The sequence below is a fragment of the Somniosus microcephalus genome, unplaced genomic scaffold (genome assembly GCF_052327205.1).
Source record: "Somniosus microcephalus isolate GS21.2 unplaced genomic scaffold, FLI_Smic_1.0 unresolved_chr1, whole genome shotgun sequence".
NCBI lineage: Eukaryota > Metazoa > Chordata > Chondrichthyes > Squaliformes > Somniosidae > Somniosus > Somniosus microcephalus.
Window position 1 is genome coordinate 147,994,034 of NW_028225179.1, and position 72,089 is coordinate 148,066,122.

Consider the following 72,089-nt stretch of genomic DNA (forward strand, 5'->3'; position numbering starts at 1 on the left):
AACCTAACCCACACATCTTTGGACTGTGGGAGGAAACCGGAGCACCCGGAGGAAACCCACGCAAACACGGGGAGAATGTGCAAACTCCAGACAGTCGCCCGAGGCCGGATTCGAACCCGGGTCCCTGGCGCTGTGAGGCAACAGTGCTAACCACTATGCCACCGTGCTGCCTGAGGAAGGATGTTCTTGCCATGGAAGGAGTTCAGCGAAGATTCACCAGACTGATACCTGGGATGGCAGGAATGACGTATGAGGAGAGATTGGGTCGATTGGGCTTATACTCGCTGGAGTTTAGAAGAATGAGAGGGGATCTCATTGAAACTTATAACATTTTGACAGGACTGGACAGACTAGATGCAGGAAGGATGTTCCTGATGGTCGGGGAGTCCAGAACCAGGGGTCACAGTCTAAAGATAAGGGGTAAGCCATTTAGGACAGAGATGGGGAGGAATTTCTTCACCCAGAGAGTGGTGAACCTGTGGAATTCTCTGCCACAGAGGGCGGTGGAGGCCAATTCATTAAATATATTCAAGAAGGAGTTGGATATATTTCTTAAGGCTAAAGGGATCAAGGGATATGGAGAGAAGGCAGGGACAGGGTACTGAATTTGGATGATCAGCCATGATCTCATTGAATGGCGGAGCAGGCTCGAGGGGCCGAATGGCCTACTCCTGCTCCTATCTTCTATGTATCTATGTTTCTATGTTTCTAGTCAGCTGTCCTCGGCTCTGTGCCAAATGCTGATCTGACTCATGCTCCTGTGAAGCACCTGGGGATCTTTTCATATGTTAAAGGCACCAGATAAATGCAAGTTGTTGTATCAAAATATAATATATATAAAAAAATAAAAATAAAAAATCATATTATTCTTCATAATCTCCACAAACTCCCCCCCCCACAGCCCCCGCCACCCCCGCCCCAGTCCTCCAGCGACGCGGTCAGATCTTGATGACCCCGAAGAACGTCTTTCCGTCAAGGTAGTCCACCAGATGCAGGTTGCTGACGTTGACAAAGAGCTGGTGGTCCTTCTCCAGCTCCACCACGGCGCCCTGGCCGAGGGTGGTGTACCAGGTGCCTCGGTTGTGGTTCTTGCCACACACGGTCTCCGTGCCGGCCAGCAGCAGCAGGGGCTCGGGGTAGGAGTCGTGCTTGCGGTACACCCAGTTGTACAGCGTGACCGGCCGGTTCCGGCACTCGCTGCCCCGGAAGCCCACCTGGCAGTAGACATAGTAGAGGCCGCGCCTGGGGATGACCAGCGAGCGGCCCAGGTACCGGACCGAGTCCTTGGTGAAGGCCAGCCCCCTCACCGACTCCCACTCCAGAGTCCGGTGAGATTCAGCACCCAGGGAATGGTGATATATCCCTGCATATAGAAGAGAAAAATACGAGATAAGACCAATGAGCCAATGCTTTACACCTGAGAGGTGCGGACAAGCCACACCATCAATGACCCAAACCACACTCACTTCCTGTCGGCCCTCACTCACTTCCTGTCGGCAATCACTCACTTCCTGTCGGCCCTCACACAATTTCTGTGGCCCTCAATCATCACTGACATCCTGTGGGTCTCGAGCCACACTGACGTCCTGTGGGCCCTCAATCCTCACTGATACAGGATGACGTTCTACTTTAATGGATCCATATTTTTAGTTTGTGATGGCAAAATCCTGCCGATCTCTGCAGGGTTCTGACTGGTGACCTGAAGTGGGGTCATTCCCAGTAAAGATTCCTGTGTAGTCCCGAGGAGTCTACTTCTTTGCCTCTGTAATGGGTTCTCTGCCTGGCGTCACTACACCAGTATCATTTGGACAGGTTGGGTGATTGGGCAGATGCATGGCAGATGCAGTGTAATGTGGATAAATGCGAGGTTATCCACTTTGGTGGCAAAAACAGGAAGGCAGATTATTATCTGAACGGCAATAGATTGGGAGGAGGGGAAGTGCAACGAGACCTGGGTGTCCTTGTGCACCAGTCGCTGAAGGTAAGCATGCAGGTGCAGCAGGCGGTTAAGAAGGCAAATGGTATGTTGGCCTTCGTAGCGAGAGGATTCGAGTGCAGGAGCAAGGATGTCTTGCTGCAGTTGTACAGGGCCTTGGTGAGACCACATCTTGAGTATTGTGTGCAGTTTTGTTCGCCTTATCTGAGGAAGGATGTTCTTGCCATGGAGGGAGTGCAGCGAATATTCACCAGGCTGATACCTGGGATGGCAGGAATGACATATGAGGAGAGATTGGGTCGATTGGGCTTATATTCGCTGGAGTTTAGAAGAATGAGAGGGGATCTCATTGAAACTTATAAAATTCTAACAGGACTAGACAGACTAGATGCAGGAAGGATGTTCCCGATGGCGAGGTAGTACAGAACCAGGGGTCACAGTCTAAAGATAAGGGGTAAGCCATTTAGGACAGAGATGAGGAGGAATTTCTTCACCCAGAGAGTGGTGAACCTGTGGAATTCACTACCACAGAAGGCAGTTGAGGCCAATTCATTAAATATATTCAAGAAGGAGTTGGATATATTTCTTAAGGCTAAAGGGATCAAGGGATATGGGGAGAAGGCAGGGACAGGGTACTGAATTTGGATGATCAGCCATGATCTCATTGAATGGCGGCGCAGACTCGAGGGGCCGAATGGCCTACTCCTGCTCCTATCTTCTATGTTTCTATGTGAGATTGCCCCTGGAGCAGGGGCAGGCTGTCAAAGTGAGTGCCACACATTCACTGCCCGAATTTGAATGGAAAACCTTGAACCCAGTGAAGGTGCCACTATCTAAGCAAGAACACAGCACTCGCCCTCGTGTGCGGAGCCAGGTATAGTATGGTGTGCATGGTGTTGACTGAAGGACCAGCAGTTATGTGGTTAACAGGATGTGTGAGGGCAGTTGGGGAATGGAACCGCACAACTTCCCGCTGTGTACCACTCGCGGCCGCACAGACCAGGGCCACCTCGGTGTCTTTCTAATAAACAGGAACTTTCCTCCCCTCAATATTTCTCGAATGTTTCTCTTTAACTTTTTTTTTGTTGAATCATGTACGTGTGACTCCGAGCCCGGCTTTCTAACCAAGCCCCAGTCATTCAGAAAGTGAAACCCTTCCTGTTTAATCGAGTCTTGAGATACGCAGTCTAGTTACCGATCAGATGTGCAGCCGGCTTCTTGCTATCGCTTATCTCCCACGGCTCTTCACTCCCACCAACTCGCTCTGTAAAAGAACAAGCACAACATTGCTCTTTATCGTGGGATTCGTACAGGGGCCCGATCCTAACAGGTAGCAGTGGGCCAACACTCAAAGCCGTCACCTGCCAATTTTCTGCAGTTGGCAGAGGTATTAATCATTTAAAACGGGTTAAACGCTGCATTAAGAGAGAACGTTAACTAGTTTTAACTAGGCTAACTATTGTTAAATAGGTTACCCTGTGTTGAGACAGTACCCAGAGAAACTTAAGAGGAGCAGTTTTTAATAGGTTAGCACCTAAATTAAAGTGACAGACACAGGTTTATTACAAAATCATTAAAAATCCTTCATGAATATCACCCACAAGGATTTAATATTTTCTGTTTACAGTTTTAGCTGCATCAGTTAATGTATTCCCATTAGACTCCTGTCTTTAGTACTTTAACACAGTCATTAACTCATTTAAAACCAGTTAATGATCTCCTTAGAGCAGAGAAGGTTTGACAGAGGAGTTCAAAATCATGAATGCTTTTGACAGAGTAAATAAGGTGAAACTGTTTCCTGTGGCAGAGGAGTTGGTAACCAGAGGACACAGATTTAAGGTGATTGGCAAACAAACCGGAGATGAAAAGAAAGAAAGACTTGCATTTCTATAGCGCCTTTCACGACCACCGGTCATCTCAAGGTGCTTTACAGCCAATTAAGTACTTTTGAAGTGTAATCACTGTTGTAATGTGGGAAGCGCGGCAGCCAATTTGCGCACAGCAAGGTCCCACAAAGATCAATGTGATAATGATCAGATAATCTGTTTTTGTTAGGTTGATTGAGGGATAAATATTGGCCAGGACACCGGGGATATCTCCCCTGCTCTTCTTCGAAATAGTGGCCATGGGATCTTTTACGTCCACCTGAGAGAGCAGACGTGGCCTGGGTTTAGCGTCTCATCCAAAAGACGGCACCGCCGACAGTGCAGCACTCCCTCAGTACTGCACTGCAGTGTCAGCCTAGCTTTACATGCTCAATTTTCTGGAGTGGGACTTGAACCCACAACTTTCTGACTCAAAGGCAAGTGTGCCACCCACTGAGCCACAGCTAACATGAGGAAACATTTTTTTTATGCAGCGGGTTGTTATGATCTGGAATGCACTGCCTGAAAGAGCGGTGGAAGTAGATTGATTAGTAACATTTAAAAGGGAATTGGATAAATACTTGAAGGGGAAACATTTACAGGGCTGTGGGGAAAGAGCGGGGGGGGTCTAATTGGATAGTTCTACCAGAGAGCCGGCACAGGCACAATGGGCCCCTCCGGCCTGTTATATCATTCTATTAGATCCTGGCTGATCTGTATCTTAAATCCATTTACCCACCTTTGCTCCATATCCCTTGATACCCTTACGCAACAAAAATCTGTCGATCTCAGTTTTGAAAGCTCCAATTGTCTCGCAGAATCCACAGCCTTTAAGGGGAGAGAGTCCCAGATTTCTTTTACCCTTTGTGTGAAGAGGTGCTTCCTGATTTTACCCCGGATCGGCTTGGCTCTAATTTTAAGGTTCTGCCCCCTTGTTCTGGACTCTCCCACCCCCCACCAGAGGAGATAGTTTCTCTCTATCTATCCTATGGAATCCTTGAATCATCTTAAACACCTCGATTAGCTCACCCCTCAATCTTCTATACTCGAGGGAAGACAAGCCAGGTTTATGCAACCTGTCCTCATAATTTAACCCTCGAAACCCCCGGTATCAGTTGCCAAGTTTATCCCTTGGCGACTCGGCTAGGAGGGGCGATAGGGTGCAAACCGCAAAATACCAGCACCGGCTTCTCACTAATTTAGGCCAGGCTAGGCACATTTTGAGCAGCTTGTGCCTGAGTTTGCGATGAGCACTTCCACCTCGACCAGCCCACCACCCCATAACCCCCCCCGCCACACTAGTGGGCTCAAGAAGACAGCCTGCCCAAACGCGTTGGCTGCTGGAAGAGAACGGGATACCCACACCCCTGTGGATTTAAATACGGGGCCCACGAGGCCCGTGACGCGGGGTTAGCTGCGGTCGGTTGGAATTGGCTCCGATTATCTCGGCCGTTTAAGGCGGACGGCCCACGGGAGCGCCAGAGTGAAAGGGTCTGAGACAGGCCGACCTGTGAGCCCTCTCCCGGTATGTACCTGAGACAGAACAACGCTGCACTTACCCAGGGCCCCTTTCGAGATGGACGAATTGTGAGAAATCTGCGGGGTGAAACAGAGAGAATTTTTTTTTTTTTAACATATAAACCAACTGGGCATCAAACTTCCCTCACCTTTAATTGGATGGATTCTAGTTTTTGTAATTTCATTTCGCCCTTTCTCAGCCCAAAGGGCACTGAGATGAACTATAGGATTCACCACTGCCACTCCAGACTGATACTCGCTACTGCCACTCCAGACCATCACCCACTACTGCCACTCCACACTGATACTCGCTACTGCCACTCCAGACTGTCACTCGCTACTGCCACTCCAGACTGTCACTCGCTACTGCCACTCCAGACTGTCACTCGCTACTGCCACTCCAGACTGACAATCGCTACTGCCACTCCAGACTGTCACTCGCTACTGCCACTCCAGACTGTCACTCGCTACTGCCACTCCAGACTGTCACTCACTATTGCCACTCCAGACTGTCACTCGCTACTGCCACTCCAGACTGTCACTCACTATTGCCACTCCAGACTGTCACTTGCTACTGCCACTCCAGACTGTTACCTGCTACTGCAACTCCAGATTGGCATCCGCAACTGCTACTCCAGACTGACACTCGGTATTGCCACTCCAGACTAATACTCGCTACTGCCACTCCAGACCATCACCCACTACTGCCACTCCAGACTGATATTCGCTACTGCCACTCCAGACAGTCACTCGCTACTGCCACTCCAGACTGTCACTCGCTACTGCCACTCCAGACTGTCACTCACTATTGCCACTCCAGACTGTCACTTGCTACTGCCACTCCAGACCGTTACCCGCTACTGCAACTCCAGATTGGCATCCGCAACTGCTACTCCAGACTGACACTCGGTATTGCCACTCCAAACTGTCACTCGCTATTGCCACTCCAGACTGTCACTCGCTACTGCCACTCCAGACTGTCACTCACTACTGCCACTCCAGACTGTCACCTGCTACTGCCACTCCAGACTGTCACTTGCTACTGCCACTCCAGAATGTCACTCACTATTGCCACTCCAGACTGTCACTCGCTACTGCCACTCCAGACTGTCACTCGCTACTGCCACTCCAGACTGTCACTCGCTACTGCCACTCCAGACTGTCACTCGCTACTGCCACTCCAGACTGTCACTCGCTACTGCCGCTCCAGACTGTCACTCACTATTGCCACTCCAGACTGTCACTCGCTACTGCCACTCCAGACTGTCACTCACTATTGCCACTCCAGACTGTCACTTGCTACTGCCACTCCAGACTGTCACCCACTACTGCAACTCCAGATTGGCATCCGCAACTGCTACTCCAGACTGACACTCGGTATTGCCACTCCAGACTGATACTCGCTACTGCCACTCCAGCCCATCACCCACTACTGCCACTCCACACTGATACTCGCTACTGCCACTCCAGACAGTCACTCGCTACTGCCACTCCAGACTGTCACTCGCTACTGCCACTCCAGACTGTCACTCACTATTGCCACTCCAGTCTGTCACTTGCTACTGCCACTCCAGACTGTTACCTGCTACTGCAACTCCAGATTGGCATCCGCAACTGCTACTCCAGACTGACACTCGGTATTGCCACTCCAGACTGTCACCCGCTACTGCCAGTCCAGACTGTCACTTGCTACTGCCACTCCAGACTGTCACTCTGTACTGCCAATCCAGACTGTCACTCTGTACTGCCAGTCCAGACAGTCACTCGCTACTGCCACTCCAGACTGTCACTCTGTACTGACAGTCCAGACTGTCACTCGCCACTGCCACTCCAGACTGTCACTCGCTACTGCCAGTCCATACCGGCAATCACTGCTGCCATTCTAGACTGTCACCCGCTACTGCCACTCCAGACTGTTACCCGCTACAGCAACTCCAGACTGGCATCCGCAACTGCTACTCCAGACTGACACTCGGTATTGCCACTCCAGACTGTCACTCGCTACTGCCACTCCAGACTGTCACCCGCTACTGCCACTCCAGACTGTCACTTGCTACTGCCACTCCAGACTGTCACTCTGTACTGCCAATCCAGACTGTCACTCTGTACTGCCAGTCCAGACAGTCACTCGCTACTGCCACTCCAGACTGTCACTCTGTACTGACAGTCCAGACTGTCACTCGCCACTGCCACTCCAGACTGTCACTCGCTACTACCAGTCCATACCGGCAATCACTGCTGCCATTCTAGACTGCACCCGCTACTGCCACTCCAGACTGTTACCCACTACTGCAACTCCAGACTGGCATCTGCAACTGCTACTCCAGACTGACACTCGGTATTGCCACTCCAGACTGTCACTCGCTACTGCCACTCCAGACTGTCACTCGCTACTGCCACTCCAGACTGTCACCCGCTACTGCCACTCCAGACAGTCACTTGCTACTGCCACTCCAGACTGTCACTCTTTACTGCCAATCCAGACTGTCACTCTGTATTGCCAGTCCAGACAGTCACTCGCTACTGCCACTCCAGACTGTCACTCTGTACTGACAGTCCAGACTGTCACTTGCTACTGCCACTCCAGACTGACACTCGCTCCTGCCACATCAGACTGTCAACCGCTACTGCCACTCCAGACTGTCAACCGCTACTGCCACTCCAGACTGTCACCCACTACTGCCACTCCAGACTGACACCCGCTCCTGCCACACCAGACTGTCACCCACTACTGCCACTCCAGACTGACACCCATTACTGCCACTCCAGACTGTCACTCGCTACTGCAACTCCAGACTGTCACTCGCTACTGTCACTCCAGACAGTCACTCGCTACTGCCACTCCAGACAGTCACTCGCTACTGCGACACCAGACTCTCACGCGCTACTGCCATTCCAGACTGTCAGTCGCTGCTGCCACTCCAGACTGTCACTCGCTACTGCCACCCAGACTGTCACTCGCTACGGCCACTCCAGACTGACACCCGCTACTGCCACTCCAGACTGCCACCCTCTACCGCCACTCCAGGCTGACACACCCTACTGCCATTCCATACTGTCACCCGCTACGGCCACTCCAGACTGACACCCACTACTGCCACACCAGACTGTCACGCGCTAATGCCACTCCAGACTGTCACTCGCTACTGCCACCCCAGAATGTCACCCGCTACTGCCACTCCAGACTGTTACTCGCTATTGCCACTCCAGACTGTCACTCGCTACTGCCACTCCAGTCCGTCACTCGCTACTGCCACTCCAGACCGTCACTCGCTACTGCCACTCCAAACTGTCGCTCGCTACTGCCACTCCAGACTGTCACTCACTACTGCCACTCCAGGCTGTAACTCGCTACTGCCACTCCAGACTGCCACCCGCTACTGCCACTCCAGATGGTCACCCGCTACTGCAACTCCAGACTGGCATCCGCAACTGCTACTCCAGACTGACACTCGGTATTGCCACTCCAGAATGTCACTCGCTACTGCCACTCCAGACTGTCATTCGCCACTGCCACTCCAGGCTGTCACTCGCTACTGCCACTCCAGACTGTCACTCGCTACGGCCACTCCAGACTGCCACCCGCTGCTGCCACTCCAGGCTGCCACCCACTACTGCCACTCCAGACGGTCACCCGCTAGTGCAGCTCCAGACTGGCATCCACAACTGCTACTCCATACTGCCACTCGGTACTGTCACTCCAGACTGTCACCTGCTACTGCCACTCCAGACTGACACCTACTACTGCCACTCCAGACTGTCACCCGCTACTGCCACTCCAGACTGTCACCCGCTACGGCCACTCCAGACCGTCACCCACTACTGACACTCAAGACTGTCACTTGCCACTGCCACTCCAGACTGACACCCACTACTGCCACTCCAGACTGACACCCACTACCGCCACTCCAGACTGACACCCACTACCGCCACTCCAGACTGTCACTCGCCACAGCCACTCCAGGCTGTCACTCGCTACTGCCACTCCAGACTGTCACCAGCTATGGCCACTCCAGACCGTCACCCACTACTGACAATCAAGACTGTCAGTCGCTACTGCCATTCCAGACTGCCACTCACTACTGCCATTCCAGACAGTCACTCGATATTGCCACTTCAGATTGACAACCGCTACAACCACTCCAGACCGACACCCGTTACTGCCACTCCAGACTGTTACTCGTTACTGCCACTCCAGGCTGACACTCGCTACTGCCACTCCAGACTGACACCCGCTACTGCCACTCCAGACTGTCACTCGCCACTGCCACTGCAGGCTGTCACTCGCTACTGCCACTCCAGACTGTCACCCGCTACTGCCACTCCAGACTGTCACTCGCTACTGCCACTCCAGGCTGTCAATCGCTACTGCCACTCCAGACAGTCACCCGCTACTGCCACTCCAGACTGTTATTCACTACTGCCACTCCAGACTGACACTCGCTACTGCCACTCCAGTCTGTCACTCGCTACTGTCACTCCAGACTGTCAGCCGCTACTGCCACTCCAGACTGTCACCCACTACTGCCACTCCAGACTGACACCCACTACTGCCACTCCAGACTGTCACTTGCTACTGCCACTCCAGATTGTCACCCGCTACTGCCACTCCAGACTGTCACCCGCTACTGCCACTCCAGACTGTCACCCGCTACTGCCACTCCAGACTGACACTCGCTACTGCCACTCCAGACTGACAACCGTTACTGCCACTCCAGACTGTCACCTGCTACGGCCACTCCAGACTGACACCCGCTACTGCCACTCCAGACTGTCACCCGCTACTGCCACTCCAGACGGTCACTCGCTACTGCCACTCCAGACTGTCACTTGCTACTGCCACTCCAGACTGTCACCCGCCACTGCCACTCCAGACGGTCACTCGCTACTGCACTCCAGACTCACACTCACTACTGCCATTCCAGACTGTCACTTGCTACTGCCACTCCAGACCAACACCCGCTACTGCCACTCCAGACTGACAACCGCTACCGCCACTCCAGACCGACACCCGCTACTGGCCCTCCAGACTATCACTCGCTACTGCCACTCCAGACTGTCACCCGCTACTGCCACTCCAGACTGCTACCCACTACTGCCACTCCAGACTGTCAGTCGCCACTGCCAATCCAGTCTGTCACTCATTACTGCCACTCCAAACTGACAGCCGCTACTGCCACTCCAGACTGTCACCCGCTACTGCCACTCCACGCTGTCACCCGCTACTGCCACTCCAGACGGTCACTCGCTACTGCCACTCCAGACTGACACTCACTACTGCCACTCCAGACTGTCACTCGCTACTGCCACTCCAGGCTGACACCTGCTACTGCCACACCAGACTGACACCCGCTACTGACACTCCATGCTGTCACCTGCTACTGCCACTCCATACTGTCACCCGCTACTGCCACTCCATACTGTCACCCGCTACTGACACTCCATACTGTCACCTGCTACTGCCACTCCAGATGGTCACTCGCTACTGCCACTCCAGACTGACATCCACTACTGCCACTCCAGATTGCCACTCGCTACTGCCATTCCAGACTGACACTTGCTATGCCACTCCAGACTGTCACTCAATGGTGCCACTCCAGACTGTCTCTCAATGGTGCCACTCCAGAATGTCTCTCAATGATGCCACTCCAGACTAACACTCAATGGTGCCACTCCAGACTGACACTCAATGGTGCCACCCCAGACTGACACTCAATGGTGCCACTCCAGACTGACACTACTGCCACTCCAGGCTGAATCCAAGGGAGGCCTGGAGTGACTGCTGCAGGAGAGGTTCAGGGAGGCAATTCCAGAATTTAGGGCCCAGGCAGCTGAAGGCACGGCCACCAATGGTGGAGCGATGGAAATCGGGGATGCGCAAGAGCTCAGAGTTAGAGGAGCGCAGAGATCTCGGGGGTTTGTGGGACTGGAGGAGGTTACAGAGATAGGAAGGGGCGAGGCCACGGAGAGATTTGAAAACAATGAGAGAATTTTAAAATCGAGTCGTTTCTGGACCGGGAGCCAATGTCGGTGAGGGAGCACAGGGGTGATGGGTGAACAGGACTTGGTGTGAGTTAGGAGATGGGCAGCAGCGTTTTGGATGAGCTCAAGTCTATGTAGGGTGGAAGATGTGAGGCTGGCCAGGAGAGCGTTGGACTACTCAGGTCTAGAGGCCTCGCCCCTCCCTATCTCTGTAATCTCCTCCTCCAGCCCTACAATCCTCCGAGATTTCTGTGCTCCTCCAATTCTGGCCTCTTGAGCATCACTGATTTTAATCGCTCCACCATTGGCGGCCGTAGCTCCAGCTGCCTTGGCCCCACGCTCTGAAATTCCCTCCCTAAACCTCTCCGCCTCTCGCTCCTCCTCCTTTAAGACACTCCTTAAAACCTACCCCATTGACCAAGCTTTTGGTCATCTACCCTAATATCTCTTCGGCAGTCCCTCCCAAACCCGCAACCTCTACCAACTCAAAGGACAAACATAGAAACATAGAAGATAGTAACAGGAGTAGGCCATTCGGCCCCTCGAGCCTGCTCCGCCATTCAATGCGATCATGGCTGATCATCCAATTTCAGTACCCTGTCCCTGCTTTCTCCCCATATCCCTTGATCCCTTTAGCCTCAAGAAGTATATCTAACTCCTTCTGGAATATATTTAACGAATTGGCCTCAACTGCCTTCTGTAGTAGAGAATTCCACAGGTTCACCACTCTCTGGGTGAAGAAATTCCTCCTCATCTCAGTCCTAAATAGCAGCAGGCGCTTGGGAACACCACCTCCCAGTTCCCCTCCAAGTCACACACACCATCCTGACTTGGAAATATATTGGGCCGTTCCTTCATCGTCGCTGGGTCAAAATCCTCGAACTTTCCCCCCTAAGAGCACTGTGGGAGTACCTTCACCACACGGACTGCAGTGGTTCAAGAAGGTGGCTCACCACCACCTTCTCAGGGGCAGTTAGGGATGAGAAATAAATGCTGGCCTTGCCAGCGACGCCCACATCCATGAATTAGTTTTTTAAAATCTTGCTGATGCTGTGGTGATGCCATTGTATCGGCGATCGTATTGTTGTGCCCTTAAGAACACTTTGATCATTCTCCCGTCGCAAGTCTGGCAGTCCAGGACAATGAAATGGACTTGACTGAACGAGCATTATTTGGAATTTCCAACGGGGCTTGGCCTGTCACGTCTCTACAGACTGAATTCCCCGAGGACAACCAAGGTTTGTAAAGAGCCGTTACGTCAAGAGTTTCTTCATCATCCAAAGATTTACTTGGCAATGACTGCAGGACTGGCCACTTTTCTTGCTTCTCTATTTCCTTGTTGCTTCGGTGCAACGTTGCTCAGTCCTGCTCCTGAACCATTGCATTCTGAAGTGTAAGTAATCTGGCCCAGATGGACCAGAACCGTACCGGGCCTTAAAAGGGTGAAATTATCAGGGCAGGTGGCCCAAACTAGGCTTGTGTTCCCTTGAGTTTACAAGATCGAGGCCTCATCTGATCGAGGTGTTTAAGATGATCGAGGGAATCGATCAGATAGATATGATCAGGAGAAACTCTTTTCCCTGGTGGGGGCGTCCAGGACTAGGGAGCAGAATCTTACAATTGGACTAAGCCCACTCAGGAGTGAAATCAGGAAGCAATTTTTCACACAAAGGTTCATGGAAATCTGGAACTCCCTCCCCCAAAAAGGCGTTGAGGCTGGGGGGTCAATGGAAGCTTTCAAGACTGAAGTTGATAGATTTTTGTTAGGTGAGGGTATCAAGGTATATGGAGCAGAGGCGGGTAAATGGAGTTGAGGTGCAGATCAGCCATGGTCTAACTGAATGTCAGACAGGCTCAAGGGTTTGAATGGCTTCTTCCTGTTCCTATCGTTCTATGACAGTGTCTGACCCACTGCACCATCCAGTCCCAGAGGGGGAAAGGACAGTGTCTGACCCACTGCACCACCCAGTCCCAGAGGGGGAAAGGACAGTGTCTGACCCACTGCACCACCCAGTCCCAGAGGGGGAAAGGACAGTGCCTGACACACTGCACCACCCAGTCCCAGAGGGTGAAAGGACAGTGTCTGACCCACTGCACCACCCAGTCCCAGAGGGTGAACGGGCAGTGTCTGACCCACTGCACAACCCAGTCCCAGAGGGTGAATGGACAGTGTCTGACCCACTGCCCCACCCAGCCCCAGAGGGTGAACGGACAGTGTCTGATCCACTGCCACACCCAGTCCCAGAGGGTGAACGGACAGTGCCTGACCCAGTGCCCCACCCAGTCCCAGAGGATGAACGGACAGTGTCTGACCCACTGCACCACCAAGTGCCAGAGGGTGAAAGGACAGTGTCTGACCCACTACACCACCCAGTCCCAGAGGGGGAAAGGACAGTGTCTGACCCACTGCACCACCCAGTCCCAGAGGGGGAAAGGACAGTGTCTGACCCACTGCACCGCCCAGTCCCAGAGGGGGAAAGGACAGTGTCTGACCCTCTGCACCACACAGTCCCAGAGGGGGAAAGGACAGTGTCTGACCCACTGCACCGCCCAGTCCCAGAGGGGGAAAAGACAGTGTCTGAAACACCACACCGCACAGTCCCAGAGGGGGAAAGGACAGTGTCTGACCCACCGCACCACCCAGTCCCAGAGTGTGAAAGGACAGTGTCTGACCCACTGCACCACCCAGTCCCAGAGGGGGAAAGGACAGTGTCTGACCCACTGCACCACCCAGTCCCAGAGGTGGAAAGGACAGTGTCTGACCCACTGCACCACCCAGTGCCAGAGGGGGAAAGGGCAGTGTCTGGCCCACAGCACCGCCCAGTCCCAGAGGGGGAAAGGACAGTGTCTGACACACTGCATCACCCAGTCCCAGAGGGGGAAAGGACAGTGTCTGACCCACTGCAACACCCAGTCCCAGAGGGGGAAAGGACAGTGTCTGACCCACTGCACCGCCCAGTCCCAGAGGTGGAAAGGACAGTGTCTGACCCACTGCACCGCCCAGTCCCAGAGGGGGAAAGGACAGTGTCTGACCCACTGCACCGCCCAGTCCCAGAGGGGGAAAAGACAGTGTCTGAAACACCACACCGCACAGTCCCAGAGGGGGAAAGGACAGTGTCTGACCCACTGCACCACCCAGTCCCAGAGGGGGAAAGGACAGTGTCTGACCCACTGCACCACCCAGTCCCAGAGGTGGAAAGGACAGTGTCTGACCCACTGCACCACCCAGTCCCAGAGGGGGAAAGGACAGTGTCTGACCCACTGCAACGCCCAGTCCCAGAGGGGGAAAGGACAGTGTCTGACCCACTGCACCACCCAGTCCCAGAGGGGGAAAGGACAGTGTCTGACCCACTGCACCGCCCAGTCCCAGAGGGGGAAAGGACAGTGTCTGACCCACTGCAACGCCAAGTCCCAGAGGGGGAAAGGACAGTGTCTGACCCACTGCACCTTCCAGTCCCAGAGGGGGAAAGGACAGTGTCTGACCCACTGCACCACCCAGTCCCAGAGGGGGAAAGGACAGTGTGTTATTTACTATGCTATCCTACTGCGAAACTCTATTTGTAGTGCCTTTTCAGAAATACCTAATGGGTTACCACAAATGTTGATGAGCCAGTTTGTTTAATGAGAACTGAGCCTGTCACAAGTCTCCTCCATTGTGCTTGCGGAGGAGTCATTTGTAGTCAGGAGCCACAGATGCCACCTTGTCCACTGCTGCACTTCTTCGAGCAAGAATACGGATCTGCAGAATGCCCAGCAATGTAGGTCACAGTGTATCAGCAAGCGGGAGGAGATGGTAAACCAAGACCACAATCTTCGCAGGAACAGTTCTGATCTGCAGTGCTCGAGACTAAATGTGCATGGGCGTGGTGCAAGGTGCGGGAGCTCACTCTGAAGCTGTTGCAAGTCCCCACTTGTTGTTTGTCAGGCTTTATCGCGGGCATCTTGCTTTTAACTCCATCAGTACCAAACCACAAGAGGTTTTCTTAAGAAAGGATTGGAGCCGCTCTGTGCAGACCGTGATTACAATGTAGGGCATTGTCTCTTCCACTTCCCCCCCCCGTCCCCCACTACCCAGCGTGTTGGGGAAATGGATATGGAAAGTAAACCTCATGGGGTTGAGGAAAGGAAATTCCACTCGCCGCTTCCCAATTGAGCGAAGGTAATTGATATCTGCAGTGATTCTGTTCTGATTTGGCCAGAGTTTGGCCATGCTTTGGCCTGCTTTCGAAGGGTCAAAGTTTAGTGTTGACTTAACTCTGATTTGAAACGAACAAAGACTTGCATTTATGCAGCACCTTTCATAACCTCAGGATGTCCCGAAGCACTTTACAGCCAACGAGGTACTTTTTGAAGTGTGGCCACTGTTGTAATGTGGGAAACGTGGCAGGCAATTTGTGCACAGCAAGCTCCCACAAACAGCAACGTGATAATGACCAGATCATCTGCTTTTTAATGATGTTGGGTGAGGGATAAATGTTGTCCCGGAACACCGGGGAGAACTCCCCCTGCTGCTCTTCAAAATAGTGGCCATGGGATCTGTTGTATCTACGCTTTAATGCGTTCAATCAAGCATGTAGATACATCGAATTAAATCAGAGTCAGGCAGACAGGCTTATAACTATGATCTTTACTTTATTCCTGAAATGGCTGACTGCTGCTTTCCTGGGTAATTCCCATAATGCAATGCGCGTTACATTACCGTATTAACTGGTGTTAAACTCGCACATTACATTACTGTATTAACTGGTGTCAAACTCGCAGTCAATGCACGACAGGATCTTTTACGCCCAACTGAGAGAGCAGACGGTGCCTCGGTTTAACGTGTCATCTGGTAGACGGCACCTCCGACAGTGCAGCGGAAGCTCCCTCAGTACCAGACTGGGAGTGTCAGCACGGATTACGGGCTCAAGTTTCTGGAGTGGCAATTGGTCCCCGCGACATTGCGGAGCTCTTTTGTTATCACAGGGCTTCTGCTGTAAGCGTTAGCAAAGAGCAAGAGGGAAACCCTGGCTGTGTTAGCGATTGAGGAGGGACTTTCCCTCCATCTTAGAAGTCGTCAGAAATTGCTGAAGCTCAAACACTGCCCGGAGTTGTCTCCCAGTCACTCGGCGGTGCAGCGAGCCATCCTTGAGGCTCCACTAGTGCGCAGTACCACGTAACGCCATCTTTACTGACTGAGAAACACTGCCGTTAAACATTAAAGGAAAGACTTGCATTTCTATAGCCCCTTTCACAACCCCAGGATGTCCCAAAGCACTTTGCAGCCAATGAAATACATGTGAAGTGTGGTCACTGTTGTAATGTAGGAAAGGCAGCAGCCAATTTGTACACAGCAAGCTCCCACAAACAGCAATGCGATAAAGGACCAGACAAACTGTTTTTAGTGATGTTGATTGAGAGATTAATATTGGACAGAACTTCCTCGAAATAGTGGCCGCGGGATCTTTTGCATTCACCTCTACTGCCACTCCAGGCTTTCACTCGCTACTGCCACTCCAGATTGACCGCCGCTACTGCCACTCCAGACTGTCACTCTCTACTGCCAGTCCAGACAGTCACTCGCTACAGCCACTCCAGTATGACACCCACTACTGTCATGGCAAACTGTCACCCGCTACTGCCACTCCAGACTGTCAACTGCTACTGCCACTCCAGACTGTCACTCGCTACTGCCACTTCAAACTGACACCCGCTACTGCCACTCCAGATTGACACTTGTTACTGCCACTCCAGACTGTCACCCGCTACTACCACTCCAGACTGTCACTCGCTACTGCCACTCCAGACTGTCACTCGCTACTGCCACTCCAGAATGTCACTCGCTACTGCCACTCTAGACTGTCACTCGCTACTGACACTCTAGACTGTCACTCGCTACTGCCACTCCAGACTGACAACAGCTACAGCCAATCCAGACCGACACACGCTACTGCCACTCCAGACTAGCACCCGCTTCTGCCACTCCAGATTGACAACCGCTACAGCCACTCCAGACTGACACCCGCTACTGCCACTCCAGACTGACACTCGCTACTGCCACTCCAGACTGACACTCGCTACTGCCACTCCAGACTGTTACCCACTACTGCCACTCTGGACTGACACTCACTACTGCAGCTCCCGACTGTCACTCGCTACTGCCATTCCAGACTGTCACTCGCTACTGCCACTCCAGACTGTCAACCGCTACTGCCACTCCAGACTGTCACTCGCTACTGCTGCTCCAGACTGTCACTCGCTACTGCCACTGCAGACTGACACCCGCTACTGCCACTCTAGACTAACACTCGCTACTGCCACTCCAGACTAACACCCACTACAGCCACTCCAGACTGTCACTTACTACTGCCATTCCAGACTGTCACCCAATATTGCCACTCCAGACTGTCACTCACTACTGCCGGTCCAGACTGTCACTCACTACTGCCACTCTAGACTGTCACTCGCTACTGCCACCCCAGAATGTCACCCGCTACTGCCACTCCAGACTGTTACTCGCTATTGCCACTCCAGACTGTCACTCGCTACTGCCACTCCAGTCCGTCACTCGCTACTGCCACTCCAGACCGTCACTCGCTACTGCCACTCCAAACTGTCGCTCGCTACTGCCACTCCGGACTGTCACTCACTACTGCCACTCCAGGCTGTAACTCGCTACTGCCACTCCAGACTGCCACCCGCTACTGCCACTCCAGATGGTCACCCGCTACTGCAACTCCAGACTGGCATCCGCAACTGCTACTCCAGACTGACACTCGGTATTGCCACTCCAGAATGTCACTCGCTACTGCCACTCCAGACTGTCATTCGCCACTGCCACTCCAGGCTGTCACTCGCTACTGCCACTCCAGACTGTCACTCGCTACGGCCCTCCAGACTGCCACCCGCTGCTGCCACTCCAGGCTGCCACCCACTACTGCCACTCCAGACGGTCACCCGCTAGTGCAGCTCCAGACTGGCATCCACAACTGCTACTCCATACTGCCACTCGGTACTGTCACTCCAGACTGTCACCTGCTACTGCCACTCCAGACTGACACCTACTACTGCCACTCCAGACTGTCACCCGCTACTGCCACTCCAGACTGTCACCCGCTACGGCCACTCCAGACCGTCACCCACTACTGACACTCAAGACTGTCACTTGCCACTGCCACTCCAGACTGACACCCACTACTGCCACTCCAGACTGACACCCACTACCGCCACTCCAGACTGACACCCACTACCGCCACTCCAGACTGTCACTCGCCACAGCCACTCCAGGCTGTCACTCGCTACTGCCACTCCAGACTGTCACCAGCTATGGCCACTCCAGACCGTCACCCACTACTGACAATCAAGACTGTCAGTCGCTACTGCCATTCCAGACTGCCACTCACTACTGCCATTCCAGACAGTCACTCGATATTGCCACTTCAGATTGACAACCGCTACAACCACTCCAGACCGACACCCGTTACTGCCACTCCAGACTGTTACTCATTACTGCCACTCCAGGCTGACCCCTCGCTACTGCCACTCCAGACTGACACCCGCTACTGCCACTCCAGACTGTCACTCGCCACTGCCACTGCATGCTGTCACTCGCTACTGCCACTCCAGACTGTCACCCGCTACTGCCACTCCAGACTGTCACTCGCTACTGCCACTCCAGGCTGTCAATCGCTACTGCCACTCCAGACTGTCACCCGCTACTGCCACTCCAGACTGTTATTCACTACTGCCACTCCAGACTGACACTCGCTACTGCCACTCCAGTCTGTCACTCGCTACTGTCACTCCAGACTGTCAGCCGCTACTGCCACTCCAGACTGTCACCCACTACTGCCACTCCAGACTGACACCCACTACTGCCACTCCAGACTGTCACTTGCTACTGCCACTCCAGATTGTCACCCGCTACTGCCACTCCAGACTGTCACTCGCCACTGCCACTGCAGGCTGTCACTCGCTACTGCCACTCCAGACTGTCACCCGCTACTGCCACTCCAGACTGTCACTCGCTACTGCCACTCCAGGCTGTCAATCGCTACTGCCACTCCAGACTGTCACCCGCTACTGCCACTCCAGACTGTTATTCACTACTGCCACTCCAGACTGACACTCGCTACTGCCACTCCAGTCTGTCACTCGCTACTGTCACTCCAGACTGTCAGCCGCTACTGCCACTCCAGACTGTCACCCACTACTGCCACTCCAGACTGACACCCACTACTGCCACTCCAGACTGTCACTTGCTACTGCCACTCCAGATTGTCACCCGCTACTGCCACTCCAGACTGTCACCCGCTACTGCCACTCCAGACTGTCACCCGCTACTGCCACTCCAGACTGACACTCGCTACGGCCACTCCAGACTGACAACCGTTACTGCCACTCCAGACTGTCACCTGCTACGGCCACTCCAGACTGACACCCGCTACTGCCACTCCAGACTGTCACCCGCTACTGCCACTCCAGACGGTCACTCGCTACTGCCACTCCAGACTGTCACTTGCTACTGCCACTCCAGACTGTCACCCGCCACTGCCACTCCAGACGGTCACTCGCTACTGCACTCCAGACTCACACTCACTACTGCCATTCCAGACTGTCACTTGCTACTGCCACTCCAGACCAACACCCGCTACTGCCACTCCAGACTGACAACCGCTACCGCCACTCCAGACCGACACCCGCTACTGGCCCTCCAGACTATCACTCGCTACTGCCACTCCAGACTGTCACCCGCTACTGCCACTCCAGACTGCTACCCACTACTGCCACTCCAGACTGTCAGTCGCCACTGCCAATCCAGTCTGTCACTCATTACTGCCACTCCAAACTGACAGCCGCTACTGCCACTCCAGACTGTCACCCGCTACTGCCACTCCACGCTGTCACCCGCTACTGCCACTCCAGACGGTCACTCGCTACTGCCACTCCAGACTGACACTCACTACTGCCACTCCAGACTGTCACTCGCTACTGCCACTCCAGGCTGACACCTGCTACTGCCACACCAGACTGACACCCGCTACTGACACTCCATGCTGTCACCTGCTACTGCCACTCCATACTGTCACCCGCTACTGCCACTCCATACTGTCACCCGCTACTGACACTCCATACTGTCACCTGCTACTGCCACTCCAGATGGTCACTCGCTACTGCCACTCCAGACTGACATCCACTACTGCCACTCCAGATTGCCACTCGCTACTGCCATTCCAGACTGACACTTGCTATGCCACTCCAGACTGTCACTCAATGGTGCCACTCCAGACTGTCTCTCAATGGTGCCACTCCAGAATGTCTCTCAATGATGCCACTCCAGACTAACACTCAATGGTGCCACTCCAGACTGACACTCAATGGTGCCACTCCAGACTGACACTCAATGGTGCCACTCCAGACTGACACTCACTACTGCCACTCCAGGCTGAATCCAAGGGAGGCCTGGAGTGACTGCTGCAGGAGAGGTTCAGGGAGGCAATTCCAGAATTTAGGGCCCAGGCAGCTGAAGGCACGGCCACCAATGGTGGAGCGATGGAAATCGGGGATGCGCAAGAGCTCAGAGTTAGAGGAGCGCAGAGATCTCGGGGGTTTGTGGGACTGGAGGAGGTTACAGAGATAGGAAGGGGCGAGGCCACGGAGAGATTTGAAAACAATGAGAGAATTTTAAAATCGAGTCGTTTCTGGACCGGGAGCCAATGTCGGTGAGGGAGCACAGGGGTGATGGGTGAACAGGACTTGGTGCGAGTTAGGAGATGGGCAGCAGCGTTTTGGATGAGCTCAAGTCTATGTAGGGTGGAAGATGTGAGGCTGGCCAGGAGAGCGTTGGACTACTCAGGTCTAGAGGCCTCGCCCCTCCCTATCTCTGTAATCTCCTCCTCCAGCCCTACAATCCTCCGAGATTTCTGTGCTCCTCCAATTCTGGCCTCTTGAGCATCACTGATTTTAATCGCTCCACCATTGGCGGCCGTAGCTCCAGCTGCCTTGGCCCCACGCTCTGAAATTCCCTCCCTAAACCTCTCCGCCTCTCGCTCCTCCTCCTTTAAGACACTCCTTAAAACCTACCCCATTGACCAAGCTTTTGGTCATCTACCCTAATATCTCTTCGGCAGTCCCTCCCAAACCCGCAACCTCTACCAACTCAAAGGACAAACATAGAAACATAGAAGATAGTAACAGGAGTAGGCCATTCGGCCCCTCGAGCCTGCTCCGCCATTCAATGCGATCATGGCTGATCATCCAATTTCAGTACCCTGTCCCTGCTTTCTCCCCATATCCCTTGATCCCTTTAGCCTCAAGAAGTATATCTAACTCCTTCTGGAATATATTTAACGAATTGGCCTCAACTGCCTTCTGTAGTAGAGAATTCCACAGGTTCACCACTCTCTGGGTGAAGAAATTCCTCCTCATCTCAGTCCTAAATAGCAGCAGGCGCTTGGGAACACCACCTCCCAGTTCCCCTCCAAGTCACACACACCATCCTGACTTGGAAATATATTGGGCCGTTCCTTCATCGTCGCTGGGTCAAAATCCTCGAACTTTCCCCCCTAAGAGCACTGTGGGAGTACCTTCACCACACGGACTGCAGTGGTTCAAGAAGGTGGCTCACCACCACCTTCTCAGGGGCAGTTAGGGATGAGAAATAAATGCTGGCCTTGCCAGCGACGCCCACATCCATGAATTAGTTTTTTTAAATCTTGCTGATGCTGTGGTGATGCCATTGTATCGGCGATCGTATTGTTGTGCCCTTAAGAACACTTTGATCATTCTCCCGTCGCAAGTCTGGCAGTCCAGGACAATGAAATGGACTTGACTGAACGAGCATTATTTGGAATTTCCAACGGGGCTTGGCCTGTCACGTCTCTACAGACTGAATTCCCCGAGGACAACCAAGGTTTGTAAAGAGCCGTTACGTCAAGAGTTTCTTCATCATCCAAAGATTTACTTGGCAATGACTGCAGGACTGGCCACTTTTCTTGCTTCTCTATTTCCTTGTTGCTTCGGAGCAACGTTGCTCAGTCCTGCTCCTGAACCATTGCATTCTGAAGTGTAAGTAATCTGGCCCAGATGGACCAGAACCGTACCGGGCCTTAAAAGGGTGAAATTATCAGGGCAGGTGGCCCAAACTAGGCTTGTGTTCCCTTGAGTTTACAAGATCGAGGCCTCATCTGATCGAGGTGTTTAAGATGATCGAGGGAATCGATCAGATAGATATGATCAGGAGAAACTCTTTTCCCTGGTGGGGGCGTCCAGGACTAGGGAGCAGAATCTTACAATTGGACTAAGCCCACTCAGGAGTGAAATCAGGAAGCAATTTTTCACACAAAGGTTCATGGAAATCTGGAACTCCCTCCCCCAAAAAGGCGTTGAGGCTGGGGGTCAATGGAAGCTTTCAAGACTGAAGTCGATAGATTTTTGTTAGGTGAGGGTATCAAGGTATATGGAGCAGAGGCGGGTAAATGGAGTTGAGGTGCAGATCAGCCATGGTCTAACTGAATGTCAGACAGGCTCAAGGGTTTGAATGGCTTCTTCCTGTTCCTATCGTTCTATGACAGTGTCTGACCCAATGCACCACCCAGTCCCAGAGGGGGAAAGGACAGTGTCTGACCCACTGCACCACCCAGTCCCAGAGGGGGAAAGGACAGTGTCTGACCCACTGCACCACCCAGTCCCAGAGGGGGAAAGGACAGTGCCTGACCCACTGCACCACCCAGTCCCAGAGGGTGAAAGGACAGTGTCTGACCCACTGCACCACCCAGTCCCAGAGGGTGAACGGGCAGTGTCTGACCCACTGCACAACCCAGTCCCAGAGGGTGAATGGACAGTGTCTGACCCACTGCCCCACCCAGCCCCAGAGGGTGAACGGACAGTGTCTGATCCACTGCCCCACCCAGTCCCAGAGGGGGAAAGGACAGTGTCTGACCCACTGCACCGCCCAGTCCCAGAGGGGGAAAAGACAGTGTCTGAAACACCACACCGCACAGTCCCAGAGGGGGAAAGGACAGTGTCTGACCCACTGCACCACCCAGTCCCAGAGGGGGAAAGGACAGTGTCTGACCCACTGCACCACCCAGTCCCAGAGGTGGAAAGGACAGTGTCTGACCCACTGCACCACCCAGTCCCAGAGGGGGAAAGGACAGTGTCTGACCCACTGCAACGCCCAGTCCCAGAGGGGGAAAGGACAGTGTCTGACCCACTGCACCACCCAGTCCCAGAGGGGGAAAGGACAGTGTCTGACCCACTGCACCGCCCAGTCCCAGAGGGGGAAAGGACAGTGTCTGACCCACTGCACCACCCAGTCCCAGAGGGGGAAAGGACAGTGTGTTATTTACTATGCTATCCTACTGCGAAACTCTATTTGTAGTGCCTTTTCAGAAATACCTAATGGGTTACCACAAATGTTGATGAGCCAGTTTGTTTAATGAGAACTGAGCCTGTCACAAGTCTCCTCCATTGTGCTTGCGGAGGAGTAATTTGCAGTCAGGAGCCACAGATGCCACCTTGTCCACTGCTTTACTTCTTCGAGCAAGAATACGGATCTGCAGAATGCCCAGCAATGTAGGTCACAGTGTCTCAGCAAGCGGGAGGAGATGGTAAACCAAGACCACAATCTTCGCAGGAACAGTTCTGATCTGCAGTGCTCGAGACTAAATGTGCATGGGCGTGGTGCAAGGTGCGGGAGCTCACTCTGAAGCTGTTGCAAGTCCCCACTTGTTGTTTGTCAGGCTTTATCGCGGGCATCTTGCTTTTAACTCCATCAGTACCAAACCACAAGAGGTTTTCTTAAGAAAGGATTGGAGCCGCTCTGTGCAGACCGTGATTACAATGTAGGGCATTGTCTCTTCCACTTCCCCCCCCCGTCCCCCACTACCCAGCGTGTTGGGGAAATGGATATGGAAAGTAAACCTCATGGGGTTGAGGAAAGGAAATTCCACTCGCCGCTTCCCAATTGAGCGAAGGTAATTGATATCTGCAGTGATTCTGTTCTGATTTGGCCAGAGTTTGGCCATGCTTTGGCCTGCTTTCGAAGGGTCAAAGTTTAGTGTTGACTTAACTCTGATTTGAAACGAACAAAGACTTGCATTTATGCAGCACCTTTCATAACCTCAGGATGTCCCGAAGCACTTTACAGCCAACGAGGTACTTTTTGAAGTGTGGCCACTGTTGTAATGTGGGAAACGTGGCAGGCAATTTGTGCACAGCAAGCTCCCACAAACAGCAACGTGATAATGACCAGATCATCTGCTTTTTAATGATGTTGGGTGAGGGATAAATGTTGTCCCGGAACACCGGGGAGAACTCCCCCTGCTGCTCTTCAAAATAGTGGCCATGGGATCTGTTGTATCTACGCTTTAATGCGTTCAATCAAGCATGTAGATACATCGAATTAAATCAGAGTCAGGCAGACAGGCTTATAACTATGATCTTTACTTTATTCCTGAAATGGCTGACTGCTGCTTTCCTGGGTAATTCCCATAATGCAATGCGCGTTACATTACCATATTAACTGGTGTTAAACTCGCACATTACATTACCGTATTAACTGGTGTTAAACTCGCACATTACATTACTGTATTAACTGGTGTCAAACTCGCAGTCAATGCACGACAGGATCTTTTACGCCCAACTGAGAGAGCAGACGGTGCCTCGGTTTAACGTGTCATCTGGTAGACGGCACCTCCGACAGTGCAGCGGAAGCTCCCTCAGTACCAGACTGGGAGTGTCAGCACGGATTACGGGCTCAAGTTTCTGGAGTGGCAATTGGTCCCCGCGACATTGCGGAGCTCTTTTGTTATCACAGGGCTTCTGCTGTAAGCGTTAGCAAAGAGCAAGAGGGAAACCCTGGCTGTGTTAGTGATTGAGGAGGGACTTTCCCTCCATCTTAGAAGTCGTCAGAAATTGCTGAAGCTCAAACACTGCCCGGAGTTGTCTCCCAGTCACTCGGCGGTGCAGCGAGCCATCCTTGAGGCTCCACCAGAGCGCAGTACCACGTACCGCCAACTTTACTGATTGAGAAACACTGCCGTTAAACATTAAAGGAAAGACTTGCATTTCTATAGCCCCTTTCACAACCCCAGGATGTCCCAAAGCACTTTGCAGCCAATGAAATACATGTGAAATGTGATCACTGTTGTAATGTAGGAAAGGCAGCAGCCAATTTGTACACAGCAAGCTCCCACAAACAGCAATGCGATAAAGGACCAGACAAACTGTTTTTAGTGATGTTGATTGAGAGATTAATATTGGACAGAACTTCCTCGAAATAGTGGCCGCGGGATCTTTTGCATTCACCTCTACTGCCACTCCAGGCTTTCACTCGCTACTGCCACTCCAGATTGACCGCCGCTACTGCCACTCCAGACTGTCACTCTCTACTGCCAGTCCAGACAGTCACTCGCTACAGCCACTCCAGTATGACACCCACTACTGTCACGGCAAACTGTCAGCCGCTACTGCCACTCCACACTGTCACCCGCTACTGCCACTCCAGACTGTCAACTGCTACTGCCACTCCAGACTGTCACTCGCTACTGCCACTTCAAACTGACACCCGCTACTGCCACTCCAGATTGACACTCGTTACTGCCACTCCAGACTGTCACCCGCTACTACCACTCCAGACTGCCACTCCAGACTGTCACTCGCTACTGCCACTCCAGAATGTCACTCGCTACTGCCACTCTAGACTGTCACTCGCTACTGACACTCTAGACTGTCACTCGCTACTGCCACTCCAGACTGACAACAGCTACAGCCAATCCAGACCGACACACGCTATTGCCACTCCAGACTAGCACCCGCTTCTGCCACTCCAGATTGACAACCGCTACAGCCACTCCAGACTGACACCCGCTACTGCCACTCCAGACTGACACTCGCTACTGCCACTCCAGACTGACACTCGCTACTGCCACTCCAGACTGTTACCCACTACTGCCACTCTGGACTGACACTCACTACTGCAGCTCCCGACTGTCACTCGCTACTGCCATTCCAGACTGTCACTCGCTACTGCCACTCCAGACTGTCAACCGCTACTGCCACTCCAGACTGTCACTCGCTACTGCTGCTCCAGACTGTCACTCGCTACTGCCACTGCAGACTGACACCCGCTACTGCCACTCTAGACTAACACTCGCTACTGCCACTCCAGACTAACACCCACTACAGCCACTCCAGACTGTCACTTACTACTGCCATTCCAGACTGTCACCCAATATTGCCACTCCAGACTGTCACTCACTACTGCCGGTCCAGACTGTCACTCACTACTGCCACTCTAGACTGTCACTCGCTACTGCCACTCCAGACCATCACTCGCTACCGCCACTCCAGACTGTCACTCGCTTCTGCCACTCCAGACTGTCACTTACTACTGCCATTCCAGACTGTCACCCAATATTGCCACTCCAGAGTGTCACTCGCTACTGCCAATCCAGCCTGTCACTCACTACTGCCACTCCAGACTGTCACCCGCTATTGCCACTATAGACTGTCACTCGCTACAGCCACTGCAGACAGACACTCGCTACTGCCACTCCAGACTGACACCCGTTACGGCCACTCCAGACTGTCACCTCCCACTGCCACTTGAGACTATCACTCGCTACTGCCACTCCAGACTGACACCCGCTACTGCCACTCCATGCTGTCACCCGCTACTGCCACTCCAGACTGACACCCGCTACATAGAAACATAGAAGATAGGAGCAGGAGTAGGCCATTCGGCCCCTCGAGCCTGCTCCGCCATTCAATGAGATCATGGCTGATCATCCAAATTCAGTACCCTGCCTTCTCCCCATATCCCTTGATCCCTTTAGCCTTAAGAAATATATCCAACTCTTTCTTGAATATTTTTAATGAATTGGCCTCCACCACCCTCTGTGGTAGAGAATTCCACAGGTTCACCACTCTCTGGGTGAAGAAATTCCTCCTCATCTCAGTCCTAAATGGCTTACCCCTTATCCTTAGACTATGACCCCTAGTTCTGGACTCCCCGGCCATCGGGAACATCCTTCCTGCATCTAGTCTGTCCAGGCCTGACAGAACTTTATAGGTTTCGATGAGATCCCCTCTCAATCTTCTAAACTCCAGTGAGTAAAAGCCCAATCGTCCCAATCTCTCCTCATACGTCATTCCTGCCATCCCAAGTATCAGTCTGGTGAATCTTCGCTGCACTCCTTCCATGGCAAGAACGTCCTTCCTCAGATAAGGTGACCAAAACTGCACACAATACTCAAGGTGTGGTCTCACCAAGGCCCTGTACAACTGTAGCAAGACATCCTTGTTCCTGTACTCGAACCCTCTTGCTACGAAGGCCAACATACCATTTGCTTTCTTAACCGCCTGCTGCACCTGCATGCCTACCTTCAGCGACTGGTGCACAAGAACACCCAGGTCTCTTTGCACTTCCCCTTCTCCCAATCTATTGCCATTCAAATAATAATCTGCCTTCCTGTTTTTGCCACCAAAGTGGATAACCTCACATTTATCCACATTATAGTGCATTTGCCATGTTTCTGCCCAATCACCCAACCTGTCCAAATCGTACTGGAGTTTCACGACATCCTCCTCACAGCATACCCTCCCACCCAGCTTTGTGTCGTCTGCAAATTTGGAGATATTACATCCAATTCCCTCATCCAGATCATTAATATATATTGTAAACAGCTGGGGTCCTAGGACCGATCCTTGCGGTACCCCACTAGTCACTGCCTGCCACTCAGAAAATGACCCGTTTATTCCTACTCTTTGCTTTCTATCTGCCAACCAGTTCTCTATCCAAATCAATACCTTGCCCCCAATCCCATGTGCCTTAATTTTACAAGCTAATGTCTTATGCGGGACCTTATCGAAAGCCTTCTGAAAGTCCAAATACACCACATCCACTGGTTCTCCCTTGTCTATTTCACCAGTTACATCCTCAAAAAATTCCAGTAGATTAGTCAAGCACGATTTACCTTTTGTAAATCCATGTTGACTTTGTCCGATCCTGTCACTGCTTTCCAAGTGCTCTGCTAATACATCTTTTATAATGGACTCTAGCATTTTCCCCACTACCGATGTCAGGCTTACTGGTCTATAATTCCCCGCTTTTTCTCTACCACCCACTACTGCCACTCTAGACTCTCACTCGCTACTGCCACTCGAGACTGTCACTCGCTACTGCCACTCCAGACTGCCACCCACTGCTGCCACTCTAGACTGTCACCCACTACTGCCACTCCAGACTGTCACTCGCTACTGCCACTCCAGACTGTCACCCGCTACTGCCACTCCAGACTCTCACTCGCTACTGCCACTCCAGACTGTCACTCGCTACTGTCACTCCAGACTGTCACTCGCTACTGCCACTCCAGACTGACACCCGCTACGGCCACTCCAGACTGTCACTCACTACTGCCACTCTAGACTGTCACCCGCTACTGTTATTCCAGACTGTCACTCACTACTGCCACTCCAGACTGTCAGTCGCTACTGCCACTCCAGACTGACACCATCTACTGCCACTCCAGACTGTCACCCGCTACTGCCACTCCAGACTAACACCCACTACTGCCACTCCAGATTGTCACTCGCTACTGCCACTCCAGACTGACACTTGCTACTGCCACTCCAGACTGTCACTCAATGGTGCCACTCCAGACTTTCTCTCAATGGTGCCACTCCAGACTGTCTCTCAATGGTGCCACTCCAGACTGTCTCTCAATGCCACTCCAGACTGACACTCAATGGTGCCGCTCCAGACTGTCACTCAGTGGTGCCACTCCAGACTGACACTCAATGGTGCCGCTCCAGACTGACACTCACTGCAGTCACTGTTGTAATGTAGGAAATGCCTATTAAAGGTGGAAACTGGTTGCAAAAGAGATTAAATGGGTGTATATCCATTCTCAAACCAGTTTCTCATTGAAGATGCCGATAGACCTGTGTATTCCCAGCATTGTCCACCTGTCTTCCTGTGACGTTGGAGAATTTGTTCAGCCTTCCTTAGGAACAGAGGAACAGGAAGAGGCCGTTTAGCCCCTCTAGCCTGTTCTGCCATTCAATGAGATCAGGGCTGATCTGTGACCTAACTCCATCTACCCGCCATTGCCCCATAATTCCTTAATACCTTTTGTTAACAAAAATCTATCAATCTCAGGTTTAAAATTAACAACTGATCCAGCTTCAATCGCCGCTTGCGGAAGAGATTTCCAAACTTCGGCCACGCTTTGTGTTTCCTAATTTCACTCCTGAAAGGCCTGGCTCTAATTTTTAGACCATGCCCCCGAGTCCTAGAATCCCCAACCAGCGGGAATAGTTTCTCTCTATCTACCCTATCAGTTCCCCTTAATAGCTTGAAAACTTCGATCAAATCACCCCTTAACCTTCTAAATTCCAGGGAATACAACCCTAGTTTGTGTACTCTCTCCTCGTAACTTAACCTTTGCAGTCCGGGTATCATTCTGGTAAATTAACACTGCATTCCCTCCAAGGCCAATAAATCCTTCCGAAGGTGTGGTGCCCAGAACTGAACACAGTGCTCCAGACTGTCACTTCCAGTCACCCCTGCATAGTCAGTTTCTGCACTTATAGCCCGTTGCTTCACAAGCAGGTGTCAATCCGTAGCACTGTTCCCAGAATCCAAGGGAGGCCTGGAGTGACTGCTGCAGGAGAGGTTCAGGGAGGGAATTCCAGAATTTAGGGCCCAGGCAGCTGAAGGCACGGCCACCAATGGTGGAGCGATGGAAATCGGGGATGCGCAAGAGCTCAGAGTTAGAGGAGCGCAGAGATCTCGGGGGTTTGTGGGACTGGAGGAGGTTACAGAGATAGGAAGGGGCGAGGCCACGGAGAGATTTGAAAACAATGAGAGAATTTTAAAATCGAGTCGTTTCTGGACCGGGAGCCAATGTAGGTGAGGGAGCACAGGGGTGATGGGTGAACAGGACTTGGTGCGAGTTAGGAGATGGGCAGCAGCGTTTTGGATGAGCTCAAGTCTATGTAGGGTGGAAGATGTGAGGCTGGCCAGGAGAGCATTGGACTACTCAGGTCTAGAGGCCTCGCCCCTCCCTATCTCTGTAATCTCCTCCTCCAGCCCTACAATCCTCCGAGATTTCTGTGCTCCTCCAATTCTGGCCTCTTGAGCATCACTGATTTTAATTGCTCCACCATTGGCGGCCGTACCTCCAGCTGCCTTGGCCCCACGCTCTGAAATTCCCTCCCTAAACCTCTCCGCCTCTCGCTCCTCCTCCTTTAAGACACTCCTTAAAACCATCCCCTTTGGCCAAACTTTTGGTCATCTGCCCTAATATCTCTTCGGCAGTCCCGCCCAAACCCGCAACCTCTACCACCTCAAAGGACAAACATAGAAACATAGAAGATAGTAACAGGAGTAGGCCATTCGGCCCCTCGAGCCTGCTCCGCCATTCAATGCGATCATGGCTGATCATCCAATTTCAGTACCCTGTCCCTGCTTTCTCCCCATATCCCTTGATCCCTTTAGCCTCAAGAAGTATATCTAACTCCTTCTGGAATATATTTAACGAATTGGCCTCAACTGCCTTCTGTAGTAGAGAATTCCACAGGTTCACCACTCTCTGGGTGAAGAAATTCCTCCTCATCTCAGTCCTAAATAGCAGCAGGCGCTTGGGAACACCACCTCCCAGTTCCCCTCCAAGTCACACACACCATCCTGACTTGGAAATATATTGGGCCGTTCCTTCATCGTCGCTGGGTCAAAATCCTCGAACTTTCCCCCCTAAGAGCACTGTGGGAGTACCTTCACCACACGGACTGCAGTGGTTCAAGAAGGTGGCTCACCACCACTTTGTCAGGGGCAGTTAGGGATGAGAAATAAATGCTGGCCTTGCCAGCGACGCCCACATCCATGAATTAGTTTTTTAAAATCTTGCTGATGCTGTGGTGATGCCATTGTATCGGCGATCGTATTGTTGTGCCCTTAAGAACACTTTGATCATTCTCCCGTCGCAAGTCTGGCAGTCCAGGACAATGAAATGGACTTGACTGAACGAGCATTATTTGGAATTTCCAACGGGGCTTGGCCTGTCACGTCTCTACAGACTGAATTCCCCGAGGACAACCAAGGTTTGTAAAGAGCCGTTACGTCAAGAGTTTCTTCATCATCCAAAGATTTACTTGGCAATGACTGCAGGACTGGCCACTTTTCTTGCTTCTCTATTTCCTTGTTGCTTCGGTGCAACGTTGCTCAGTCCTGCTCCTGAACCATTGCATTCTGAAGTGTAAGTAATCTGGCCCAGATGGACCAGAACCGTACCGGGCCTTAAAAGGGTGAAATTATCAGGGCAGGTGGCCCAAACTAGGCTTGTGTTCCCTTGAGTTTACAAGATCGAGGCCTCATCTGATCGAGGTGTTTAAGGTGATCGAGGGAATCGATCAGATAGATATGATCAGGAGAAACTCTTTTCCCTGGTGGGGGCGTCCAGGACTAGGGAGCAGAATCTTACAATTGGACTAAGCCCACTCAGGAGTGAAATCAGGAAGCAATTTTTCACACAAAGGTTCATGGAAATCTGGAACTCCCTCCCCCAAAAAGACGTTGAGGCTGGGGGGTCAATGGAAGCTTTCAAGACTGAAGTTGATAGATTTTTGTTAGGTGAGGGTATCAAGGTATATGGAGCAGAGGCGGGTAAATGGAGTTGAGGTGCAGATCAGCCATGGTCTAACTGAATGTCAGACAGGCTCAAGGGGTTGAATGGCTTCTTCCTGTTCCTATCGTTCTATGACAGTGTCTGACCCAATGCACCACCCAGTCCCAGAGGGGGAAAGGACAGTGTCTGACCCACTGCACCACCCAGTCCCAGAGGGGGAAAGGACAGTGTCTGACCCACTGCACCACCCAGTCCCAGAGGGGGAAAGGACAGTGTCTGACCCACTGCACCACACAGTCCCAGAGGGGGAAAGGACAGTGTCTGACCCACAGCACCACCCAGTCCCAGAGGGGGAAAGGACAGTGTCTGACCCACTGCACCACCCAGTCCCAGAGGGGGAAAGGACAGTGTCTGACCCACTGCACCACCCAGTCCCAGAGGGGGAAAGGACAGTGTCTGACCCATTGCACCACCCAGTCCCAGAGGGTGAAATGACAGTGTCTGACCCACTGCACCACCCAGTCCCAGAGGGGGAAAGGACAGTGTCTGACCCACTGCACCACCCAGTCACAGAGGGGTGAAGGACAGTGTTTGACCCACTGCACCACCCAGTCCCAGAGGGGGAAAGGACAGTGTCTGACCCACTGCACCACCCAGTCCCAGAGGGGGAAAGGACAGTGTCTGACCCACTGCACCACCCAGTCCCAGAGGGGGAAAGGACAGTGTCTGACCCACTGCACCGCCCAGTCCCAGAGGGGGAAAGGACAGTGTCTGACCCACTGCACCACCCAGTCCCAGAGGGGGAAAGGACAGTGTCTGACCCACTGCACCACCCATTCCCAGAGGGTGAAAGGACAGTGTCTGACCCACTGCACCACCCAGTCCCAGAGCGGGAAATGGCAGTGTCTGACCCACTGCACCACCCAGTCCCAGAGGGGGAAAGGACAGTGTCTGACCTACTGCACCACCCAGTCCCAGAGGGGGAAAGGACGGTATGTTATTTACTATGCTATCCTACTGCGAAAATCTATTTGTAATGCCTTTTCAGAAATACCTAATGGGTTACCACAAATGTTAATGAGCCAGTTTGTTTAATGAGAACTGAGCCTGTCACAAGTCTCCTCCATTGTGCTTGCGGAGGAGTAATTTGCAGTCAGAAGTCACAGATGCCACCTTGTCCACTGCTGTACTTCTTCGAGCAAGAATACGGATCTGCAGAATGCCCAGCAATGTAGGTCACAGTGTCTCAGCAAGCGGGAGGAGATGGTAAACCAAGACCACAATCTTCGCAGGAACAGTTCTGATCTGCAGTGCTCGAGGCTAAATGTGCATGGGCGTGGTGCAAGGTGCGGGAGCTCACTCTGAAGCTGTTGCAAGTCCCCACTTGTTGTTTGTCAGGCTTTATCGCGGGCATCTTGCTTTTAACTCCATCAGTACCAAACCACAAGAGGTTTTCTTAAGAAAGGATTGGAGCCGCTCTGTGCAGACCGTGATTACAATGTAGGGCATTGTCTCTTCCACTTCCCCCCCCCGTCCCCCACTACCCAGCGTGTTGGGGAAATGGATATGGAAAGTAAACCTCATGGGGTTGAGGAAAGGAAATTCCACTCGCCGCTTCCCAATTGAGTGAAGGTGATTGATATCTGCAGTGATTCTCTTCTGATTTGGCCAGAGTTTGGCCATGCTTTGGCCTGCTTTCGAAGGGTCAAAGTTTAGTGTTGACTTAACTCTGATTTGAAACGAAGAAAGACTTGCATTTATACAGCACCTTTCATAACCTCAGGATGTCCCGAAGCACTTTACAGCCAACGAGGTACTTCTTGAAGTGTGGTCACTGTTGTAATGTGGGAAACGCGGCAGCCAATTTGCGCACAGCAAGCTCCCACAAACAGCAACGTGATAATGACCAGATCTTCTGCTTTTTAATGATGTTGGGTGAGGGATAAATGTTGTCCCGGAACACCGGGGAGAACCCCCCCTGCTTTTCTTCAAAATAGTGGTCTTGGGATCTTTTGTGTCGAACTGAGAGAGCAGACGGTGCCGCGGTTTAACGTGTCATCTGGTAGACGGCACCTCCGACAGTGCAGCGGAAGCTCCCTCAGTACCAGACTGGGAGTATCAGCCTGAATTACGGGCTCAAGTTTCTGGAGTGGCAATTGGTCCCCGCGACATTGCGGAGCTCTTTTGTTATCACAGGGCTTCTGCTGTAAGAGTTAGCAAAGAGCAAGAGGGAAACCCTGGCTGTGTTAGCGATTGAGGAGGGACTTTCCCTCCATCTTAGAAGTCGTCAGAAACTGCTGAAGCTCAAACACTGCCCGGAGTTGTCTCCCAGTCACTCGGCGGTGCAGCGAGCCATCCTTGAGGCTCCACCAGAGCGCAGTACCACGTACCGCCAACTTTACTGATTGAGAAACACGGCCGTGCAACATTAAAGGAAAGACTTGCATTTCTGTAGTGCCTTTCACAACCCCAGGACGTCCCAAAGCGCTTTGCAGCCAATGAAATACATGTGAAATGTGATCACTGTTGTAATGTAGGAAAGGCAGCAGCCAATTTGTACACAGCAAGCTCCCACAAACAGCAATGCGATAAAGGACCAGACAAACTGTTTTTAGGGATGTTGATTGAGAGATTAATATTGGACAGAACTTCCTCGAAATAGTGGCCGCGGAATCTTTTGCATTCACCCGAGGGGGGCAGATGGGGCTTCGGTTTAACATCTCATCCGAAAGACAGCGCCTCCGACAGTGCAGCACTCCCTCAGTGCTGCACTGTGAGTGCCAGCCTAGATTTTTGTGCTCAAGCCTCTGGCATGGGACTTGAACCCACGACCTTCTGACTCAAAAGTGAGAGTGCTACCCACTGAGCCACAGGAAGAGCTGTTTGCTGCTCTTGTTGCTCTTTGTCTATGGAAGTGGATGGCTTGATGGGCTGAATGTGATATGCCAGGAAGAGGTTGCGCACAATCTGGTGTGAACAGTTCACACCTAAGTTCAGCGTGAGGCTCTGCGGTGGCTGTCTTATCTGATGTAAGAGCTTGGAGCATGATAAGGCCATGCAGCACCCCTTCCGTAGACAAAGTACAACAATAACAACAAACATTTATATAGCACCTTTAATGTAGTAAAACGTCCCAGGGCGCTTCACAGGAGCGATTATCAGACATCATTTGACATCGAGTCACATAACGATAAATTAGAGCAGGCGACCAAAAGCTTGGTCAAAGAGGTAGGTTTTAAGGAGCATCTTATAGGAGGAGAGAGAGGCGGAGAGGTTTAGGGAGGGAATTCCAGAGTTTAGGGCCCAGGCAACAGAAGGCACCGCCGCTAATAGTGGGGCAATGGAAATTAGGGAAGGGCAAGAGGCCAGAATTGTGGGACTCAGATAAATTGGAGTGTTGTAGGGCTGGAGGAGATTATAGAGATAGGGAGGGGGCGAGGCCATGAGGGATTTGAAAACAAGGATGAGAATTTTAAGATGGAGGCGTTGCCGGACCGTGGGTTCCTGGTTTCTCGCTGCCCCAGATACGCAAATGAAGCAAGGCTCCCGAGTAACCAGCCGAATGTTCCACAATACGTTGTACGTCTTAACGTCAGCTGAGTCCCTTGATGAGATATTTCTGTGTTCTCAACAGCTCAGGTGTCACATAACAAGTGGCCAACCATGAATGTGCTTGCCGTTCTGCGCGATCTGGCACAGACGAACATCGGACAATTTCGACACACACTGGGGCAGATCTTGACTGTGTGCGATTGGCTAAAGCGAGTCGAAGCCCGCTTCACAACTCTCCCCATGTGACTTCAATGGAAATAGAAATGGGGGGAGATGTGAAACGGGCTTCGACTCGCTATCAGCCGCTTGACACCATCACATGAAGTCAAGATCTATCCCACTGTGTGTCGTGCAGGTTGATGCCGAGGGTTACAAATATTACATGAAATGGCCCTCACTGGAAAAGAATCCACGTTCCTTCAGGCGCATAATAAATAGAGAGCCATGGCTCAGTTGGCACCGCTCTCGCTTCTGAGTCAAACGGTTGTGTTCCAGTCCCACTCCAGAGACTTGAGCACATAATTTAGATCGCCATCCCCATTGCAGTGCTGAGGGAGCGCTGCATAGTCAGAGGGGCAGTACTGAGGGAGCATTTCACTGTCGGAGGGGCAGTACTGAGAGAGCGGTGCACTGTCAGGGGGGCTGTACTGAGGGAGCATTTCACTGTCAGAGGGGCAGTACTGAGGGAGCATTTCGCTGTCGGAGGGGCAGTACTGAGAGAGCGGTGCACTGTCAGAGGGTCAGTACTGAGGAAGCATTTCACTGTCAGAGGGGCAGTACTGAGGGAGCATTTCACTGTCAGAGGGGCAGTACTGAGGGAGCATTTCACTGTCAGAGGGGCTGTACTGAGGGAGCATTTCACTGTCAGAGGGGCAGTACTGAGGGAGCATTTCACTGTCAGAGGGGCTGTACTGAGGGAGCATTTCACTGTCAGAGGGGCAGTACTGAGGGAGCATTTCACTGTCGGAGGGGCTGCACTGAGGCTGCATTTCACTGTCGGAGGGGCAGTACTGAGGGAGCATTTCACTGTCGGAGGGGCTGCACTGAGGGAGCATTTCACTGTCAGAGGGTCAGCACTGAGGGAGCATTTCACTGTCAGAGGGGCAGTACTGAGGGAGCATTTCACTGTCGGAGGGGCTGCACTGAGGGAGCATTTCACTGTTGGAGGGGCTGTACTGAGGGAGCATTTCACTGTCGGAGGGGCTGTACTGAGGGAGCATTTCACTGTCGGAGGGGCTGTACTGAGGGAGCATTTCACTGTCGGAGGGGCTGTACTGAGGGAGCATTTCACTGTCGGAGGGGCTGTACTGAGGGAGCACTGCACTGTCGGAGGGGCTGTACTGAGGGAGCATTTCACTGTTGGAGGGGCTGTACTGAGGGAGCATTTCACTGTCAGAGGGGCAGTACTGAGGGAGCATTTCACTGTCGGAGGGGCTGTACTGAGGGAGCATTTCACTGTTGGAGGGGCTGTACTGAGGGAGCATTTCACTGTCGGAGGGGCTGTACTGAGGGAGCGGTGCACTGTCAGAGGGGCTGTACTGAGGGAGCATTTCACTGTTGGAGGGGCTGTACTGAGGGAGCATTTCACTGTCGGAGGGGCTGTACTGAGGGAGCATTTCACTGTCGGAGGGGCAGTACTGAGAGAGCGGTGCACTGTCAGGGGGGCTGTACTGAGGGAGCATTTCACTGTCAGAGGGGCAGTACTGAGGGAGCATTTCGCTGTCGGAGGGGCAGTACTGAGAGAGCGGTGCACTGTCAGAGGGTCAGTACTGAGGAAGCATTTCACTGTCAGAGGGGCAGTACTGAGGGAGCATTTCACTGTCAGAGGGGCAGTACTGAGGGAGCATTTCACTGTCAGAGGGGCTGTACTGAGGGAGCATTTCACTGTCAGAGGGGCAGTACTGAGGGAGCATTTCGCTGTCGGAGGGGCAGTGCTGAGGGAGCGCTGCATAGTCAGAGGGGCAGTACTGAGGGAGCATTTCACTGTCGGAGGGGCAGTACTGAGAGAGCGGTGCACTGTCAGGGGGGCTGTACTGAGGGAGCATTTCACTGTCAGAGGGGCAGTACTGAGGGAGCATTTCGCTGTCGGAGGGGCAGTACTGAGAGAGCGGTGCACTGTCAGAGGGTCAGTACTGAGGAAGCATTTCACTGTCAGAGGGGCAGTACTGAGGGAGCATTTCACTGTCAGAGGGGCAGTACTGAGGGAGCATTTCACTGTCAGAGGGGCAGTACTGAGGGAGCATTTCACTGTCAGAGGGGCTGTACTGAGGGAGCATTTCACTGTCAGAGGGGCAGTACTGAGGGAGCATTTCACTGTCGGAGGGGCTGCACTGAGGCTGCATTTCACTGTCGGAGGGGCAGTACTGAGGGAGCATTTCACTGTCGGAGGGGCTGCACTGAGGGAGCATTTCACTGTCAGAGGGTCAGCACTGAGGGAGCATTTCACTGTCAGAGGGGCAGTACTGAGGGAGCATTTCACTGTCGGAGGGGCTGCACTGAGGGAGCATTTCACTGTTGGAGGGGCTGTACTGAGGGAGCATTTCACTGTCGGAGGGGCTGTACTGAGGGAGCATTTCACTGTCGGAGGGGCTGTACTGAGGGAGCATTTCACTGTCGGAGGGGCTGTACTGAGGGAGCATTTCACTGTCGGAGGGGCTGTACTGAGGGAGCACTGCACTGTCGGAGGGGCTGTACTGAGGGAGCATTTCACTGTTGGAGGGGCTGTACTGAGGGAGCATTTCACTGTCAGAGGGGCAGTACTGAGGGAGCATTTCACTGTCGGAGGGGCTGTACTGAGGGAGCATTTCACTGTTGGAGGGGCTGTACTGAGGGAGCATTTCACTGTCGGAGGGGCTGTACTGAGGGAGCGGTGCACTGTCAGAGGGGCTGTACTGAGGGAGCATTTCACTGTTGGAGGGGCTGTACTGAGGGAGCATTTCACTGTCGGAGGGGCTGTACTGAGGGAGCATTTCACTGTCGGAGGGGCTGTACTGAGGGAGCATTTCACTGTCGGAGGGGCTGTACTGAGGGAGCATTTCACTGTCGGAGGGGCTGTACTGAGGGAGCATTTCACTGTTGGAGGGGCTGTACTGAGGGAGCATTTCACTGTCAGAGGGGCAGTACTGAGGGAGCATTTCACTGTCGGAGGGGCTGTACTGAGGGAGCACTGCACTGTCGGAGGGGCTGCACTGAGGCTGCATTTCACTGTCGGAGGGGCAGTACTGAGGGAGCATTTCACTGTCGGAGGGGCTGCACTGAGGGAGCATTTCACTGTCAGAGGGTCAGTACTGAGGGAGCATTTCACTGTCAGAGGGGCAGTACTGAGGGAGCATTTCACTGTCGGAGGGGCTGCACTGAGGGAGCATTTCACTGTTGGAGGGGCTGTACTGAGGGAGCATTTCACTGTCGGAGGGGCTGTACTGAGGGAGCATTTCACTGTCGGAGGGGCTGTACTGAGGGAGCATTTCACTGTCGGAGGGGCTGTACTGAGGGAGCATTTCACTGTCGGAGGGGCTGTACTGAGGGAGCACTGCACTGTCGGAGGGGCTGTACTGAGGGAGCATTTCACTGTTGGAGGGGCTGTACTGAGGGAGCATTTCACTGTCAGAGGGGCAGTACTGAGGGAGCATTTCACTGTCGGAGGGGCTGTACTGAGGGAGCATTTCACTGTTGGAGGGGCTGTACTGAGGGAGCATTTCACTGTCGGAGGGGCTGTACTGAGGGAGCGGTGCACTGTCAGAGGGGCTGTACTGAGGGAGCATTTCACTGTTGGAGGGGCTGTACTGAGGGAGCATTTCACTGTCGGAGGGGCTGTACTGAGGGAGCATTTCACTGTCGGAGGGGCTGTACTGAGGGAGCATTTCACTGTCGGAGGGGCTGTACTGAGGGAGCATTTCACTGTCGGAGGGGCTGTACTGAGGGAGCATTTCACTGTTGGAGGGGCTGTACTGAGGGAGCATTTCACTGTCAGAGGGGCAGTACTGAGGGAGCATTTCACTGTCGGAGGGGCTGTACTGAGGGAGCACTGCACTGTCGGAGGGGCTGTACTGAGGGAGCATTTCACTGTCGGAGCGGCAGTACTGAGGGAGCACTGCACTGTCGGAGGGGTAGTACTGAGGGAGTGCTGCACTGTCAGAGGGGCTGTACTGAGGGAGCATTTCACTGTCAGAGGGGCAGTACTGAGGGAGCTCTGCACTGTCGGAGCGGCAGTACTGAGGGAGCACTGCACTGTCGGAGGGGTAGTACTGAGGGAGTACTGCACTGTCAGAGGGGCAGTACTGAGGGAGTGCTGCATTGTTGGAGCTGCAGTACTGAGGGAGCGCTGCACTGTCGGAGGTGCCGTCTTTTGGATGAGACGTCAAACCGAGGCCCCATCTTAGATGGGTGTAAAAGATCCCAGGGCACTATTTGAAGAAGAGGAGCGGAGTTCTCCCCGGTGTCCTGACCAATATTTATCCTTCAACCAACACCAAAATAAACCAGATGGTCATAATCACATTGCTGTTTGTGGGACCTTGCTGTGCGCGAATTGTGTTTCCTACATTACAACAGTGAGTACACTTCGAAAAAGTAATTCAGAGAGCTTCGGTATGTCCTGAGTTTGTGAAAAGCGCTGTGGAAATGCAATTTCTTTCATTTACGCCAACGTGTCGCACTTCACGCCAACAGGTGAGGGACGGGCAGTCTGGCCTTTTCCGCGAGGTTGACAGTGTTCAGCTACTGGGAGGTGATGTTGAAAGTGTGGTACCATTTTGTCCGGCACTGTTTACACGGAGCTGTCGGAGGATTCGAGCCGGAGTCAGCTCCTCCTTGTACAAAAAGAAATCAAAGAATTCTGATCGCGCTGATGCTGCTTTCTGTGATTTCTGTTTCCGACCTCTGTACAACGCCACAAATCCCGGGCGCCCCGAGCAGCAAAGGCTGTGGTTTGCCGGGGGCTGTGTTTCATTTTGCGACATCACTGAGGTACTGGCCCAGTCTAGAGAAACAACGGAGGCGTCTCGAGCAGATTACTCAATTGAGGCCGTCTGTTGATAGAAACTAAATGGTACAACGCTGCAGGAACTGAGAAACCTTGTGGTTCACTTACACAAGTCTTTGAAGGTAGTAGGATAAGTTGAGAAGGCTTTATCAGTAGTGGCATTGAGTACAAAGGCAAGGAAGTGATGCAAAACCTTTATAAAACGCTGGTTGGGCCTCAGCTGGAGGATTGTGTTCAATTCTGGGCACCGCACTTTAGGAAGGATGTCAAGGCCTTGGAGAGGGTGCAGGGGAGATTTAGTAGAATGGTACCAGGGATGAGGGACATCAGTTACGTAGAGAGACTGCAGAAACTGGGGTTGTTCTCCTCAGAGCAGACAAGCTTAAGAGGAGATTTTATAGAGGCGTTCAAAATCATGAAGGGCTTTTGATAGAGTAAATAACAGAGTCCTAGAGTTATACAGCACAGAAAGAGGCCCTTCAGCCCATCGTGTTCGTGCGGCCAGCAAGCCCTGTCTATTCTAATCCCATTTTCCAGCACTTGGTCCGTAGCCTTGTATGCCATGGCGTTTCAAGTGCTCATCCAAAGCTTTTTGAATGTTGTGAGGGTTCCTACCTGTACCACCCTTTCAGGCAGTGAGTTCCAGATTCCAACCACCCTCTGGGTGAATTTTTTTTTCCTCAAATCCCCTCTAAACCTCCTGCCCCTTACTTTGAAACTATGTCCCCTGGTTATTGACCCCTCTACTATGGGGAAACGTTCCTTTCTATCTAACCTATCTATGCCCCTCATAATTTTGTACACCTCAATCAGGTCCCCCCTCAGCCTTCTCTGCTCTAAGGAAAACAACCCCAGCCTGTCCAGTCTCTCTTCATAGCTGAAACGCTCCAGCCCAGGTAACATCCTGGTGAATCTCCTCTGCACCCTCTCCAAAGCAATCACATCCTTCCTATAGTGTGGCGACCAGAACTGCACACAGTATTCCAGCTGTGGCCTAACTAGCGTTCTGTACAGCTCCATCATAACCTCCCTGCTCTTATATTCTATGCCTCGGCTAATGAAGGCAAGTATCCCATATGCCTTTTTAACCACCTTATCTACCAGTCCTGCTGCCTTCAGAGATCTATGTACATGCACACCAAGGTCCCTCTGATCCTCTGTTCTTCCTAGGAACCTACCATTCATTGCGTATTCCCTTCCCTTGCCGGGCAGCACGGTGGCATAGTGGTTAGCACTGTTGCCTCACAGCGCCAGGGACCCGGGTTCAAATCCGGCCTCGGGTGACTGTCTGTGTGGAGTTTGCACATTCTCCCCGTGTTTGCGTGGGTTTCCTCCGGGTGCTCCGGTTTCCTCCCACAGTCCAAAGATGTGCGGGTTAGGTTGATTGGCCATGATAAAAAATTGGCCCTTAGTGTTAGGGGGGGATTAACTACGTGGGGTTACGGGGATAGGGCTTGGGTGGGATGGCTGTCGGTGTAGGGACCGGGTGCTAGGGTTATGATCAGCCATGATCTCGTTGAATGGCGGAGCAGGCTCGAAGGGCCGAATGGCCTGCTCCTAGTTTCTATGTTTCTATGTTAGTCCTCCCAAAATGCATCATCTCACACTTTTCAGTGTTAAATTCCATTTGCCACTGTTCTGCCCATCTGACCAACCCGTCTATATCGTCCTGTAGCCTGAGGCTTCCCTCCTCGCTATTTACCATGCCACCAATTTTCGTGTCATCTGCAAACTTACTGATCATACCTCCCACATTCATATCTAAATCATTAATGTACACTACAAACAGCAAAGGACCCAGCACCGATCCCTGCGGTACACCACTGGACACAGGCTTCCAGTCACAAAAACAATCTTTGACCATCACCCTCTGCCTCCTGCCACTAAGCCAATTTGGGATCCAATGGATCCAATAAGTAGAAACTGTTTCCAATGGCAGGAGGGTCGGTAACTAAAGGACAGATTTAAGGTGATTGGCTAAAAAACCAGGCGGGAAGATGAGGAGACTTTTCTTTGGCTGAAAGTTGCTTTATATAAATCCAAGTTCCTCTATTATTCAATGGAAGGTACTGGGTAGGGGTGTTGAGGTGGGTGGGGGCAGGAAGGTGGTGAGGCTTCCATAGCCCATCGCCCGAGTGGCTGTTCTGTCTGTGTGAGCAGCGCACAGCGAAAAGTGGCAGCCAGCTATTCGACTACATGAACCTTTTCTCACCTGAAGTTCGCAGACAGACAGAAGTTGAGTTCCCTGCTCCTGGGATGGTCAGGGGGTGCCAGGGAATGCACCCCGCTAATCGAAACCCCCGCCCATCTTCTGTCCTTTTAAATGAATGGGTGTGCGCTTCCCCCCACGGTCGATTCGCTCTGCCCAGGTGATCCAATTGCCCCGGGTAAAGGGTTGAGGAGAATCTGCCCTTCCCTTCCAAGCTGGGCTCCACTGAACAGTGATCACTAGCAGATTACTTCTCCCCACCCCACCCCATCCCCTCGCGCTCCTAGCCCAGGGGCACTGAGCTCAATTGAAACGCTCTTAGCGTTGACCCCCCCTCCTGAGATCAGCACAGGCCTGAGACTGAACCCTTTACCTCCTCTGTTTGACTCTGTGCCACACAAGGGACAGTGGCCCTGAAATTCTCTGAGGGATTCTCCCGCCGTGGCGTCTGCAGGACACCACCGGAGCCTGGGAGTGATGGCGTCAGCGGCCATTTCTGACGGGAAAAGCCCCGGCGGAATTTTAGGACCATTCTGTTCAGCAACGGATAAATTGATCTTTCAGAACGTGCATTTCTATAGTGCCTTTCACAGCGTCAGGCCATCCCAAAGCGCTACACAACCGATGAAGGACTTTTGAAGTGTGGTCACTGTTGTAATGTAGGTGACACAGCAGCCAATTGGCGCACAGCAAAATCCCACAAACAGCAATGAGATAAATGGACAGATCATCTGTCTGAGTGATGTTGGAAATAGTGGCCGTGGGATCTTTTGCGTCCAATCAAGGGGGCTGACGGGGCCTCGGTTTAACATGTTAGCCGAAAGACGGCACCTCCGACAGTGCAGCACCCCCTCAGTACTGACAGAGCGAATGTCAGCCTGGATTATGGGCTCAAGTCTCTGGACATGAACCCACGACCTTCTGACTGGGAGACAAGAGTGCTATCCACTGATCCACAGCTGACACACCAATGACTTAAGAAAGAGTTAAGTGGTCATCCTTCCAAAAGTAATTTCTAAGAAATTATTATTGTGCACAAACACAATTATTGTACTGCCGGCAGTTCTTTTCTAAAGACACTGCCCCTTTGATGTGTTGAGCACACTTTAATACAATCGCCTGCTCTCTCTCTCTCTCTTTCCTTTAACTTACCTGGCGGGCGATGCTTGGCTGATTTCCACACCTGAAGTAGATGACTAGCAGTGCGGTGGTGGGTACTGACAGAGCCAAGGTCACCAGCACCGTGCAGAGTACAGGGGCCAGACTCCTGCTGCCTCCGTCCACGCTCTTCCCCAACCGAGACATTCTGCTGCAGTCTCAGCCTGCCTTGTGATGCCCGTGAGTCCTGCACACACACACACAGTGTAACTCCTCTCTCAGCTGCTGTGACAGTGTTGTGACGGCCGTGAGTCTCACACACACACAGTGTAACGTCTCTCTCAGCTACTGTGACTCTGTGTTTTCTTCACCTCCCTGGTAGTTCCGCCCACAAGTGCTGACTGGACTTTCCACAAACCGCACACTAATCAGCATTTTGGTTTCACTTTGCAGCGAGCAAGCGGCACCAGATTTTGTTTCTCTTGCTTTCCTTTATTGCCTTTTAAAAAAAATTGCCTTCCCCCTCCTTTCTTCTCTCTTTCGATCTGTGAGGTAAATCTTTTTGACCGTAATAGCCGGGCAGAGCAAAACTGGGCAGTGGGGTAACAGAGGGCTTCGCCCCGCCTGCGCACCCACCCCTACCCCGAATTTCCCTGCATTAATTTAAAGTGGCGCTACAATAGAGCGGGATCAGTTCCGGGCGTGCGATTCCCCCGCCCCCGGTTGATTTTCCATTCTGCGCACAGCCCGGGTGATGCTTTAACCCTGGGCAACGCGGGCAAAAATCTACCTCAGTATTTCTCTCTCGTTCCTTCTCCTGTCTGTTTTTTTTTAATCCCCTTTCTTTCACTATTTTTTCCTCTTTCTCACTTTCTCAAGAATATAAGAACATAAGGAATAGGAGCAGGAGTAGGTCACTTGGCCCCTCGAGCCTGCTCCACCATTCAATAAGATCACGGCTGATCTTCTACCTTATCTCCACTTTCCTGCACTGTCCCCATATCACAATAGCAAAATACTGCGGATGCTGGAAATCTGAAATAACAACAGAAAATGCTGGAAAAGCTCAGCACGCCAGGCAGCATCGGTGGAGAGAGAAACAGAGTTAACGCTTCAGGTCTGGGACCCTTCGTCAGAACTGTTCTTGCGAAAGGTCTTCGACCTGAAACGTTAACTCAGTTTCTCTCTCCACGGATGCTGCCTGGCCTGTTGAGTTTATCCCCATATCCCTTGATTCCCTCAATATCCAAAAATCGATCGATCTCTGTCTTGAATATATGTAAGAAGTCACACAACACCAGGTTATAGTCCAACAGTTTTATTTGAAATCACAAGCTTTCGGAGCGCTGCTCCTTCGTCAGGTGAAGTGGAGAAATGCATAAAGACACAGCTTATATAGTCAGAGAATAATGCCAGATGATTACAGGTAATCTTTCTAACTGCCATTTATCACACCTCGGCAGTTTTCCTGACTGACCTGTTTGGACACCATTCACACCTTTGATTGCTGTGATTATCTCTCTGCCAAGGTGTGATAAATGGCAGTTAGAAAGATTACCTGTAATCATCTGACATGATTCTCTGACTATATATGCTGTGTCTTTATGCATCTCTCCACTTCACCTGACGAAGGAGCAGCGCTCCGAAAGCTTGTGATTTCAAATAAAACTGTTGGACTATAACCTGGTGTTGTGTGACTTCTTACATTTGTCCACCCCAGTCCAACTCCGGCATCTCCACACCATGTCTTGAATATACCCAATGACTGAGCTGCCACTGTCTTCTGGGGTAGAGAATTCCAAAGGTTCACCACTCTGAGTGAAGAAATGTCTCATCTCAGTCCGAAATGGCTGTCTCCTTATCCTGAGACTGTGACCCCTGGTTCTAGACTCCCCAGCCAGGGGAAACATCCTCCCTGCATCTACCCTGTCAATCCCCTTATAAATTTTATATTTTTCAATAGCATCACCACTCATTCTTCTAAACTCGAGGGAATATAGACCTCATCTACTCAATCTCTCCTTTTAGGACAATTCCCCCATCCCAGGAACCAGTCTGGTGAACCTTCGCTGCACTCCCTCTGAGGCAAGTATGTCCTTCCTTAGGTAAGGAGATCTTCTACCTCAACTCCACCTTTCCACACTATCCCCACATCCCTCCGTGTCCAAAAATCTATCAATCCCAGTCTTGAGTATACTCAATGACTGAACATCCACAGCCCTCTGGGGTGGAGAATTCCTTTTCTTCCCTTTGTCCTTCTACATCTCTCTCTCTCTCTTTCTTTGTCAGTCTCCGTGACCCCAGTGACCTTTTCTCAACACCAACAGCTTGTATTTATTCGGCGGCCTTTAATGTCCCAAGGCCCTGAGAGGAAACGCAGTCCCTTTTCGTGCGTTAGGGGCAAGGCTAGACATCAGTTTTGGTGGAGAAACAGGACACATTCGCGGACTATTCATAGGAAGAGGGGGGAGGCCATTCAGCCCCTCGAGCCTGTTCCGCCACAGCAGCAAAGATCCCGTGTGGTTAAAAAGCTGAATTAGGAAAAGTCTGCGCGCGGCATTCTAGTCGGTGGGATTGAGGCATTTCTATCAAACTCTCTCTCCCAGTCCGCCACTTTAACAAAGCCTTTGTGCCCCGTTAACTTTCAATGGGTCGACGACTCCATTGAAACAGCAGACGAGGGAACTTGGTGGAAAACACGTCAAGCCCTCATACGATACCACGGCACTTTGAGGTAGTTATTCGTCTTGGGGCTGTGGCGTAAAATGAACCGGAATCGTAACGAACGCCCATTATAGGCCCGGCCCGATATTCGGTTCTTGGAAGTCAATGGAACCGGATGCGGGGTGTGGGGTAAAACAGGCGGCTGATGTGATACCGCCCGTTTAGCGCACCCTCCCCAAGGCGAATATCCACCCCGGTGTGACTTCCCGGTAACTGAGACATCACAAACCCACTGGACCTTGTCCATCAGCCAGCACGGAGAGGGAAGGGGGAAACCCAGCAAAGAACCGGGGGCGACCGTGCTGAGAAAGTAGGCTTGAAGACGAGGAGATTGCGAGATTGAGATTGGCGGCCGGTAACGGAGACGCCCTTTGACCCGGGTGGGCTGGCACCCGATGCCAGGGGCGCACTGTACCCCTCTGTGGTTCCCGTTGCCCTCGCCCGCCTCTAGCGAGCCCGCCTCTAGCGAGCCTCCCACGCCGGCAGAAGGTGCCGCTCGCAGTTCCTGTTCCAGTGAATAACACAGTGACGTAACTCCCCCCACTGCTCAGGAACTACACGGTCACTTTACAGCCACACGGTTTCTTGTAAGCGCCACGTCCCACGCTTTGTCCTGAGCTGGCTGTGGTTTCGGAGGCTTCCGCTGAAGGAACTGGGCTCAGGCTGTGTCGACGCGGCTGTTCTGCAGCTGCTCAGGAAGGTGATGGCCGCAGCTGATCCTTAAAGGGAAGCTTGCTATCTTAATTTCCTCGTAAAAAAAAAGAGCTGGCATTTACACAGCGCCTTTCATCACCTCGGATCGTCCTAAAGCGCTTCACAGCCAATAAACTACTTTATATTGAAGTGTATCCACTGTTATAATGTAGGGAAACGCGGCAGCCAATCTGCGCACAGCAAGATCCCACAAACAGCAATGTGATAATGAGCAGATCATCTGGGTTTTTTTCCGTCATGTTGGTTGAGAAATACACATTGGGCCCAGAGCACCGGGAATAACTTTCCCTGCTCCAAAGATGTGCGGGTTAGGTTGATTGGCCATGATAAAAATTGACCCTTAGTGTTAGGGGGGATTAAATACGTGGGGTTACGGGGTTACGGGGATAGGGCTTGGGTGGGATGGCTGTCGGTGTAGGGACCGGGTGCTAGGGTTTGGATGATCAGCCATGATCTCGTTGAATGGCGGAGCAGGCTCGAGGGGCCGAATGGCCTACTCCTGCTCCTATCTTCTATGTTTCTATGTTTCTATGCTCTTCTACGAAATAGTGGCCATGGGATCTTTTACATCCACCTGAGAGGGCAGGCGAGGCTTCGGATTAACATCTCATCCGAAAGACACCACCTCCGACAGTGTAGCGCTCCCTCAGTACTTCTTCTTCTTCTTCTTAGGCAGCCCCTCGGAACCGAGGATGACTTGCTTCCACAATCAAAATGAGTTCTCAGGTGACTGAGGAGTCCAATGCGGGACCTACAGTCTCTGTCACAGGTGGGGCAGACGGTGGTTGAAGGGGCGGGTGGGTGGGGTGCTTGGGTTGACGTGCGCTCCTTGCGCTGTTTGCGCTTGGCTTCCGCTTGCTCCCGGCGAAGAGACGCGAGGTGTTCGGCGCCTTCCCAGATGCTTCTCCTCCACTTTGTGCGGTCTTGGGTCAGGGATTCCCAGGTGTCGGTGGGGATGTTTCACTTTTTCAAGGAGGCTTTGAGGGTGTCCTTGAAGTGTTTCCTCTGCCCATCTGGGGCTCTCTTGCCGTGCCGGAGCTCCGAGTAGAGCGCTTGTTTTGGGAGTCTCGTATCGGGCATGCGGACAATGTGACCCGTCCATCGGAGCTGATTGAGCGTGGTCAAAGCTTCAATGCTGGGGATGTTGGCCTGAGCAAGAACACTGACGTTGGTGTGCCTATCCTGCCAATGGATTTGCAGGATCTTGCGGAGGCAGTGTTGGTGGTACCTCTCCAGTGCTTTGAGGTGCCTGCTGTACATGGTCCATGTCTCTGAGGCATACAGGAGGGCGGGAATCACTGCTGCTCGGTCGACCATGAGCTTAGTCCCTCAGTACTACAGTGGGAGTATCAGCCTGGATTTTGTGCTTATGTCTCCGGAGTGGGACATGAACCCACAACCTTCTGACTCAGAGTCAAGGGTGCTACCACTGAGGTGTCTCGTTCAGTGACTCGGCGCGAGTGGATGACCTTTGCATGCGACCCGAGGCCCTGATAGTTCCCCTCTCGTCATTCCTGGCTCCTGACCGTCGGAAGTGCGATCCAGGAAATTTCCTCCCCCCGCGGTTTCCCACCCGTTAAAATGAACGGCCGTGAGTGACGAGTTTTCCCGCCGTGCGGCTCCCGGTCTGAAGCAGGACAAATCACCCCCCCGCTCCTCCCCACCACCCGAAACGGCTGAAGTGTCATCGGGCCGTTCGACTATGGGGGGGGGGGGCGGAGGGGTGGTTCTCAAGGCCAAGCAGGAGCCGGTCTACAGTCGATGAGGAACCTTGGCTCTTCGCGCCCTCTGGGGGCACACGGAGGCTGGTGGGAGTGTCTCCAACCGTTGCCCTGTTTGAGAGCAGCTCGTAGGCCTCGGGTCAAATCTGGGCTCCTTCTGGCTCGGCTGGCCTCAGTACCACATGACAGCCACTCACTCGAGAGAGAAAAGCGGCCCCGCACCGACTGCTACCGTCATCGCCATGACACCACGAGCCACCATCACCACAGTGTATTCGTGGGCCTGATTGTGTTCCCGGTGAATTAAATACTTCCATCACAATTATCAGGTAAGGGTGAATAGGCTGGGGCGGAGAGGAGACCTGTTGAAGGTCTATGAAACAATGAAGGGTTTTAAGGGTAGACGGAGAGAAGATATTTCCACTTGTGGGAGGGGGGCTGTCCAAAACGAAGGGCCATCAATATAACAAAAGCAAAATACTGCGGATGCTGGAAATCTGAAATAAAAACAGGAAATGCTGGAAATACTCAGCAGGTCAGGCAGCCTCTGTGGAGAGAGAAACAAGAGTTAACGTTTCAGGTCGATGAAGCTTCGTCAGAACTGGAGATCGAACCGGTTTTTAAGCAAGTGCAGGGGCAGGGAGAGGAGGGAGAGGAGGAAAGAACAAAAGGGAAGGTCTGTGATAGGATGGAAGGCAAGAGAGATTAAGAGATATTCAAGGCAAGAGGAGATGGTAATGGGACAAGTTAAGAAACAAAAGATGACTCTAGATGAAGTGTAAATGGCACTGGCAGAATGATCGACAGCTGCCATGTGGGAGAGAGAAAAAAAAAAAAAAAATAATAAATAAATAAAATAAATAGGGAAAGAAATGATAGGGGCAGAGGTTATGGTCTGAAATTGTTCAACTCAATGTTGAGTCCAGAAGGCTGTAAAGTGCCTAATCGAAAGATGAGGTGCTGTTCCTCGAGCTTACGTTGAGCTTCATTGGAACAGTGTAAGAGGCCGAGGACAGAGAGGTCAGAGTGGGAATGGAGCGGTGAATTAAAGTGACAGGCAACCAGAAGCTCGGGGTCACCCTTACGGACAGAACGGAGGTGTTCCACAAAGCGGTCACCCAATCTGCGTTTGGTCTCCCCAATGTAGAGGAGGCCACCTATTTTTACACCTCATCTAGAGCCATCTTTTGTTTCTTAACTTGTCCCATTACCATCTCCTTTTGCCTTGAATATCTCTTAATCTCTCTTAATTTCTCCTGCCTTCCATCCTATCAGAGTCCTTCCCTTTTATTCTTTCCTCCCCGCCCCTCTTTCCCTGTCCCTGCACTTGCTTAAAAACCTGTTCAATCTCCAGCCATCAATATAAGTTAGTCACTAATAAATCCAATAAGGAATTCAGGAAGAACTTCTTTACTCAGTGAGTGGTTAGAATGTGTAACTCACTACCATATGCAGTGGTTGTGGCGAATAGTATAGAGGCATTTAAGAGGAAGCTAGATTATCATGAGGGGGAAAGGAACAGAAGGGTATATTGATAGGGTGAGATGAAGTAAGGCGGGAGGAGGCTCGTGTGGAGCACAAACACCGATGGTCCGATTGTAAAATTCTATGTAATTCTTTGTGAGATGGTCATGAGCGGAGGGAAAGCTGATGTGACATCATGGGAGGATATTGTTGACAGGATGTGTTACGGGAAGTTTAACTTTCCCCTCTGCAGTTGCAGAAATACACAGGTATCAGGTGTGAACAACACCAACAGCTCACAGGAAGTGAGATACGGCTGAACCGTTCCCCCAGCTGGCTGGAACTGCGCAATCGTTTCTTCACGCTGTCAGCAGCCTCAGGTCTTGACCACGGGGACGCAATCGCTGGACTCCACTACCTCAGGCTGGACCAGGCTGTTCGCGACCTTGGTGACCCACTTAACCCCGACCACCGTATCCAGCTCCATCACTCCAAGACCGCCCGCCTTCCACCTCGGTAACATTGCCCACCTCCGCACCCCTCCCTCAGCCAACCTGGCTCTGGAATCCTCTGGCCTGGTCTCCAGGGAGGCCTGCCCATTCATAGACATCAGATCGTCCAAAACCCTTTGCCGCCCACATCCTGACTCCCGCCAAGTCCCGTTCACCCATCCGCCCCTGCGCTCACTGACCTACATTGACTCCTATCCGGTAAAGCCTCAAATGTAAAACTCTCATCCTTTTGTTCAAATCCCTCCATGATCTCGCCTCTCCCTATCTCCGTAACCTCCTCCAGCCCCACAACCCTCCGAGATCTCTGCGCTCCTCCAATTCCAGCCTCTTGCGCATCCCCGATTTTCATCGCTCCACCATTGGTGGCCGTGTCTTCAGCTGCCAAGGCCCCAAGCTCTGGAATTCCCTCCCTAAACCTCTCCGTCCCTCTCTCCTCCTTTAGGAACCTCCCCAAAACCCACTTGTTTTGGACCGAGCTTCAGGCTACCCGATTATTTATGGACGCGCTTCCCCCACAGGTGACTTGCTCCTTTGATGATACACACACCTCAGGCCCTTGGCTAGCGCACACTGCAGCCATGGTGCGCTGCTGGCGGAGGAGCGGATGGTTAAGGTGGTGGATGGGCTGCCGACCAAGTAGGAATGCTTCGCCCTCCATGCCGCAAATCACTGCAACATAAAATTGGGGGAGTCCAGCAATGGGGGAGATCAGCATTGGGGGAGATCAGCATTGGGGAGATCAGCATTGGGGGAGATCAGCATTGGGGGAGATCAGCATTGGGGGAGATCAGCATTGGAGGAGATCAGCATTGGGGAGATCAGCATTGGGGGAGATCAGCATTGGGGAGATCAGCATTGGGGGAGATCAGCATTGGGGGAGATCAGCATTGGGGGAGATCAGCATTGGAGGAGATCAGCATTGGGAGAGATCAGCATTGGGGAGATCAGCATTGGAGGAGATCAGCATTGGGGGAGATCAGCATTGGGGAGATCAGCATTGGGGGAGATCAGCATTGGGGGAGATCAGCATTGGGGGAGATCAGCATTGGGGGAGATCAGCATTGGAGGAGATCAGCATTGGGGAGATCAGCATTGGGGGAGATCAGCATTGGGGGAGATCAGCATTGGGGGAGATCAGCATTGGAGGAGATCAGCATTGGGGGAGATCAGCATTGGGGGAGATCAGCATTGGGGGAGATCAGCATTGGGAGAGTCCAGCTTTGGAGGAGATCAGCATTGGAGGAGATCAGCATTGGGAGAGTCCAGCATTGGAGGAGATCAGCATTGGAGGAGATCAGCATTGGGGAGATCAGCATTGGGGGAGATCAGCATTGGGGGAGATCAGCATTGGGGGAGATCAGCATTGGGGGAGATCAGCATTGGAGGAGATCAGCATTGGGGAGATCAGCATTGGGGAGATCAGCATTGGGGGAGATCAGCATTGGGAGAGTCCAGCATTGGAGGAGATCAGCATTGGAGGAGATCAGCATTGGGGAGATCAGCATTGGGGGAGATCAGCATTGGGGGAGATCAGCATTGGAGGAGATCAGCATTGGGGAGATCAGCATTGGGGGAGATCAGCATTGGGGAGATCAGCATTGGGGGAGATCAGCATTGGGGGAGATCAGCATTGGGGAGATCAGCATTGGGGGAGATCAGCATTGGGGGAGATCAGCATTGGGGGAGATCAGCATTGGAGGAGATCAGCATTGGGGAGATCAGCATTGGGGGAGATCAGCATTGGGGAGATCAGCATTGGGGGAGATCAGCATTGGGGGAGATCAGCATTGGGGGAGATCAGCATTGGGGGAGATCAGCATTGGGAGAGTCCAGCATTGGAGGAGATCAGCATTGGAAGAGATCAGCATTGGGGAGATCAGCATTGGGGAGATCAGCATTGGGGGAGATCAGCATTGGAGGAGATCAGCATTGGGGAGATCAGCATTGGGGGAGATCAGCATTGGAGGAGATCAGCATTGGGGAGATCAGCATTGGGGGAGATCAGCATTGGGGGAGATCAGCATTGGGGAGATCAGCATTGGGGGAGATCAGCATTGGGGGAGATCAGCATTGGGGGAGATCAGCATTGGGGGAGATCAGCATTGGGGGAGCCCATCAATGGGGGGGATTATCATTGGGGGTGATCAGCATTGGGGGGGATTATCATTGGGGGAGTCCATCAATGGGGGAGTCCATCATTGGGGGAGTCCATCATTGGCGGCGTTCAGCATTGGGGGAGTGCAGCGAGCTGTTGTGATCTGGAGTGAACTGCCTGAAAGTGAGGTGGAAGCAGATTCAATAATAACCTTCAAAAGGGAATTGGATAAATCCTTGAAGGGGTACGGGTTTCAGGCCTATGGAGAAAGAGCATGGGACTAATTGAGTCGCTCTTTCAAAGAGCCGGCATGGGCATAATGGGTTGAATAGCCTCCTTCTGTGCTGTATGAGTCTATGAGTCTGCGTAATTCTCTGTAACATGCTCCAGTGTTCTGCATGTACTTTCATTCCGGCACAGAGAGACAGACTGTAGGTTCGAACCTGGGACCTCACACACAATGAGACATTAATCAAAGGGTAACGTGGGGGCAGCGTTTGTAAACAGAGGTATCGGAGTGAGTCACCGACACTGTGACTACTCCAACCGCTGCGGTTTTGCCACATCAGCAGTTACAGTCCTGCCTGTATGACATCTCCCACGCTACGTAATCTTGAGCTCATCCAAAACTCAGCTGCCCTTGTCTAACTCGCACCAAGTCCCGTTTGCCCATCACCCCCTGTGCTCGCTGACCTACATTGGCTCCCGGTCCGGCAACGACTCGATTTTAAAATTCTCATCCTTGTTTTCAAATCCCACCATGGCCTCGCCCCCTCCCTGTCTCCGTAACCTCCTCCAGCCCCACAACCCTGCGACTTATCTGCTCTCCTCGAATTCTGGCCTCTTGAGCATCCTTGATTATAATCGCTCCACCATTGGCGGCCGTGCCTTCAGCTGCCTGGGCCCTAAGCTCTGGAATTCCCTCCCTAAACCTCTCTGCCTCTCTACCCCACTCTCCTCCTTTAAGACGCTCCTTAAAACCTACCTCTTTGACCAAAGCTTTGGGTCATCTGTACTAATATCTCCTTATTTGTTTCGGTGTCACATTTTGTCTGGTTACGCTCCTGTGAAGGGCTTGGGGCGCTTTACTACCTTAAAGGTGCTATACAAATGCAATTTGTTGGTGTTGTTCATGTTCAGTGCTGCTTTTTCACTCTGCTGAAGGTGCTGCGGTTAAGATGGACCATCAGCTGCAGTCAAGCACCTTGTCCCAACCGGATGTTAACACCTAACAATGAAAGTCATTGAACCACAAGGGGCTGGGTCCCCGCGGACAATCTCCTCCGCCAGGAATAATCCTCTCCATGATATCCATACAGGCCCTTTCCAGGGGAGTTCACCGAACTGTGATGGAAAAGGAAAAAAAGAACTTGCATTTCTATAGCGCCTCTCACAACCTCAGGACGTCCCAAAGCGCTTCACAGCCAATGAGGTACTTACTGAAGTGTACTCACTGTTGTAATGTGGGAAGCGCGGCAGAAAATTTGTGCACAGCAATATCCCACAAACAGCCAAGTGATAATGACCAGATAATCTGTTTTTAGTGAAGTTGATTGAGAGATAAATATTGGCAAGGACACCGGGGAGAACTCTCCCCTGCTCTTCTTCCAAATAGTGGCCGTGGGATATTTTATATCCACTTGAGAGAGTAGACAGGGTCTCGGTTGAATGTCTCATCCAAAAGACGGCACCTCTGACAGTGCAGCACTCCCTCAGTACTACAGTGGGAGTGTCAGCCTGGATTGTGTGCTTAAATCTCTGGGGTGGGACTTGAACCCACGACCTTCTGACTCAGACGTGAGAGTGCCATTAAAACAAACATTAGGTGAACTTAGATGAATCAGTCTTTCTTCTTATCTACCTGGTCTTCTATAAATAAAGCCTTTGTTGCTAAACGGTAAGTGGAGTTAAAAACTCGTTAGTGGTTCAGTGGGTAGAAACACTGGCCTAGAAATTGAGTTGCCTTAGCGCCGCTTTTGCGGCGCTAGAGGGCCTAGCGCTGCAATTGGCGCTGGCGCCGAAATTGCCTGGGGCCCTTCCGCCGCGCTAGACCGGTAGCGCTGCGCCGGCACCGATGACGTCATCGGTGTGCGCAGCGTCCCGGTTGCCATGGCGACGGGCCCCAGCGCCGAAATTCAGTTGCGGCCGCCTCGCCCGTGGCAGCCGCAACTAAGACTCTGGCAACAGAGTCTTACCTGACTTTGCGCCGGCGCATTAAAGGCCCCGCGGCGGCCGGCCGCTTTCCCGCCGGCTGCCTGGCCGCAGCTCCCTCCCCGGACTTCCCCCCCCCCCGGAACAGAAGCAAGCCCGGCACTTGTCCGAGGTGCCGGGCTCATTTTTAGAACGATTTTCGCGGGCCGCGGCCGGGTGCAGGCAGCTCCTCAAGGGAAGGAGGAGGCCTGCACTTCCCGAACCTGCCGCACCGCAGCGGGCGCCGCAGCGCCGGAATAGCGCCGATATTCAGCACGTAGTGCCAGTTTTCAGGCGCAAACACCTCTCAGCAGCGCCGGCAGCCGTTTGGGCGCAGAACTATTGAATTTTGGGCCCGACCAGCGCGACTTAGCTCCGGCACTAACTTCCGGCGCTAAAGCCCTGGCTGCGCCAAAACTCAATTTCTAGGCCACTGTCTAGTATGGAAACGAGTCATACAGGCCCGACAGTCCCAGGTCGAAGGGCTTGGCCTGCGTTGAGTTAGCTGACTTCAATCATAGAGAGAATCAGAGAGAGAGAGAGAGAATCATAGAGAAAGTTACAGCACAGAAGGAGGCCATTTCGGCCCATCGTGCCCACGCCGGCCAACAAAGAGCTATCCTGCCTAATCCCACTTCCCAGCTCTTGGTCCGTAGCCCTGCAGGTTACAGCATCCCAAGTGCACATCCAAGTACTTTTTAAATGTGGTTAGGGTTTCTGCCTCTACCACCCTTTCAGGCAGTGAGTTCCAGACCCCCACAACCCTCTAGGTGAAGAAATTTCCCCTCAAATCCCCTCTAAACCTTCCACCAATTACTTTAAATCTGTGCCCCCTGGTTTTTGACCCCTCTGCTAAGGGAAATGGGTCCTCTCTATCCACTTTATCTAGGCCCCTCATAATTTTATACACCTCAATAAGGTCTCCCCTCAGCCTCCACTGTTCCAAGGAAAACAAACCCAGCCTATCCAGTCTGTCCTCATAGCTAAGATTCTCTACTCCCGGCAACATCCTTGTAAATCTCCTCTGTACCCTCTCTAGTGCAATCACATCTTTCCTGTAATGTGGTGACCAGAACTGCACGCAGTACTCTAGCTGAGGCCTAACTAGTGTTTTATACAGTTGAAGCATAACCCCCCTGCTCTTGTATTCTATGCCACGGCTAATAAAGGCAAGCATTCCGTATGCCTTCTTAACCACCTTTTCTACCTGGCCTGCTACCTTCAGGGATCTGTGGACATGCACACCAAAGTCCCTTTGTATTTCTACACTACTCAGTGTCCTACCATTTAATGTGTATTCCCTTTCCTTGTTAGCCCTCCCCAAATGCATTACCTCACACTTCTCCGGATTGAATTCCATTTGCCACTGTTCTGCCCACCTGACCAATTTATTGATATCTTCCTGCAGTCTACAGCTTCCTTCTTCAGTATCAACCACACAGCCAATTTTAGTGTCATCTGCAAACTTCTTAATCGTACCCCCTGATGTAATAAAACTCACTACGCACTTGGTTCGAGTATAAAACAAGGCTTTAATCAACTTGTTTCAAAACATGGAGGTCTAGTTATCTTTCACCAGTTCCTGTTTACACAATGTCCTGGGCAAGCTACGCCCACGCCCGAGTATTTATACTCCTTGGACGGCGCCACCAGCTGGCCGTCCAGTGTTATTTCATGAGTCTTTCTTCATGGATCATAAGATTAATAACACCCCCTATATTCAAGTCTAGATCGTTGATATATACCACAAAAAAGCAAGGGACGTAGTACTGAGCCTTGTGGAACCCCACTGGAAACAGCCTTCCAGTCACAAAAACACCCATCAACAATTACCCTCTGCTTCCTGCATCCGAGCCAATTTTGAATCCAACTTGACACTTTGCCCTGGATCCCATCGGCTGGTGCTTGGGGGTCTTCCATTGTGCTCAGTGCCTGTGAGCTATGAAGGGGTGGGGGGTTAATTAGTCAAGGTTCCTATTCCCCAGGAATACCCAGTGACCCCGCCGAAGGAAGCGCGTGCGTGTATCAATGTCAAGTGAGGGTAGGATCTGGCCCGGCTGTGCAGCCTCCTGTGGTCAAATAGCCAGCCACCAATCACACTCTAGAGGATTATGCACGACAAAACGCCACCTGCGGAAATCTACAGGAAGGCACTCGGCTCCTGTGAACCCGCGATTCTCCCGCTCCCCGCCCCTGCATCCCCAATCCCCGCTCCCCGGCCCCCTCTCCCTGCCTCAAATCAATATCTTCAGAAGACGAATCACTGAATCTTACAGCACAGCAGGAGGCCACTCGGCTCATCGTGCCTCTTTGAAGGAGCCGTCCAATTTAGTCCCACTCTCCAGCATTTTCCCCCATAACCCTGCGAATGAGTTCTCTTCAGGTACCTGTCCAAATGCCTTTTGAAAGTTCCAATTGAATCTGCTTCCACCGCCCTTTCAGATAGGGCGTTCAGATCATTACAACCCTCTGTGTGAAAACATTCTCCTCCTTTCCCCTCTAGTTCATTTGCCAATGATTTTAAATCTATGACTTCTGGTTATCGAACCGCTTGCCAGAGGAAACAGTGTTTCTCCCTGCTGGTTCCAACAAAACCCCTCAGGATTTTGAACCCCTCTATTAGATCTCCCCTTAACCTGCTCTGCTCTAAGAAGAACAACCCCAGTTTCTCCAGTCTATCCACGTAACTGAAGTCCCTCATTCCTGGAACCATTCTTGTAAACCTCCTCTGCACCCTCTCCAAGGCCTTGACATCCTTCCTAAAGTGTTAGGTCCCTTGCTTTTTGGGCCAACCAAATTAGTAACAATACTGTGGAGGAGGAATTCCTGGAGTGTTTACGGGATAGTTTCCTGGACCAATATGTTGAGGAACCAACCAGAGATCAGGCCATCTTAGACTGGGTATTATGTAACGAGAAAGGACTAATTAGCAATGTTGTTGTACGAGGCCCCTTGGGTCGGAGCGTTCATAATATGATCGAATTCTTCATTAAGATGGAGAATGAAGTAGTTGACTCAGAGACTAGGGTCCTCAATTTAAATAAAGGAAACTACGATGGTCTGAGGAGCGAGTTAGGTAGGATTGATTGGGGAATGGCACTCAAAGGGTTGACGGTGGATAGGCAATGGCAAACATTCAAAGACCGAATGGATGAACTACAGAAATTGTTCATCCCAGTTTGGCATAAAATTAAAACAAAAAAGGTGACTCAACCGTGGCTAACAAGGGAAATTAGGGATAGCATAAGATCCAAAGAGAGGACATATAAATTGGCCAGAAAAAGCAATAATCCTGAGGATTGGGAGCAGTTTAGGAGTCAACAAAGGAGGACAAAGGGATTAATTAAGAAAGAGAAAATAGAATATGAGAGTAAGCTTGCACGGAACATAAAAACTGACTGTAAAAGCTTTTATAGATATGTGAAGAGAAAAAGATTGGTGAAGTCAAGCGTAGGTCCCTTGCCGTCAGAATCAGGGGAATTTATAATGGGGAACAAAGAAATGGCTGTCCAACTAAATACATATTTTGGTTCTGTCTTCACAAAGGAGGACACAAATAACCTCCCAGAGATGCCGGGGAACATAGGGTCTGATGAAACGGTGGAACTGAAAGAAATCAGTATTTGTAGGGAAATGGTGTTAGGAAAATTGATGGGACTGAAGGCTGATAAATCCCCAGGGCCTGATAATCTACATCCCAGGGTACTTAAGGAAGTGGCCCTAGAAATAGTAGATGCATTGCTGGTCATCTTCCAGAACTCGATAGACTCGGGAACAGTACCCATGGATTGGAGGGTAGCTAATGTTACCCCACTATTCAAAAAAGGTGGTAGAGAAAAAGTGGGGAATTACAGCATCGTCCTCACAGCATACCCTTCCACCCAGCTTTGTGTCGTCTACAAATTTGGAGATAAGCCTGACATCGGTAGTGGGGAAAATGCTGGAGTCTATTATAAAAGATGTAATAGCAGAGCACTTGGAAAGCAGTGACAGGATCGGACAAAGTCAACATGGATTTACAAAAGGTAAATCATGTTTGATTAATCTACTGGAATTTTTTGAGGATGTAACTGGTAGAATAGATAAGGGAGAACCAGTGGATGTGGTGTATTTGGACTTTCAGAAGGCTTTCGATAAGGTCCCACATAAGAGATTAGCGTGCAAAATTAAGGCACATGGGATTGGGGGCAAGGTATTGACTTGGATAGAGAACTGGTTGGCAGACAGAAAGCAAAGAGCTGGAATAAACGGGTCGTTTTCCGAGTGGCAGGCAGTGACTAGTGGGATACCGCGAAGATCGGTCCTAGGACCCCAGCTGTTCACAATATATATTAATGATCTGGACGAGGGAATTGGATGTAGTATCTCCAAATTTGCAGACGACACAAAGCTGGGTGGGAGGGTATGCTGTGAGGAGGATGCTGTGAAATTCCAGTACGATTTGGACAGGTTGGGTGATTGGGCAGAAACATGGCAAATGCACTATAATGTGGATAAATGTGAGGTTATCCACTTTGGTGGAAAAACAGGAAGGAAGATTATTATCTGAATGGCAATAGATTGGGAGAAGGGGAAGTGCAAAGAGACCTGGGTGTCCTTGTGCACCAATCACTGAAGGTAAGTATGCAGATGCAGCAGGCGGTTAGGAAGGCAAATGGTATGTTGGCCTTCGTAGCAAGAGGGTTCGAGTACAGGAACAAGGATGTCTTGCTACAGTTGTACAGGGCCTTGGTGAGACCGCACCTTGAGTATTGTGTGCAGTTTTGGTCGCCTTACCTGAGGAAGGACGTTCTTGCCATGGAAGGAGTGCAGCGAAGATTCACCAGGCTGATACCTGGGATGGCAGGAATGATGTATGAGGAGAGATTGTGTCGATTGGGTTTATAGTCACTGGAGTTTAGAAGATTGAGAGGGGAACTCATCGAAACCGATAAAATTCTGTCAGGCTTGGACAGACTAGATGCAGGAAGGATGTTTCTGATGGCCGGGGAGTCCAGAACCAGGGGTCATAGTCTAAGGATAAGGGGTAAGCCATTTAGGGCTGAAATGAGGAGGAACTTCTTCACCCAGAGAGTGGTGAACCTGTGGAATTCTCTGCCACAGAGGGCGGTGGAGGCCAGTTCATTAAATATATTCAAGAAAGAGTTGGATATATTTCTTAAGGCTAAAGGGATCAAGGGATATGGGGAGAAGGCAGGGACAGGGTACTGAATTTGGATGATCAGCCATGATCTCATTGAATGGCAGAGCAGGCTCGAAGGGCCGAATGGCCTACTCCTCTATGTTTCTATGTTTCTATAGAGTCATAGAGTTATACAGCACAGAAAGAGGCCCTTCGGCCCATCATGTCCACGCTGGCCATCAAGCCCTGTCTATTCTAATCCCATTTTCCAGCACTTGGTCCGTAGCCTTGTATGCTATGGCGTTTCAAGTGCTCATCTAAATGCTTCTTGAATGTTGTGAGGGTTCCTGCCTCTACCACCCTTTCAGGCAGTGAGTTCCAGATTCCAACCACCCTCTGGGTGAAAGAGTTTTTCCTCAAATCCCCTCTAAACCTCCTGCCCCTTACCTTGAAACTTTGTCCCCTGGTTATTGACCCCTCTACTAATGGGAAAAGTTCCTTTCTATCTACCCTATCTATTCCGCTCATAATTTTGTACATCTCAATCAGGCCCCCCCTCAGCCTTCTCTGCTCTAAGGAAAACAACCCCAGCCTGTCCAGTCTCTCTTCATAGCTGAAGCGCTCCAGCCCAGGTAACATCCTGGTGAATCTCCTCTGCACCCTCTCCAATGCAATCACATCCTTCCTATAGTGTGGCGACCAGAACTGCACACAGTATTCCAGCTGTGGCCTAACTAGCGTTTTGTACAGCTCTATCATAACCTCCCTGCACTTATATTCTATGCCTCGGCTAATGAAGGCAAGCATCCCATATGCCTTTTTAACCACCTTATCTACTTGTCCTGCTGCCTTCAGGGATCTATGTACATACACACCAAGGTCCCTCTGATCCTCTGTCCTTCCTAGGATCCTACCATTCATTGTGTATTCCCTTGCCTTGTTAGTCCTCCCAAAATGCATCACCTCACACTTTTCAGTGTTAAATTCCATTTGCCACCGTTCTGCCCATGTGACCAACCCGTCTATATCGTCCTGTAGCCTGAGGCTTCCCTCCTTGCTATTTACCACTCCACCAATTTTCGTGTCATCTGCGAACTTACTGATCATACCTCCTACATTCATATCTAAATCATTAATAGAAACTACAAACAGCAAGGGACCCAGCACCAATCCCTACATGGAAGAGCGGAGAGTTTGGGAGGGGAAAAATCAAATCAAAGATATGTCGAGGAAGTAGAACAAGAGACAGACAGAGGCGGGGGGGGGGAGGCAGGGAACAGCGGGAGACCATCAGCCTTCATTCCCAGCTGCTGTGTGTGCCGAAGGCACGTCAGGGACCTGGCCGGGAAGTTCGACTCCGACTCTGCACACAGTCCGTAAGTTTTATAGGGGCAGGGAGTGTTCTGTGGGATGACGTCACGCTTTAATCCGCAGTGATTGGCAGCTCTCCTCTGCTGCCAGAACTGTCCATCGCCGCTCCTCTCGACACCTTAAAACCTTGGCTGTGACAGCCCCAGGGCGGAAATCCATACTGGGCGGTCGTGCAGAGTGGGCGCTATCGAACCGCCTGCCTGCCATATGCCCCCCTGCCCGCCATACGCCCCGGGCATCCCCATGTTTAGTTCCATTGAAATAAAAACAGAAATTGCTGGAAACACTCAGCAGGTCAGGCAGCATCTGCGGAGAGAGAAACAGAGTTAATGTTTCAGGTCGATGACCTTTCATCAGAACCGGAAAAGTTTAGAGAGGGAACAGATTTTAAGCCAGTGGGATAGAAGTCTGTTCTTCTCCCCCACACGGCAGCTGCCTTTCATTCTGCCAGCGCAATTCACACTTCCTCTCGAGCCATCCTTTGTTTCTTAACCCGTTCCATTACCACCTCCTTTTGCCTTGAATATCTCTTAATATCTCTTAACCTCTTCCGCCTTCCATCCTATCACAGACCTTCCCTTTTGTTCTTTCAGCGTCTCCCCCCTTTCCCAGCCCCTACACTTGCTTAAAAATCTGTTCCATTTCCTGCTTTTTTCCCAGTTCGGACGAAAGGTCATCGACCTGAAACGTTAACTCTGTTTCTCTCTTCACAGATGCTGCCTGACCTGCTGAGTGTCTCCAGCATTTTCTGTTTTTATTTCAGATTTCCAGCATCTGCAGTATTTTCTTTCTGTATTAGGTTTTAAGCAAGTACAGGGGCAGAGAAAAGGGGGGGGGGGGGAAGGAAAGGACAAAAGGGAAGGTCTGTGATCAGGTGGAGGGCAGCAGAGATTAAATGACAAAAGGGATGATGGTGCAAGGTGAGAGGAGATGGTAATGGGACAAATAAAGAAACAAAAGATGGGTGGAGAGGAGGTGTAAATGGGAATGGCAGAATGGGAATTATCAGCAGCTGTTATCCGAAAAGAGGTTATGGTCTGAAATTGTTGAATTCGATGTTGAGTCCAGAAGACTGTAAAGTGCCTCCTCGACTCACTCCTTTACTTCTATTGATTTCAACGGGCATATATCAGGCGGATGATTTGATTCCACCCGCTTGCTCCTGCCCAAGATGTATTTCTACCCCTCTGTCTTTTAAAGACCTCGCCGTGTTTTATCCCCGCACCGAAAATCGGATGGTCCAATCCTGCTCCATTCACGCCCTCCCCGACCCCGCCACGACAATTGGACAGTCCACTCCTCCCTGATTTATACCTGGTGCTATGAGTGAAAACTCACCCCAATATTTTGTTAAGAAGACGATTGCTGATATCCGAGCGGGTTTTGTAACTGTAATATTGATGTCTACAACAATGCCAAAGAAGAAGAACGAAAGAAAGAATTTATACAGCGACTTTCATAAGAACATAAGAAATAGGAGCAGGAGTCGGTCATTCGGCCCCTCGAGCCTGCTCCGTCATTCAATAAGATCATGGCTGATCATCAGCCTCACACTCCACTTTCCCACCCGATCTCCATAGCCCTTGATTCCCCAAGAGTCCAAAAATCTATCTCTCTCAGCCTTGAATATGTTCAAAGACTCAGCATCCACAGCCCTCTGGGGCAGAGAAGTCCAAAGATTCACAACCCTCTGAGTGAAGAAATTCCTCCTCATCTCAGTCTTAAATGGCCGACCCCTTATCCTACCCGTTATCCTGACCCCCCTAACTATGCCCCCTAGTTCTAGACACACCAGCCAAGGGGAAACAACCTCTCAGCATCTGCCCTGTCAACCCCCCTCAGAATCTTGTATGTTTCAATGAGATCACCGCTCATTCTTCTAAACTCCAGAGAGTATCGGCCCATTCTACACAATCTCTCATCATAGGACAACCCTCTCATCCCAGGAATCAATCTAGTGAACCTTCGTTGCACCGCCTCCAAGGCAAGTATATCCTTCCTTAGATAAGCAGACCAGAACTGTGCACTGTACTCCAGGTGTGGTCTCACCAAGGCCCTGTACAATTGTAGCAAGACTTCCTTACTCTTATACTCCAACCCCCTTGCAATAAAGGCCAACATGCCATTTGCCTTGCTTTCACGACATCAGGATGTCCCAAAGCACTTCACAGCCAATGAAGTTATTTTTGAAGTGTAGCCACTGTTGTAATGTAGGAAACACTGCAGCCAACTTGCACACAGCAAGCTCCCACAAACAACAATGTCCTCTATCTACTCTATCAAAAACCCTCATGATTTTGAACGCCTCTATCAAATCTCCTCTTATTCTTTTCTCTAAGGAGAACACTCCAGTGTTTGACGCTGGCTGAGGGGGAGGGGAGTCGAAGTGACGGTGGATCAGGGGCAGACTGTTTACTGGTCAGAAAGATGCTTTTTCTTTACGGTAAGGCAAATAAAAAAATGTATTTTTCAATAAGGTGCGCAAGAAACCAGTCAACAGGAAATGGGTCATTGACACTGCTGTTTACCAGGAACCAAGCAAGCAGCAAATTGGCTCTTGTCAACAGGAACCGTGACCTACTCTGGGCCTCAGAGCTTGCTGCTCGAGGGCCTGTGCAAATCAGGGAGAAGAAGGTGCCTGGTTAACTTAACCCCCACACCACTGAACGGCAGTGTTGGCAATCCACTGGTAAGATAAATGGGTCCCCGCTTAAAGGGACAGTCCCACTTAAAGGGACCATCCCACTTAAAGGGGAGGACCCCGCCCTTAGTGCTGCTCTGCTTTTATAACCCAGAACGAAAGAAAGAAAAGAAGAAAGAAAGAAAGGAGGAAGAAAGAACGAGAGAAAGAAAGAGAGAAAGAGAGAAAGAAAGAGAGAAAGAAAGAAAGAGAGAAAGAAAGGGAACATTAGAAAGAAATAAAGAAAGAGAGAGAAAGAAAGAGAGAAAGAAAGAGAGAAAGAGAGAAAGAAAGAAAGAAAGAGAGAGAGAAAGAAAGAGAGAAAGAAAGAGAGAGAGAAAGAGAGAGAGAACGAAAGGGAACATTAGAAAGAAATAAAGAAAGAGAAAGAAAGAAAGAGAGGAAAGAAAGAATGAAAGAAAGAAAGAGTGGGAGGGAGAAAGAGAAACAGAGAAAGAGAGAGAGACTGACTAGCATTTATTCAGTGCCTTTCATGACCAGACGATCAGTTCTTTAGGTGCTGGTTAAGGGGTTAATGTGGCCCAGGACACCTCATTGTTCTCATACATGAAAATCCTAAGGAACAAAAGAAAAGAATTGTTCACCTTTAAGGTGTGGTCTCACCATGAATATCCCTGAGTCAAATGTTTATTGGAAGGTGGAGTTGATGAAGCAGGGGGTTACGATGCGCGTTAGAAAGGATGGCGCCCTGTGACACAATCTCCGTCAGTGCGACTCCCTTTCACCGGTGAGTCAGAAGGTCGTGGGTTCAAGCCCCTCCAGAAACGGATAGCTACACAGGCGAGGTTGAAACCCCAGTGTGGTACTGAGGGAGGGCTGCATTGTTGGAGCGGTCTTGCACTTTGGACCAGATGTTAAACCGGGGTCCCACCAAGATCCCATGGGATCAATAGATAAGGAGCAGGGAGTTGTCCCGGTGTCCTGGGCAATGCCCCTCCCTCAGCCATCACCCAGATTAAAAGCGCAGCGCTGCATTAGTACTGTACCTCCGACAGTGCAGCGCTACATCAGTACTGCCCCTCTGACGGTGCATCGCTCCCTCAGTACTGCCCCTCCGACAGTGCAGCGCTCCCTCAGTACTGCCCCTCTGACAGTGCCGCACTCCCTCAGTACTGCCCCTCCGACAGTGCAGCTCTCCCTCAGTACAGCCCCTCCAAAAGTACAGCTCTCCCTCACTACTACCCCTCCGACAGTGTAACGCTCACTCAGTACTGCCCTCCCGACAATGCAGCGCTCCCTCATTACTGCCACTCCGACAGTGTAGCACTCCCTCAGTACTGCCCCTCTGACAGTGCATCGCTCCCTCAGTATTGCCCCTCTGACAATGCAGCGCTCCCTGAGTACTGCCCATTCGACAGTGCATCGCTCCCTCAGTATTGCCCCTCTGACAATGCAGCGCTCCCTGTGTACTGCCCATTCGACAGTGCAGCGCTCCCTCAGTACTGCCCCTCCGACAGTGCAGCGCTCTCCCAGTACTGCCCCTCCGGCAGTGCCGCGCTCCTTAGTACTGCCCCTCTGACACTGCAGTGCTCTCTCAGTACTGCCCCTCTGAAAGTGCAGTGCGCCCTCAGCACTGCCCCTCTGACATTGCAGCGCTACCTCAGTACTGACCCGCCGACAATGCAGCGCTCCATCAGTACTGCCCCTCTGACAGTGCAGCTCTCCCTCAGTACTGCTCCTTCGACAGTGTAGCACTCCCTCAGTACTGCCACTCTGACAGTACATCGCTCCCTCAGTACTGCCCCTCCGACAGTGCAGCTCTCCCTCAGTACTGCTCCTTCAACAGTGCAGCACTCCCTCAGTACTGCCACTCTGACAGTCCATCATTCCCTCAGTACTGCCCCTCCGATAGTGCCGCGCTCCTCAGTACTGCCCCTCTGACACTGCAGCGCTCCCTCAGTATTTCCCCTCTGATATTGCAGCACTCCCTCAGTACTGCCCTTCTGACATTGCAGCGCTCCCTCAGTACTGCCCCTCCGACAGCGTAGCGCTCCCTCTGTACTGCCCCTCCAACAGTGCAGCTCTCCCTCAGTACAGCCCCTCCAAAAGTACAGCTCTCCCTCACTACTACCCCTCCGACAGTGTAACGCTCCCTCAGTACTGCCCTTCCGACAGTGCAGCGCTCCCTCATTACTGCCCCTCTGACAGTGCATTGCTCGCTCAGCATTGCCCCTCTGACAATGCAGCGCTCACTCAGTGCTGCCCCTCTGACAGTGCAGTGCTCCCTCAGTACTGCCCCTCCAACAGTGTAGCACTCCCTCAGTACTGCCACTCTGACAGTGCAGCGCTCCCTCAGAACTGCCATTCCGACAGTGCAGTGCTCCCCCAGTACTTCACCTCCGACATTGCATCGCTCCCTCAGTACTGCCCCTTCGACAGTGCAGTGCTCCCTCAGTACTGACTCGCCGACAGTGCAGCGCTCCCACAGTACTGCCCCTCCGACAGCGCACCGCTCCCTCAGTATTGCCCCTCCGATAGTGCGGTGCTCCTCAGTACTGCCCCTCTGACACTGCAGCGCTCCCTTAGTATTTCCCCTCTGATATTGCAGCACTCCCTCAGTACTGCCCTTCTGACATTGCAGCGCTCCCTCAGTACTGCCCCTCCGACAGCGTAGCGCTCCCTCTGTACTGCCCCTTCAACAGTGCTGATCTCCCTCAGTACAGCCCCTCCAAAAGTACAGCTCTCCCTCACAACTACCCCTCCGACAGTGTAACGCTCCCTCAGTACTGCCCTTCCGACAGTGCAGCGCTCCCTCATTACTGCCACCCCGACAGTGCAGCACTCCCTCAGTACTGCCCCTCTGACAGTGCATCGCTCATTCAGTATTGCCCCTCTGACAATGCAGCGCTCCCTCAGTACTTCCCCTCTGACATTGCAGCACTCCCTATATACTGACCCGCCGACAATACAGCACTTCCTCAGTACAGCCCCTCTGACAGCGCAGCGCTCCCTCAGTACTGCCCCTCCGACAGTGCAGCACTCCCTCAGTACTGCCTCTTCGACAGTGCAGCACTCCCCCAGTACTGCCCCTCTGATAGTGCAGCGCTCCCTCATTACTGCCCCTCTGATAGTGCTGCACTCCCTCTGTACTGCCCCTCCGACAGTGCAGCGCTCCTTCAGTACTGCCCCTCTGATAGTGCCGCTCTCCCGCAGTACTGCCCCTCCGACAGTGCAGCGCTCCTTCATTACTGCCCTTCCGACAGTGCAGCGCTCCCTCAGTACTGCCTCTTCGACAGCGCAGCACTCCCTCAGTACTGTCCCTCTGATAGTGCAGCGCTCCCTCAGTACTGCCCCTCTGATAGTGCAGTGCTCCCTCAGTACTGCACCTCCGACAGTGCAGCGCTCCCTCAGCACTGCACCTCCGATAGTTCAGCACTCCCTCAGTACTGCCCCTCTGATAGTGCTGCGCTCCCTCTGTACTGCCCCTCCGACAGTGCAGCGCGCCTTCAGTACTGCCCCTCCAATAGTGCCGCACTCCCGCAGTACTGCTTCTTTGACAGTGCATCGCTCCCTCTGTACTGCTCCTGCGACAGTACAGCACTCCCTCAGTACTGCCCCTCCGACAGTGCGGCGCTCCCTCAGTACTGCCCCTCTGATAGTGCAGCACTAACTCAGTACTGCCCCTGTGACATTGCAGTGCTCCCTCAGTACTGCCCCTCTGATAGCCCTGCGCTCCCTCTGTACTGCCCCTCCAACAGTGCAGTGCTCCTTCAGTACTGCCCCTCCGATAGTGCCGCACTCCCGCAGTACTGCCTCTTCGACAGTGCAGCACTCCCTCAGTACTGCCCCTCTGATAGTGCAGCGCTCAGTTCCGACAGCGCAGCACTCCCTCAGTACTGCCCCTCCAACAGTGCAGCGCTCCCTCAGTACTGCCCTTCCGACAGTGCAGCGCTCCCTCAGTACTGCCCCTCCGACAGTGCAGCGCTCCCTCAGTACTGCCCCTTGGACAGTGCAGCGCTCCCTCAGTACTGCCCCTCCGACAGTGCAGCACTCCCTCAGTACTGCCTCTTGGACAGTGCAGCAATCCCTCAGTACTGCCTCTTGGACAGTGCAGCACTCCCTCAGTACTGGCCCTCCGACAGTGCAGCACTCCCTCAGTACTGCCCCTCTGATAGTGCAGCACTCAGTTCCGACAGCGCAGCACTCCCTCAGTACTGCCCCTCCAACAGTGCAGCGCTCCCTCAGTACTGCCCTTCCGACAGTGCAGCGCTCCCTCAGTACTGCTCCTCCGACAGTGCAGCTCTCCCTCAGTACTGCTCCTTCGACAGTGTAGCACTCCCTCAGTACTGCCACTCTGACAGTCCATCGTTCCCTCAGTACTGCCCCTCCGATAGTGCCGCGCTCCTCAGTACTGCCCCTCCGACAGTGCAGCTCTCCCTCAGTACTGCCTCTTGGACAGTGCAGCGCTCCCTCAGTACGGCCCCTCCGACAGTGCAGCGCTCCCTCAGTACAGCCCCACTGACAGTGCAGCAGTCCCTCAGTACTGCCCCTCCGACAGTGCAGAGCTCCCTCAGTACAGCCCCACTGACAGTGCAGCAGTCCCTCAGTACTGCCCCTCCGACAGTGCAGCGCTCCCTCAGTACTGCCTCCTGGACAGTGCAGCGCTCCCTCAGTACGGCCCCTCCGACAGTGCAGCGCTGGGAGCGTAAGCCTGGATTATGTGCTCAAGTCTCCTGTGCGAGTTTTGACCCCACGACCTTCTGACTCTGAGGCGAGAGTGTGTCTCACTGGGCCACACTGACAGCTGATATGTCGGGAGCTGTAGGCAGTATTGCTCTGGGAGCAACACCATGGGGGATCTGCTAGCTAGTTCAGAAAGTTGCTTATTACCCTGCATGTCCCTTTCAAGTGAAACCGAAGTGACACCTCACCATTTAGCACCTCATAGCAGGTTATCATTAGTTGAAATGCAGAGCTCTGTAATTACCCTGTGCATTGTACAAGGGACAAAGCTGGTCAAAATAAAATGGCGAGACATGTAAAAAACAATATTTACAAATGTACCATTACAATGTTTCCTCTTTCTTCCCTCATGTCACGTGAGGCCTTTCCAAGTCTCCTCAGTTGATACTATTGCGAAGAAGAGCAGGGGAGTTCTCCCTGGTGTCCTGGGGCCAATACTTATCCCTCAACCAACATCATTTAAAGAACAGCAGATGATCTGGCCATTATCACGTTGCTGTTTGTGGGAATCTTACTGTGCACGAATTAGTTGCCGCAGTTCCTCCATTACAACAGTGACCGCGTGTCAAAAAAATGTATCTCATTGGCTGTGAAGTGCTTCGGGACGTCCTGAGGTCGTGTAAGATGCGATATCAATGTTGCTTCTTGCTCGCTGTTCTATGTGGGAGTTTCATGACTTCTCGACCTCCCTTCTGACTAATGAACTGTACGGAGTCCGTCTTGAGAGTGTATGAGGTGATCTTAGTTGGCTGGATGACCAGCAGAACACCACAGCTTGGCTCCCTCTCAACACCAATACTTGGAAACACAGGTGAAGGGTCAAGGGGACCAGTGCAGGACACCAGCAAACTTGAGAGGTACAGGAGAGAAGACATAGGAACCGGGGTAGGCCGTACGAGGATTGGGCCGATTGGGCTTGTACTTGCTGGAGTTTAGAAGAATGAGAGGTGATCTCATTGAAACTTATAAAATTCTGTCAGGCCTGGACAGACTAGATGCAGGAAGGATGTTCCCGATGGCTGGGGTGTCCAGAACCAGGGGACACAGTCTAAGGATAAGGGGTAAGCCATTTAGGACAGAAATGAGGAGGAATTTCTTCACCCAGAGAGTGGTGAACCTGTGGAATTCTCTGCCACAGAGGGCGGTGGAGGCCAATTCATTAAATATATTCAAGAAGGAGTTGGATATATTTCTTAAGGCTAAAGGGATCAAGGGATATGGGGAGAAGGCCAGGGATAGGGTACTGAATTTGGATGATCAGCCATGATCGCATTGAATGGTGGAGCAGGCTCGAGGGGCTGAATGGCCTACTCCTGCTCCTATCTTCTATGTTTCTATGTTTCTATGTTCAGAGCCTTGAGCCTGTCTTGCCATTCAGTGAGATCACGGCTGATCTGCATCTCAACTCCATCTACCCGCATTGGCTCCGTTACCCCTGATGTCTTTACCCAACAAAAACCTATCAATCTCAGTTTTGAAAGTTTCAAATGACACTCAACAGCTTTTTGTGGGGTAGAGAGTTCCAGATTTCCACTACCCTTTGTGTGAAGAAGTGCTTCCTGACATCATCCCTGAACGGCCTGGCTCTAATTTTAAGGTTATGCCCCCTTGTTCTGGACTTCGCTCCCCCCCACCCAACTCCCACCAGTGTGGAGGGGGTAGGAGGTGGAAGAGAGGAGGGGGAGGGAGGGAGGAGGGGAAGGGGCAGAGAGGAGGAGGGGAAGGTAAAGGAGAAGGCGGGTAGAGCAGAGGAGAGGGATGTGATGGTACAAGTGTAATGAAGAACCAGCCAGGTTATATTAATTAAAGCTTCAGTTAAAAGGTTTCGAGAAGGACTCTGAAGATTTCACTGACTTCATTATTTTGAGACAGTTTAAAATGCAGTGTGAGTCATACATTTTATTCTTGGTTGCTTGCTGTATGCCTTGTGCTTCTGTGTCACTATAAACCTTGTAAATTAACTCAATGAATCCTTGTCTTTAAATACCTCGTGGCGCCAGGTCTCAGTACCTATGTGAGTTCCTCCAGTCTTGCTCTCTGGAATTCAGTCCCCAAATCCCTCCTCACTTCAATTTAAGATGCTTCTTAAACACCTTGATCAAGTCATTGATTGCCCCTTCTTAATATCTCCCTCCTCTCCCTATCTCTGGAACCTCCTCCAGCCCTACAACCCTCCGTGTTCTCTGAACTCCTCCAGCCCTACAGCCCTCCCTATCTCTGGAACTTCCTCCAGCCCTACAACCCTCCGAGAACTCTGGACCCTCCTCCAGCCCTACAACCCTACCTATCTCTGGAACCTCCTCCAGCCCTACAACCCTACTTATCTCTGGAACTTCCTCCAGCCCTACAACCCTCCGAGAACTCTGGACCCTCCTCCAGCCCTACAACCCTCCCTATCTCTGGAACTTCCTCCAGCCCTACAACCCTCCGAGAACTCTGGACCCTCCTCCAGCCCTACAACCCTACCTATCTCTGGAAGCTTCTCCAGCCCTACAACCCTCCCTATCTCTGGAACCTCCTCCAGCCCTACAACCCTCCGTGATCTCGGAACTCCTCCAGCCCTACAGCCCTCCCTATCTCTGGAACTTCCTCCAGCCCTACAACCCTCCCTATCTCTGGAACTTCCTCCAGCCCTACAACCCTCCGAGAACTCTGGACCCTCCTCCAGCCCTACAACCCTACCTATCTCTGGAACCTCCTCCAGCCATACAACCCTCCCTATCTCTGGAACTTCCTCCAGCCCTACAGCCCTCCGAGAACTCTGGACCCTCCTCCAGCCCTACAACCCTACCTATCTCTGGAACCTCCTCCAGCCATACAACCCTCCCTATCTCTGGAACTTCCTCCAGCCCTACAGCCCTCCGAGAACTCTGGACCCTCCTCCAGCCCTACAACCCTACCTATCTCTGGAACCTCCTCCAGCCCTACAACCCTCCCTATCTCGGGAACTTCCTCCAGCCCTACAACCCTCCGAGAACTCTGGCCCCTCCTCCAGCCCTACAACCCTACCTATCTCTGGAACCTCCTCCAGCCCTACAACCC

At 52.0% G+C, this 72,089-nt stretch overlaps 1 protein-coding gene across 1 annotated transcript; it reads right to left on the reverse strand.

Moving 5' to 3' along the window:
• Positions 1-922: 922 nt before the first annotated feature.
• LOC147096227 (lymphotoxin-beta-like) lies at positions 923-44,099 on the reverse strand. Its single transcript, XM_085975077.1, has 4 exons — positions 43,805-44,099; positions 5,361-5,397; positions 3,132-3,200; positions 923-1,363 (listed from the first exon to the last, which is right to left on the reverse strand). The coding sequence occupies exons 1-4, from the start codon at positions 43,955-43,957 to the stop codon at positions 939-941; spliced, it is 684 nt and encodes a 227-aa protein (XP_085831203.1). The 5' UTR covers positions 43,958-44,099; the 3' UTR covers positions 923-938.
• Between the last annotated feature and the right edge of the window lie 27,990 nt (positions 44,100-72,089).

Excerpts from the sequence above, each read along its gene's own strand:
- LOC147096227 (XM_085975077.1), bottom strand. The coding sequence starts at position 43,957 with ATGTCTCGGTTGGGGAAGAGCGTGGACGGAGGCAGCAGGAGTCTGGCC. Across the intron at positions 5,398-43,804 it reads AGCCAAGCATCGCCCGCCAG|ATTTCTCACAATTCGTCCAT; the intron begins GTAAGTTAAAGG and ends TTCACCCCGCAG. Across the intron at positions 3,201-5,360 it reads CATCTCGAAAGGGGCCCTGG|AGCGAGTTGGTGGGAGTGAA; the intron begins GTAAGTGCAGCG and ends GTTCTTTTACAG.